At 39.0% G+C, this 72089-nt stretch overlaps 2 protein-coding genes across 31 annotated transcripts in view; one reads left to right on the top strand and one right to left on the bottom strand.

Annotated features, from left to right (window-relative positions):
- Positions 1-3566, bottom strand: part of CCDC73 (coiled-coil domain containing 73) — a 154014-nt gene extending 150448 nt beyond the window's left edge. For 27 of the 28 annotated variants that reach the window (XM_025266272.2, XM_044929284.1, XM_044929287.1 and 24 more), the window contains exon 1: positions 2957-3185. The gene's annotated coding sequence lies outside the window, so the exon portion shown is untranslated. The other variant, XM_044929282.1, reaches the window with a different exon arrangement.
- Positions 3567-45504: 41938 nt separating this feature from the next.
- On the top strand, positions 45505-61889 carry PRRG4 (proline rich and Gla domain 4). 3 transcript variants are annotated; one of them, XM_044929281.1, is made up of 6 exons: positions 45505-46134; positions 46834-46961; positions 53900-54063; positions 55741-55789; positions 56805-56937; positions 61227-61889. In XM_044929281.1, exons 2-6 carry the CDS (start codon positions 46856-46858, stop codon positions 61459-61461), a joined length of 687 nt encoding a protein of 228 aa, XP_044785216.1. In that variant the 5' UTR covers positions 45505-46134; positions 46834-46855; the 3' UTR covers positions 61462-61889. The 3 variants fall into 3 exon arrangements, with proteins under 3 accessions (XP_044785216.1, XP_006080443.1, XP_025122055.1); XM_006080381.3 differs by having other exon boundaries at positions 45512-46447; XM_025266270.2 differs by lacking the exon at positions 45505-46134 and adding an exon at positions 46622-46740.
- Positions 61890-72089: the final 10200 nt, after the last annotated feature.

Genomic DNA, 72089 nt, shown 5'->3' with positions numbered 1-72089 from the left:
AATGAGTTATAAAAATTAGGTGAATAATTTACAACAAAAATTTTCACCTGAAACGCATACATTACAACAAAAACATTTTGGCCCTAATTATCAACATGATCATTTCCCAAAGTGTATTCTAATGGTCACAAGGTAAACCTCTAAAAATAGGTTCCATGGTCAAATAAATCTGGGAAACACTGAATACTAACTCATCTTAGAAATGAATAGTACCACTAGTATAGATAGAATTGGTTTAACTTTAACCTAAATCCCCCAAGTTTATCTTGATCAGGAAACACTTTTTTGATTATTCATAATGTCAATTAATATTCTGGGGAATATGTGTTCCAAAGAATGTATTTTGGGGAATTCTATCAATAAAATTTTTCCTATGTTCTTACTTTGCCTGAATTATTATCAAGAATAATTTCCCTGCAAGAAACACTGTGTTCATTCAACTATTCAGTTCAATTCAGTCACTCAGTCATGTCTGATTCTTTGTGACCTCATGGACTGCAGCACACCAGGCTTCCCTGTCCATCACCAACTCTGGGAGCTTACTCACACTCAGGTCCATAGAGTTGGTGATGCCATCCAACCATCTCATCCTCTCATCATTCAACTATTACCAGGACTAACAGAAGAATAAACATCAACAGATATTTACCATTTTTTTAAAAAAGACTGGAAAAAATAGAAAATATAAAGTAAGTATTTCTTCATGTGTATTTTAGTATTTTATTTCAGGTGTAAGTATTGGGTTGGCCAAAAATGAGTCTGTGTTTTTCCATAACATCTTAGAGAAAAACTCAAACTTTTTGGCCAACCCAATATATGTTTATATTGGCCTGCACATAAAATGTATTTTTCAATGTGGAATATTCCAAAAAAGTTGGGTTAAATACGTTTCTTTACTGCAGGATTTTTGAGAACCTTTACTGAAATTTCCAAGAGCATTTCTGGTTACAGAAATCTTTTTTTTTCCTGAAGCATCTCCAAGGACTAGTGCTGCTTGGAACACAATTTAGGAAATACTGGCTTTTGGAAACCATGCACCTCCAACCGTCTTGAGGCACATTATACAAAATCAATGTTCAGGGACTTCCCTGGCAGTCAAGTAGCTAAGACTTCACCTTACAATGCAAGAAGTGTGGGTTTGATCCCTTTGGGGAGGTAAGATCCCACATGCCCTCATGGCCAAAAAGCCAAAACATAAAACAGAAGCAATATTGTAACAAATTCAATAAAGATGTTAAAAATGATCCACACAAAAAGCAAAACAAAAAACTAAAAAAACAGCGTTCAGGTCTCACCTCTCTCAGAATATCCACAGATTTCTCATTTTAATTGCTGGTTCTTCACCACTTGTTCAAACTTCCAGTAACTTTAATTTGACTAACAAGAAGTTGTAATTAAGCACCTGTATTCCAATTCTGGCTCTATGACTTATTGGTTGTGTAGTTTATCAGCCTTGTAGTTTATAGGCCTTGCATTATTATTTAATCGCTTTCCCACATCTTCCTCAGATGATAAAATAATGGGAATAGCTATGTCAGAAGGTTTGGGATTTGTTGTTTAGGATTAAATGAGATAATATGCCTATTTAGTCCAGTGCCTGGCAATCAGCATGACAGATACCTACTGCAATCAGAATAGCACTATGATAGCAGGAGGAGTTATGAAATTCATAGTCAAAACTTAAGAAACTATTAAAAAACACTATGCTGCCACCTAGTGGCACTCTGATATAAAAATTAATGTTAGTTCCTGATAATATGGTATGAAGCAGTATAAAAATTAAAATATTCTCTCAAGTTATATTTGCACACTTCATAAATCAAGTAGAGAAATATAATTTTGAAAAAATCACTAACTACTCCAAACCAACCCTGAAACCAGGTAGGGTTATCATAAACACTCGAATTGGCTAAAGAAATAACAGCAAAGAACTGTGAAGCCCTGCAGAATAAATTCCACCCACACAGTATTTGCTGATTTTCAGGTTGGAATATTTCAGCAATGGTTTTCCATTCAAGGTACAAACAAAAACAGCCACAGACATTTATAACCAACGAAAAATAACAAATAATCAAAAATAAAGAATTTCATTAATTTAAGGGGAATCTTAGTGGAATCGTCACAGTTTTTTAATATCATTACAAATCTTTCTGGAGTTAAGAGTATAACAAACATATAATAAGTATATGGGTTTGGTTCAATATGAATTTATTAAGTAACTTCTACATACAAGACCGAATGCTTTACAGAACAGATGGGGAATCTTCGTTCATTCTTTCTAAATGAATTGCACTGGGTTGGTTGGTTGGTTTGTTCTTCCTGGCCCCAGCTTGTGCCATGCAGGATCTTAGCTCCTCAAGCAGGGATGGAACCCTTGCCCGCTACAGTGGAAGCCTGGAGTCTTAACCACTGGACTGCCAAGGAAGTCCCCTAAATGAACTAATTATAAAAGTCCCCATAAACGCTTTGAGAGACATCACTATCCAAACGTAAAGCTAAGAGGAAGATTAACACAACAACATGAGTTACTTAAACCCACAACTCAGCATCATCAGGATTAGGTCAGCCATTTCCTCAGCGAGACTCCATTTCAGTCAGCTTGTGCAAAGCACTTCAGAATAAAATTACCCTAAGAATAAAGAAAACCGGAGAAATTTTCCTCAAGAATGTACGCACTTCAGTAACTGCTCACAGCCTGAGAAGAATTTTTGCACGATACTTCAAATATTCTGCAAAGTAACATCCACCAAAGAAAACTGAGACTCATTATAGTCTGAAATGATACTAACTTTGAGCACCAAACTCCTTCTAAATTTTTCACAAGAGTGACCAACATGATTACAGATTCTAAAATGCAAACGAGATGTTTACAAACAAAACCACCCTAAGGCACGCGTATAGAATGGATGTGGCTACCCTTCCCTATAACGCACACACACAAGACCCACGTACTAACCTGCAGCCTCCACAGCCTTTTCAGGAAAAGCCACGAGACGCCCAGAGAGAGGTCCAACAGTGCGGCGGGTGGAAGATTCTAGACGCCACAACGCAAAAATCAGGGGACCTGGGGTCAAGTCAAATACCCTGAGCAGCCAGAGATGCAGGTCCAACTCTTAAATGGACCTTAGACGAAAAAGAATCGGGACTGCCTCCAAACAGTCACCCGCAAGTTATTGACCACTCCGAGTTACCTCAGTCGAAGGCCTCTATCGCCCCGCCGCTCCCATGCTTCCGGTTCACCTAACAGTACTTCCGGTTCGCCGTACAGTACTTCCGGTTTTCATTCCTCTGGATCCCTAGTTGAGTGTGGATGGAGAACCTTGAGCACCTGGGGCAATACGATTGTTCTTTTGTTTGGTTGTTTTTAAGATAAAGCTCCTGGAACCTTATCTCTGGATGTTCCATGTTTTTCTTTGTTCCCTCTAAGTATTGGTTAACATATCCATGTTAAAAAAAAAAATTATTGGGATCCTGTTTGTGTTTCTGAGAGTGAACGGGTTCACAGCTGACAAGCATCCAACAGAATCAGCTTACTAGGAGATTGATGAGTGGCAGCCATGTGTGTGATGGTGCATGATCTCAAGTTTTCAGTCTGAAACCTCCTGAGAAGAGAAAAAAAAATCTTTGAAAGGATAAAGTGAAACCTAATAGGAGCAATAGGAACTGCAAATGGGGACAGGAGAAAGAGGGAGCCCTCACTGATCTTTATATACTTTTTATGTTTGAATCAGGTAAAACTATTATCCATGCAAAAAATTAAATGTTTAAGTGAAATAATAAAGAGATAATCACAACACCTATTCCAGCACCTAACTAATATAGAATACAACATATTTCAGGCCTCCTGTCTATAGTTTTTGCTCTGTTATCAAAATCTGAAAGAAATGGCTCCTCTCCTCAAATTTTTAACCATATTTGCAGGTAAAAGTCTATCTGGAACTCTCTTTTAACTCTCTCACTTCCTTCAGGTCTTTGCCCAAATGTCACCATTTTAGGGAGACCTTGCTTGACTACCCTAAATAAAACAGTAACACCCATACATGTAGCCTACTACCCCTTTCCCTTGCTTTTTTTTTTTAAATGTAAACAGTGCCCCTGAAATTAAACTTTGTAATAGACTGCACTATTGGCTTCCCTACACAAGGTCTTGAGTTTCTTTGTTTTCTTGGTGGAGCTGCAGGGCTAGCTTGTGGGATCTTAGTTCCCCCATCAGGGGCACAGCAATGAAAGCAGAGTCCTAAGCATTGGACTCCTGGGAATTCTGCCACCCGCCTCTTGCTTTATACTCTGCAACACAATCACCAGCTAACATGGTATATTTGTTTATTGTCTGTATCCTGAAACATAAGCTCCATGTAGGCAGAGACTACTTTTACTTTTTAAAAACTATTTTAAACTAAAATATAGTTGACCTATGATATTATGTTACAGGTGTATAACAGTGATTCACAATTTTTAAAGGTTATACTCCATTTATGAAAGTCAAAGTGTTAATCACTCAGCCGTGTCTGAATCCTTGTGACCCACGTGGACCATAGCCTGATAGGCTCCTCTGTCTATAGAATACTCCAGGCAAGAATACTGGCGTGGATAGCCATTCCCTTCTCCAGGGAATCTTCCCAACCCAGGGATCAAACCCAGGTATCCTGCACTGCAGGCAGATTCTTTACAGTTTGAGCCACTAGGGAAGCACATACTCCCTTCATAGTTATTATTATAAAATATTGACTACATTCCCTGTATTTTACTATATACCCTTGTATTTTATTTATTTTGTACGTAATAGTTCATACCTCTATTAATCCCTTGCCCCTTTCTTGCCCCTCCCCACCTTCCCTCACTGATAATCACTAGTTTATCCCCTTTATCTGTGGGTCTGTTTCTTTTTCTTGTATTCAGTAGTTTGCTGTATTTTTTAGATTCCACATACAAATACAGTATTTGTCTTTCTCTGTCTGATTTATTTCACTAAGCGTGTAACACCCTCCAAGTCCATCCATGTTGCTTCAAATGGCAAAATTTCATTTTTTTTTAATGCATGAATAGTAGGCCCTTGTGTATATATACCACCACTTCATAATACATTCATCTATTAATGGACATCTAGGTTGCTTCCATACATGACAATTTTAACTAACACTGCTATGAACATTGGGGTTCGTGTGTCTGTTCAAATTACTGTTTTATTCTTAAAGAGATGGGAATACCAGACCACCTGACCTGCCTCTTGAGAAATCTGTTTGCAGGTCAGGAAGCAACAGTTAGAACTGGACGTGGAACAACAGACTGGTTCCAAATAGGAAAAGGAGTACGTCAAGGCTGTATATTGTCACCCTGCTTATTTAACTTACATGCAGAGTACATCATGAGAAACACAAGCTGGAATCAAGATTGCCAGGAGAAATATCAATGACCTCAGATATGCAGATGACACCACCCTTACAGCAGAAAGTGAAGAAGAACTAAAGAGCCTCTTGATGAAAGTGAAAGAGGGGAGAAGCGCGGGAGCGGCCGGGGCGCTGGTTCCTGTGAGGAGGGCGGAGGGGCGGGGGCTAGGGCAAAAAAAAAAAAAAAAAAAAAAAAAAAAAAAAAAAAAAAAGAAAGTGAAAGAGGAGAGTGAAAAAGTTGGCTTAAAGCTCAACATTCAGAAAACTAAGATCATGGCACCTGGTCCCATCACTTCATGGCAAATAGATGAGGAAACAGTGGAAACAGTGACAGACTTTATTTTTCTGGGCTCCAAAATCACTGCAGATGGTGACTGCAGCCATGAAATTAAAAGATGCTTACTCCTTGAAAGAAATGTTTTATGACCAACCTAGACAGCATATTAAAAAGCAGAGACATCACTTTGCAAACAAAGGTCCATCTACTCAAGGCTGTGGTTTTTCCAGTAGTCATGTATGGAAGTGAGAGTTGGACTATAAAGAAAGCTAAAGAAAGCTGATCGACGAAGAAGATAAAAGAACTCTGATGGGTTCTCTGGAGGCTAAAGATGAGTAAGTCTGTTCTTTCCTTTGATAAGAACTTTACTCAGCCCACATTCTTAGATATAGCTCTTAGATTAAATTCTCCTCCAGAACAGAGACTGTGGTGTTTCTCTCTGTAACCTCAGGGCTAAATGAATGAATAAATAGAAGAATGAGTGTTCTAGTAGAGATGTTCCCTGTTTAAGATGTAGACTACAAGAAATCATTTCTAGCCTCTTCACAGAGTAATCGAAATTGCTTAAGAATAATAAAAGGATTGAGGAGATATCTATCATGAAGTGAAGTGAAGTCGCTCAGTCATGTCCGACTCTTTTCGACCCCATGGACTGTAGCCTACCAGACTGCTCCATCCATGGGATTTTCCAGGCAAGAGTACTGGAGTGGGTTGCCATTTCCTTCTCCAGAGGATCTGCACCACCCAGGGATTAAACCCAGGTCTCCTGTAGTGTAGGCAGACGCTTTAGTGTCTGAGCCACCAAGGAAGTCTATAATATCTATCATAGAAACAGTTTAAAGAAAAGGTGGACAAGTGGAAATTGAGGAAAGACTGGGAGAACGAAAAAGAAAAAGCACTGTCTAGAAGGAATCAGTGGAAACAGAGTCTGACTTTATTTGGGGGGGGGCCTCCAAAATCACTGCAGATGGTGACTGAAGCCATGAAATAAAAAGACACTTACTCCTTGGAAGAAAAGTTATGACCAACCTAGACAGCATATTAAAAAGCAGAGATATTACTTTGCCAACAAAGGTCTGTCTAGTCAAGGCTATGGTTTTTCTAGTAGTCATGTATGAATGTGAATTGGACTATAAAGAAAGCTGAGCACCAAAGAACTGATGGTTTTGAACTGTGGTGTTGGAGAAGACTCTTGAGAGTCCCTTGGACTGCAAAAAGATCCAACCAGTCCGTCCTAAAGGAGATCAGTCCTGAGTGTTCACTGGAAGGACTGATGTTGAAGCTGAAACTCCAATACTTTGACCACCTGATGCAAAGACCTGACTCATTTGAAAAGACCCTGATGCTGGGAGATTGAAGGCAGGAGGAGAAGGTGACAACAGAGAATGAGATGGTTGGATGGCATCACCGACTCAATGGAAATGAGTATGAGTAAACTACAGGAGTTGGTGATGGACAGGGAGGCCTGGCGTGTTGCAGCCCATGGGGTCCCAAAGAGTTGGACAGACTGAGCAACTGAACTGAACTGAATTGATAGTATTTCTATTTTTAGTTTTTTGAGAAACCTCCTGTTTCCAAAGTAGCTGCGCCAATTTACATGCCCACCTATAGTGAATGAAAGTTCCCTTTTCTCCACATCCTCATCAACATCTATTATTTGTGTTCATTGTGATGACAGTCATTCTGACAGGTGTGAGGTGATATCATATTGTGGTTTTGATTTGCATTTCCTTGATTATTAGCGACGTTGAGCATCTTTTCAAAGGCCAGTTGGTCATTTGCATGTCCTAATTGGGAAAATGTCTATTCAGGTCTTCTGTCCATTTTTCAATCAGGTAGTTTGTTTTTTTAATGTTGAGTTGTATGAGCTGTTTATATACTTGGGATGTTAACCCCTTATCAGTCACAGCATTTGTAAATTTCTTCTCCCATTCAGTTGGTTGCCTTTTCATTTTGTCAGTGGTTTCCTTTGCTATGTATTTCTGTTCATTTTTGCATACCAAATTCTCAAACAATGCCTGGCACATAAATGCCAAATAAATGAATGGATTGAATACAACCTTTCACTCTGGTATATGCCAACTATAACAGCTATATTCTAATAATGACTAGTATATCTGATAATTTACTGTGTCATACAATGAGCTGTTTCACATGTATTATCTTGTTTCAGTCTCCACAACAACAGTGTTGCTACATACTTTTTGCACATTAAGAAACTAAGGTGTTCAGAGAGGTTAAGGAATTGAACTTAATGAGAGGTTAAGGAATTGAACTTAATGACTTCTGATCTCCTTATAAAGTGAAAGTGAAAGTCTCTCAGTCCTGTCAGACTCTTTGTGACTCCATGGACTGCATGAAGCCCATGGAATTCTCCAGGCCAGAATACTTCAGTGGGTAGCTGTTCCCTTCTCCAGGGCATCGTTCCAACCCAGGGATCAAACCCAGGTCTCCCCCTTTGCAGGCAGATTCTTTACCAGCTGAGCCACAAGGGATCTCCTTATAATTCACTGCAAATTTCTCAATGGTTAGTAAATATAAAATATAACTTGTCCCTAGAAGAAATATTTAAAATAACTTTTGAAAAATTTTTTGCCACTTCTTTTCTCAAATATTCTCTATAGACATCTGATTCAATGGAAAACAGCTGGTTTCAACTGAAGTTTTAAAACGAGTAGTTAATTGATTAAAATAATGCATTCTTACATTAACAACAAGTAACAATTCAGTTCAGTTCAGTTCAGTTGCTCAGTCGTGTCTGACTCTTTGTGACCCCATGAATTGCAGCATGCCAGGCCTCCCTGTCCATCACCAACTTCCGGAGTTCACTCAAACTCACATCTGTCGAGTCGGTGATGCCATCCAACCATCTCATCCTCTGTCATCCCCTTCTCCTCCTGCCCTCAATCCCTCCCAGCATCAGAGTCTTTTCCAATGAGTCAACTCTTTCTCATGAGGTGGCCAAAGTACTGGAGTTTCAGCTTTAGCATCATTCCTTCCAAAGAACACCCAGGACTAATCTCCTTTAGAATGGACTGGTTGGATCTCCTTGCAGTCCAAAGGACTCTCAAGAGTCTTCTCCAACACCACAGTTCAAAAGCATCAATTTTTTGGTGCTCAGCTTTCTTTATAGTCCAACTCTCACATCCATACATGACTACTGGAAAAACCAAAGCCTTGACTAGACAGACCTTTGTTGGCAAAGTAATGTCTCTGCTTTTGAATATGCTATCTAGGTTGGTCATAACTTTCCTTCCAAGGAGTAAGCGTCTTTTAATTTCATGGCTGCAATCACCATCTGCAGTGATTTTGGAGCTAGAATTAGGCAAATCCTTTGACCTAGTAATCCCAGTTTTGAGACAACATTCCAAGGAGAATAATCACATGGAGACAGGAGAAGAAAGAATAACAATTGTACAGAGGTGTTCATAGCAGTGCTATTCATAGTAATGAAAACTTTGAAATAATCATTCTGAAATGTCAAATATTTAGAAAACTACATAGTATATTAATATATTCAAACTTTTAAAAAATAAGTATACTGTTTCAAAGCATAAAAATATAAGTAATCTCAAAGAACACAGCCACATGTATGCTGATTAAAACTATAACTTTGAATTCTGAGAAGGATCAGAGAAAACTTTAGCACAATATAACATCAATTAAATCTATGGAATTAAAAAAAGTTTTTTTAATATTTAACAAGACCTGGTAAATTCTAACACCTTATTCTTTTATAACTATGTAGACTTGCCTTAAGCAATAATTGAAATTTTATTTTATATATAGCAAGAGAACCCATGAGATGACCATTCCTGTAGTCCCTCAAAGAATTGCAAGTCAAAATAAACTTGAGACTTTTTTTTACTTTCTTTAATTCTTTAATTAAACTTTTATTTTGTATTGGAGTATGGCCATCTAACAATGTTGTGACAGTTTCAGATGGACAGCAAAGGGATTCATCCATATACATGTACCCATTCTCCCCTAGACACCCCTCCCATCCAGGCTGCCACATAACATTGAGCAGGGTTCCCTGTGTTATACAGTAGGTCCTTGTTGGTTATCCATTTTAAATATAGCAGCGTGGACTTGTCCATCCCAAACTCCCTAACTATCCCTTCTCCTCATCCTTCCCCCCAGGCAACCATAAATTCGTTCTCTAAATCTGTGAGTCTGTTTCTGTTTTATAAACAAGTTCATTTGTATCATGTCGTTTTAGATTCCAAATACAAGGATTCATACAATGTTTCTGCTTCTCTGTCTGACTTACTTCCCTCAGTGTGACAATCTCTAGGTCTAATCCATGTTGCCGCAAATGACATTATTTCATTCTTTTTGATGGTTGAGTAATATTCCATTATATACATCTATCACATCTTCTTGAGATTTTTTTTATTCCTATTATATTAGCAAATTTTTGGTAGTGTTTCACAGAGCCATGTAGCATGTGGGATCTTAGTTCCCTGGCCAGGGATCAAACCCAGGCCCCCGGCAGTGGAAGCACAGAGTCTTAACCACTGGACCTCCAGGGAAGTCCCTATATTAGCAATTTTTGTGGTTGAATTGTAAGACCTGATGTCAGTGAAGTATGTGACTAAATTGGTCATTCATATCTTTGATGCCTTTATAAACAGCATGCCCTTTTTGGAAAGCAATATGGTAATACACAGAAAAGCTATGAAAATAATATTTTTTCTGTCACTCGAGAATTTATAGTAAAGAAAAAACATGTGGGAAAAATATGCATGCAATGCTATTTATTGCAGCATTATCTGCAAAAGTATGAAATTGAAAATAATCTAAATATCAAAGTAAAGAATGAGTAAATTATAGTGCACTAAACTGATTTTTTGAAGATTACACAAAAAATAATAAGGAAATTGTGAGGGGAAAAAACCCTTTCTATTATAATCTGTAACATTTTTATCATATATAACTTTTTTTATCATGGTAGTGGTGGTTTAGTCACTAAGTCATGTCCAACTCTTGTGACCCCATGGACTGTAGCCTGCCCGGCTCCTCTGTCCATGGCATTCTCCAGGCAAGAATACTGGGGTGGGTTGCCATTTCCTTCTCCAGGGGATGCACTGCAGGCAGATTCTTTACCAACTGAGCTATGAGGGAAGCCCCAACTATATATCATAGGATTGCTATAATACATAATTACATAGTTATCACATGATTATTTAACGGTCTCATACTAGAAATGATGCTACCAACACTTGTGTACCTTTCGAGATCTAATTTACTGATTAGTCAATTGTGTGGGAAAGAGATGAAAGGAAGAGTCTAACGACAAGAAGTAAAAAATCCTAAAGGAGAACTTTCAGATTCTTTGACCCCAGTCGCAGATTTTTTATGAAAGGGCCTGAGGACCTAAGTGAGGATTCATTTTAAGTTAGACACCATTCCCCAAGCTGAGATTTTCTGTTTCGTACCACGTAGACGGAAGCCTTAAGACTTCATTCTGTAAATTATGTTGCCAACCTTGTTTTATCATCTCTGAACACCAGAATTTTGATGCTAGTAGCCAGATGGAAAGTACCTGGTCCAGATATGTATGTCAAAATATCTCAAAGTTAATTTAATATAGTGTAATAAGATGGAAATTTGTTTTTAAAAATCTCTGTGTGTACAAAGGCTTAAAACTGACATCCCAAAAGTGAAAGTGATACCCTTGAAGTGAAAATAATTGTTGAAAAAGTCATTTAATTTTTTAAATTTTATTTTATTTATAATGAATTCTATTTAGTAGATGGCTATCTTGTTGAATAACTTGCTAATAGAGACATGCCTTATCTAAAAGTTAATAAACACAGTAAAACTGTTTAGAATTCCCTACACTTCTTTCACTTGCCCGGCATACCCTTGGAGTCCTTTCCAGGCTCTCCCTCCCCAGTGAAAGAAAGTGAAAGTGAAGTCGCTTAGTCGTGTCCACCTCTTTGGGACCCCATGGACTGTAGCCTACGAGGCTCCTCTCTCCATGGGATTCTCCAGGCAAGAATACTGGAGTGGGTTGCCATGTCCTTCTCCAGGGGAGCTTCCCAACCCAGGGATTGAACCCTGGGTCTCCTGCATTGCAGGCAGACGCTTTAACCTCTGAGCCACCAGGGAAGCCCCCTTTCCCTCCCCAGTACCTTGCCACAACTCCAAGTTCCCTTAGCTCTTAAATATGCTGTTCTCTTTACTTTAACTATTATCCTACCTGCTGAAAATCACCTTCTCATTCTTTAAATTCCTGCTCACAAGTTACCCCTTTGAAATTTCATCAACTCTTTATTCTTACCCAAGCAGAATTAATCATTCCCTCCTTTGTATAATCACTGGATTCTACATATGTTTATTGTAGTGTTTCTCACACTGTAGTGCAATTATTTGCACTTTCTCCAGAAAGACTGTGAACTCTTTCAGGACAGGAACTCTGGTCATACTTACATTTAAATCTCCAAAGGCTAGCATAGTGGCTGGCACATATCTAGTGGTTAAGAGCAGATGGCTTGATACAAATTCTGACTCTGTCATTTACTAGCTGATGACCTCGGGCATGGTATTCAATCTCTTTGTGCCACAACATCCACATCAGTAAATGGGAATAATAGTAGTATCCAACTATAAGATATAAATACGATAGGTAAGGTACATAACGGAGAAGGCAATGGCACCCCACTCCAGTACTCTTGCCTGGAAAATCCCATGGATGGAAGAGCCTGGTAGGCTGCAGTCCATGGGGTCGCTCAGAGTCAGACACGACTGAGCGACTTCACTTTCACTTTTCACCTTCATGCATTGGAGAAGGAAATGGCAACCCACTCCAGTGTTCTTGCCTGGAGAATCCCAGGGACGGGGGAGCCTGGTGGGCTGACGTCTCAGGGGTCGCACAGAGTCGGACACGACTGAAGCGACTTAGCAACAGCAGCAGCAAGGTACATAAAGAGCCCAGTGCTGTGCCTGGCAGGTAGTGAGCACTCATACTTAATAACTGTTATTATTATTATGCCTATTATTTATAAGAACTCAATCAGTATTAAATGATTAAGTGAATTAATGAATGAGTGAGATAAATGTTAAGTGGCTATCAGGCATTTAAATCCAAGCCCTATTGATGGGAAATTGTTCTTTCTTCTGCACTCTCTCTTTTTTTTCCCCTTTTAGCTCTCTGTCCTCATTTCATCCTCTGATGAACGTGGTGCCGGAGAAGACTCTTGAGAGTTTCTTAGACTGCAAGGAGATCAAACCAGTCCATCCTAAAGGAAATTAACCCTGAATATTCATTGGAAGGACTGATGCTGAAACTGAAACTCCAATACTTTGGCCACCTGATGCAAAGAGCTGACTCACTGGAAAAGACCCTGATGCTGGGAAAGACCGAAAGCAGTAGGATAAGGGGGCTACTGAGGATGAGATGGCTGGATGGCATCATCAACTCAATGGACATGAGCTTGAGCAAACTCCGGGAGATGGTGAAGGACAGGAAAGCCTGGCATGCTGCAGTCCGTGGGGTTGCTAAGGGTCAGGTATAACTTAGCCACTGCAAAACAGCAACAAACTTTACATATATGCAAAGTAAGAAATTTCCTCACTACAGAATGTGTTCATTTATGAATAAACTATAGATCTTTATTATAATGTAGAATCACTTTTACACTTGACACAGATTAAGGCTTCAGAATGTCTTAATCCAACCTTAACTATAATTGTCAGAGTGAGAGTGTGTCATTTTTACTTGGTGTCTAAAGGGAGTAAGCGTATTTGCATGTCTCCCAAACTAGGTTCTCTATAATCACAGTTTTCATATCCTATATTAATAGGCCTGGAGCTACTTAGAGTTTGTCATGAATAAGCACAGTGACTCCCTAGGAGAATAACAGGAGATAATACGTACATTGAAGAAAAATGTTATATGCACAAAGTAAATGAACAGGTTCTATAGCTTATATAAATGCTATAGTGAAAACAAGTGCTTATAACTTGTTAGTCACAGCACTTACCACATTTCATCATAGTTATTTGTTTCCACATTTGTGGGCAGAGATTGTATCTTACTCATCTTTGTATCTGCAGCCTCAGCACAGTGTTCAGCACATGATAGACATTTAATATATATTTATGGATATATACCTAAATTTAAAGCAAAAGTTGCACATAACAAAGAATTTCATGTTGCCATAAATTGTAGTCAAAAATCTCTCTAAAATTCTTTTACCTATTGGGTCTTCACTCTGGCATTTCACTTTGACATATATAACAATGTAACATATCGATTAACTATTGAATTTTAGATGGCAATATCAGGACAACAGATTAATCAACTACAAAACATTTACTATATGTACTACATACACTATGGGAGAGGTTTTATTGTGAGGTTATAATTTGGTGGGAGGTTTTTTGAACTTATGATTAGTTGGCTTCATTTAACCTTATGTGGTGTATATATACTACATAGAAGAACAAATCAAAACTTCCTTGGGAATTCCCTGTTGGTCTAGTGGTTAGGACTCTGCACTTTCACTGCCAAGAGCCTGGGTTCAATCCCTGGTTGGGGAACTAGGGAAACTAAGATCTCACAAGATGCTTGCCCTGCCCCCCAAAATACCTCATATCATAAAACTTGCATTAAAGATATTCTTCCTAAGACTTTTTTCTCCCTAATATACTGAGTTTTTCTTTTAACTTCCAATCCAAATCTTAATGAAAAGGAATGAGACAAACCCAGCAAGTTTATGAAATTTATCTCACTTGCCCCCTCAACCAGATACTCTTTCTGACCCCTTTACTTATATTATGCCATTGCTGTAGCATTATTCTCCTAGTTAATCAAGATAAAGACTTCACAGTAACAGTATTCCTGTCTTTTCCTTTCTCTTATTTCTTTCCTCCAAGTTTTAGGACTTACTGATGGACTTTGCCTAGGGCTTCAAATGCTGGGTATTACCCTGTTCAACAGGCCAAATATTTTCCTGGAAATAGTGTGAATGCGCTGCTCTGAATCTTCAAAACTCTCTTTCTTCTTCTTTCTTTTTTTACTAGATTAAAAATTTAGTCTATCACCTCGAAACAAAGAGTTACTTAAGCCCTGTCTATATAGTATTCATCAATGAAGCTGGGATAGTCCTCACTGAATAATAAAATTGAGACAAAATAGAGACTCACTTATGCTGGAGTATATAATGGAATGTTCAACACCCACCCGCTTCTTCCTCCAAAATTAGTTGTAGATTAAAACACCCACCTGTCTGACTGAAACTGTGAGATAAAGGAAAGGATGCAAAGAGAAATTCACCTAGAAGACAGTGATTTTATCCTCGCAGCCCTTGATTTACTAACTCAAACATACTGAATTTTATATCTCAAAGAAAACGCTTCATCATTCAACCCGAGCAGCAAACCTTTCCTAATACTCTGTCTCAAACTTAAAGTGATAAAGAAGGCAATGACCCAGATAATTAATTCAATTTCCTCTCTGATTCTCTTCAATAGCTAATACAGACATATATTTAACATCTTATTTTGTTCTGTTCATGTTAATGCTATTTAAAATTTTATATGTTGTTCATAAATTTGTAATACAATTTATATATCTAAAGTCTGCTTACAAACTTTTAAGGACACAGACTTCTTTCATTTCAATCACAGCAAATCCCACTGACATTAATAAGAATTCCACATAAGTAGGGAAAAGAAGAAAGAGCTCTTAAAAGTTATACTGCTATAAAATATACTAAAATGCTTGTTGGGCTCCTTTATTCACAGAGTTCAGTAAGTACAAAACCGTATCTGAAATGTGGATCTAAGTTAAAGAAAGATATAAAACACAAGGCTAAATTGAGGTAATTTTCTGAAGATTATATTTATCTAATAAATTCATATTCTAACCAAATGTGACTTGAAACATCCCTATTAAGTCAGTTAAAAGCAATTTCACAAGATCAAGTAAGAGAGACCTGGACCAGTCCTGGGAAAAACTATGGTATTATTTTTTTTAATTATTTTCTATATCATTTGCCTTTCCCCTGTCTCCTAGCCAGCCCTCTTAGCCAGCAGAGCTCCTCTGTGGAGATTCGGAGCTTAGCACTAGTATAAAGTCCAGAGCTATATTCAAGTATTGTTATGGTAAAGAATTTTAAAGTCAGAAGGAAATAAAATTCTCAATTCCTACTCCAATTCTGGAACTTGAATAACCAGAAGGGCAAAAAATTCAAAGACTTAAATCACAAACAGGCTAACAATAATTCCAAATTAATGATTACTTTTTTGCCTATTCAGGGTGTAAGACTCATTTTGGAAAGTCCTCTTTTCTTGTTATGAAGTAGCAAAGTCATCTGACCTGAGATAATAGTAGTATTCACTCACATCACCCTATGTGAGTTAATATGTATAAATGTGTATAATCTGAACTCTGAGTAGGAAACCAGTTAAAGGAGGCTAAAAGTGCAAGTTTATTTTGGTTACTTATTACTGTTATTTATGACAAGCCCAAATGGCTTAAAACAATATTTTGATTCCTATTGGTTTGTATTAACATAGAGGAGAAACAAGGAAAAGCATGAAGAACAAGCTAATCTTCCCAAGTAGACTTTGTCCAGACAGTTAGCCTCCCTCCCCAGGTACAAATTACAGAGCTGGCCATAAAAATAGACGGTCAGGGTGTCTTCTTGACAGTGGAGCCAGGGTAATGAGAAATAGAAGGTTGGCACAATAGAGAATTCTGATTTGGTAGGTCTAATGTGGGGCCCCAGGCAGGAAAAATTTGAAAGGACCTCCTTTTGATTCTGGTACTAACCTCTTGCTCATAATCCTTGTTGATATGCAAATAAAAATCTCCGGAACTACGAAAACATTCTGAAATTCAAAAGTAAGATGCCACCTGGGAAAATCGTCAACAAACTTTGTTTATAAAGGGCCAAATAGTAAATATCTTAGCTTCTGCAGGCCAAACACTCTGTGACAACTGAACAGTTGTATTGTAGCAGGAAAGTTATCTTAGACTTTATAATACAACAGCAGCCATGGACACTATGTAAACAGAGGGGGATGGCTGTATTACAATAAAACTGTTTTCAAAAGCAGGCACCTGAGAGCTGTAGTTTAACCACTCCTGATCTAGGATAATCAGAGGCATGGTTCCCTCTAAAATAAATTCAATATGAAAACAAAAAAAGTTTAGAAAAATTTCTGATTCTGATTCCTTTTCTCAATAAGATTGAAGAATAGACTGCATTTATGAGACTAAATAATCATTCACAAAAACGAAACACTTTGAAAATAGGAAAGATTGGATTTAAAATTGCACTGAAGGCCGCAAACAACAAAGTTAGAAGCAGAATTAGTAAAGCAGGAGGCAGATGTAGAAACTTGACCAGAATAGAGACAAACGATAAAGGAAAGAAGAATATAATAGGTTTAGAGGAGTGAAAGATGCAGATGTTGGTTAAGAATTCCTAAAAGGGAGAGTAACATATACAAAAGAAGGAATAATCAATTAAATGAAAAAAAATTTTCTGAGTTGATAATTTAGCATGAGTGGGAGTAAAGGACATATCAGATGAAACGAGAAAGCCATTTGTTGCTAACTCTTGAAACCAAATGATGACTACTACTTTTCTTTCTATATTTGTAAGATGTGGACCAGTTTTTTCCTAATTTTATTATGTTAGAGTAAACAGATGAGGCCCAAGCTGGACTCATGGTAAGCCCCATGTCAGCAAACCAAAGCTTAACTATGTTTCTATGCTTGGCTCTCCTAGGAAAAGAAGTCCTAGGTCAACAAATCAGTGCTTGCCTGCTCAGCATAAGTTACTGACCTGCTCCAATATGCTCTTTCACTTCATATAGAAACCCTGCTCTAACCAACCAGCAAACACCCAGTACAACTTCCTTGTCCCTGCTCACTTTGGTCTATAAAAATCTCTAACCTTGATGCTGGGAAAGACTGAGGGCAGGAGAAGAAGGGGGCGACAGAGGCTGAGATGGTTGGATGGCATCACACAGACTCAATGAACACGAGTTTGAGCAAACTCGGGGAGATAGTGAAGGGCAGGGAAGCCTGGCATACTGCAGCCCATGGGGTCGTAAAGACTTGGACATGACTGAGCGACTGAAAAACCGTCTTGTGCAGTTCTTCAGAGCACCTGTCTATCTGCTAGTTTAAATGCTGCCCAATTCATGAATAGTTGAATAAAAGCCTACCAAATCAGTAATCACTGGGGCCTCCCTGGTGGCTCAGACAGTAAAGAATCTGCCCACAATGTGGGAGATTCGGGTTTAACCCGGGGTCGGGAAGATCCCCTGGAGAAAGAAATAGCAACCCACTGCAGTATTCTTGCCTGGGAAATCCCATGGACAGAGAAGCCTGGCTGGCTACAGTCCACGGGGTCATAAAGATTCAGGTCACAGAGAGTCGGACACAACTGAGCAACTAACACTTTCACAAATCAGTAAATTGTGTGTGGATATGTTTAACAGTAAATTTCCATTTGAAAAAACAGAATTTTAAGTTATTATGGGTTTTTCTTAAGTATAAAATAATAAATGTTAATTTTTTATGTCAAAATAAAGCACAAAGAAATGAAACCTATTTCCCACTATACATCAGTATTTTCATTATCTATTCTTCTAGTACTTTTTTCTACTCACAAATGTCTATAAAATTGAGAATGTTTTACACATTCTTCTTTGTATTTGCTAGACTTCAACTAATATGTAGAGAACATTTTAAATTTAGTGCAAAACTTAAACATCCTAAATATACAGGACAATTCTTTGATTAAAATACAAAGACTTCAACAGCAGTTAGATTAAGGAAATCTGTGTTCTTATGTGCAAGTAATTGAAATCAACTATGACTAACATAAGAAGAAGAGGAGTTAATATTAGAAGGGTATTGGGCAGCTCACAAAACTATTGAGAACCCTGGGGGAGAAGATTCAGAAAATGGGCTGAAGCCAAGGAAGCTTGATCATCAGGAGCCAGAACCCAGATAATACCAGAGGAATGGTCTGGCTTGGAGGCTAGCTGAGGTCACATCACAGGATATGATTGACATCAGACACTCAACACCATTGTAGATGCTGGCTGTCTTTGCTAGTCTGCACAAGCAATTCCTAAATTGTTTCTGCATCAGTATGTTACTCCCTCAAGAGTCAAGGGCCTGACCGAAAAGCACGTGAAAAGATGCTCAAGATTGCTAATTATTCAGTTCAGTTCAGTTCAGTTCAGTTGCTCATTCATGTCCGACTCTTTGCAGCCCCACAGACTGCAGCACACCAGGCTTCCCTGTCCATCACCAACTCCTGGAGCTTGCTCAGACTTGTGTCTGAATTGAGTCCATGATGCCATCCAACCATCGCATCCCCTGTCATTCCCTTCTCCTTCTGCCCTCAATCTTTCCCAGCATCAGGGTCTTTTCCAATAAGTCAGTTCTTCTCATCAGGTAGCCAAAGTATTGGACTTTAAGTTTCAGCATCAGTCCTTCCAATGAATATTCAGGATTGATCTCCTTTAGGATGGACTGGTTTGATCTCCTTGCAGCCCAAAGGACTCTCAAGAGTCTTCTCCAACACCACAGTTCAAAAGCATCAATTTTCTGGCACTCAGCTTTCTTTATGGTCCAACTCTCACATCCATACATGATTACTGGAAAAACCATAACTAATGCAAATTAAAACTACAATGAGGTATCATTTCATGCAGTCAGAATGGCCATCATCAAAAATGGTTAAGACTTTGCCTTCCAATGCAGGGGGTGGGGGTTTGATCCCTAACCCGGGAGCAAAGATCCCTCCTGCCTGGAGGTCAAAACACCAAAACAGAAACATTATTGTAACAAATTCAGTAAAGACTTCAAAAGCGGTCCATATCAAAAAAATTTTTTAAAAAATAGTCTACAAACAATATTTGCTGGAGAGGGTGGGGAGAAAAGGAAATGCTTCTACACTGTTTGTGGGACTGTAAATTGGTGTAGCCACTACAGAAACCAGTGTGGAGGTTCCTTAAAAAAGTAAAAATCAAAAATAATAAAATCTACCTTCCTAAAAAAAAAAAAAGTAAAAATAGAACTACCCTATGATCCTGCAATCCCACTCCTGGGCATATATCTGGAGAAAACCATAATTTTAAAAGATACAGGTACTCCAGTGTTCATTGCACCACTATTTACCATAGACAAGACACGGGAGCAACCTAAATGTCCTTCAACACATGAATGGATAATGAAGGTGTTGGTATGGGCTTCCCTGGAGGCTCAGTGGTAAAGAATCGGCCTGCCAATGCAGGAGACACAGGTTCATTCCCTGGTCTGGTAAGATCCCACTTGCCTCAGAGCAACTAAGCCCAAGTGCCGCAACTATTGAGCCTGTGCTCTGGAGCCCAGGAAGGGCAACTTGAAACCACATGCTGGAATGAAGAGACGTTTGAGCACTCTAGAGCCCATGCTCCACAACAAGAGAAGCCACCACAATGATAAGCCTGTGCACAGCAACAAAGAATACCCTCCGCTCTCTGCAACTAGAGAAAAGCCTGTGCAGCAACAAAAACCCAGCACCACCAAAAATAAATAAATAAAAAATAAAAGCAAAAAAAACAGCTGAATATTACTCAACCACAAAAAAGAAAGAAATTAGAAATTCCTTGGCAGTCCCGTGGTTAGGATTCTGCACTTCCATTGCAGGGGGCAGGGGTTCAATTCCTGGCTGGGGAACTAAGTTCCTGCATGCCAGTGGGGCAGTCACTACAAAGAAAGGAAGAAGCAGTGCCACTTGCAGCGACATGGATGGACCTAGAGATGCACACACTAAGTGAAGTAAGCCAGAAAGAGAAGGGCAAATATCAAACGGTGTCAAGTGGGCTAGAAAGCATCACTACGAACAAAGCTAGTGGAGGTGATAGAATTCCAGTTGAGCTATTCCAAATCCTGAAAGATGATGCTGTGAAAGGGTTGCAGTCAATATGCCAGCAAATTTGGAAAATTCAGCAGTGGCCACAGGACTGGAAAAGGTCAGTTTTCGTTCCAATCCCACAGAAAGGCAATGCCAAAGAATGCTCAAACTACCGCACAATTGCACTCATCTCACACGCTAGTAAAGTAATGTTCAAAATTCTCCAAGCCAGGCTTCAGCAGTGTGTGAACCGTGAACTTCCTGATGTTCAAGCTGGTTTTAGAAAAGGCAGAGGAACCAGAGATCAAATTGCCAACATCCGCTGGGTCATGGAAAAAGCAAGAGAGTTCCAGAAAAACATCTATTTCTGCTTTATTGACTATGCCAAAGCTTTTGACTGTGTGGATCACAATAAACTATGGAAAATTCTGAAAGAGATGGGAATACCAGACCACCTGATCTGCCTCTTGAGAAATTTGTATGCAGGTCAGGAAGCAACAGTTAGAACTGGACATGGAACAACAGATTGGTTCCAAATAGGAAAAGGTGTACGTCAAGGCTGTATATTGTCACCTTGCCTATTTAAATAGGCATATATGCATATCTTGCATATAAATGCAGAGTACATCATGAGAAATGCTGGACTGGAAGAAACACAAGCTGGAATCAAGATTGCTGGGAGAAATATCAATAACCTCAGGTATGCAGATGACACCACCCTTATGGCAGAAATTGAAGAGGAACTAAAAAGCCTCTTGATGAAGGTGAAAGTGGAGAGTGAAAAAGTTGGCTTAAAGCTCAACATTCAGAAAACAAAGATCATGGCATCCAGTCCCATCACTTCATGGGAAATAGATGGGGAAACAGTGGAAACAGTGTCAGACTTTATTTTTCTGGGCTCCAAAATCACTGCAGATGGTGACTGCAGCCATGAAATTAAAAGATGCTTACTCCTTGAAAGGAAAGTTATGACCAACCTGGATAGCATATTCAAAAGCAGAGACATTACTTTGCCAACAAAGGTCCGTCTAGTCAAGGCTATGGTTTTTCTTGTGGACATGTATGGATGTGATAGTTGGACTGTTAAGAAGTCTGAGCGCCGGAGATCCAACCAGTCCATTCTAAAGGAGATCAGCCCTGGGATTTCTTTGGGAGGAATGATGCTAAAGCTGAAACTCCAGTACTTTGGCCACCTCATGCAAAGAGTTGACTCTTTGGAAAAGACTCTGATGCTGGGAGGGATTGGGGGCGGGAGGAGAAGGGGACGACAGAGGATGAGATGGCTGGATGGCATCACTGACTCGATGGACATGAGTCTGGGTGAACTCCGGGAGTTGGTGATGGACAGGGAGGCCTGGCGTGCTGCGATTCATGGGTCGCAAGGAGTCAGACACGACTGAGCGACTGATCTGATCTGATCACTTACATGCAGAATCTAAAAATTTGATACAAATTAACTAATTTACAAAACAGAAACAGACTGATAAACATAGAAAAACAAACTTAGGGACACCAAAGGGGAAAGATTGTGGTGCGGAGGGATAAATTAGGAGGTTGGAATCAACATATACACACTGCTGCTGCTGCTGCTGCTGCTGCTAAGTCGCTTCAGTCATGTCCGACTCTGTGCGACCCCGTAGACGGAGCCACCAGACGGCAGTCTCCCCCATCCCTGGGATTCTCCAGGCAAGAACACTGGAGTGTGTTGCCATTGCCTTCTCCAGTGCATGAAAGTGAAAAGTGAAAGTGAAGTCGCTCAGTCGTGTCCAACTCTTCCAGACCCCATGGACTGCAGCCTACCAGGCTCCTCCGTCCATGGGATTTTCCAGGCAAGAGTACTGGAGTGGGGTGCCATTTCCTTCTCCAACATATACACACTACTATATATAAAATACATAATTAAACAAGGACCAACTGTATAGCACAGGGAACTCTACTCTCAATACTCTAATAACCTGTATGGGAAAAGAAACTGAAAAAGAATAGATATATGTTTATGTATAACTGAATCACTTTGCTGTACACCTGAAAAGAGCACATTGTTAAATCAACTATTTGTTGTTGTTGTCGTTCAGTCGCTAAGTCGTGTCTGACTCTTTGTGACCCCATGGCCTGCAGCATGCCAGGCTCCTCTGTCCTTCACTACCTCCCAGAGTTTGCTCAAATTCATATCCATTGAGTCGGTGATGCTATCTATCTAACTCATCCTCTGTTGTCCCCTTTTCCTATCACCAGTGGTAAATGCCTGCCAATGCAAAAGTCACAAGAGACACAAATTCAATCCCAATGTTGGGAAGATCCCCTAGAGTAGGAAATGGCAACCCACTCCAGTATACTTGCCTGGAAAATTCCATGGACACAGGAGTCTGGGGGGCTACAGTCTATGGGATCACACAGGAGTCGGACACAGCTGAGCATTGAGAAAGATCTGCACCCCAAAATCAACTGTACTCCAATATTTAAAAAAAAAAAAAAAAGATTCTAGGCCCTGAGCTGGAGTGCCCACATCCTGGATCCTAGAAAAGATGTTCTTACTTACTAGGGAGAGGGAATATCACTTCTCTTTGGTTTCTTTTGCTAGTGGAAGGCAGATCCCTGCATCCAACTAGGATGGACGTGGTAGGGAATTCCCCCTAAATACTAAGTGGATGGGGGAGGAAAATACATAGAGAGAGAGAAAGAAAGAGATCTAACTTAATATTAATGACAAAAATTACTATGTGATCATGACCTATGATTATTGGCTTGTAATATTCTCCTAAAAATTATGAGAACAGTACTTCTCCTACGAGCTTCACTGATATGTTAGAAAGATAAATGATTTAATATATGCTAACTACGTTGAACACCTTAGGAAAGCAAGGCATTATAGATACAAGTTACTTTAATTAGGAAAATTATAATTAGTAAAGATCATAATATCTGCTGTGCTTCAGACACAGAAAATGCTCAATAAATTTTCCAAGGTCAAAGATACTGGAAACTGTCTGCAGGTAACTACAATCCTATGAATAAACTTAAATTTTAAAATAGCATTCATTTTTAGTCAACTTTTTCAACTTTGTTTATATAAAATACAGTTTCTGGGCTTAGAACTGGAGAGGGGAAAAAAGATGCATGGGCTGTTCAGTTGGTTGGATCTGTTACATTAATTTACAGTCTGTGAAGGAGTGGATTGCCCCTTGAATAGTAATGGAAAATTAGTTTCTTTATTTCTTCATTAAGACTGTGGGAGGAAAATTAATACTCTCTTCTGCTTTTCCAAATTAATAGAATATATCTTTATTAAAATGATGAATATACATGCCTACTTTCTTTTTGGTTGAGAGGCTCTCTAACTTCCAGAACAACTGAACTTAAAGCTGAGCCTTAGAAATAATCTTGTTAAGGAAACAGATGCAGAGAGACTAAATTAGTTACCCAAGCTCACACAATTAACTAAGGACAGAGCAAAACTAGAAACTTGGGTTTCTGACTCTTAATCCAGTGCTCTTTCAACTTTATTATGCTATTTAAAGGAGGGGAAAAGGAAATTCCTTTATTGTATGTTTCACACTGTTAGTGTTTTTCTTGTTTGCAGTTCCTATTCCCTGAGGGGTAGTCATCTCTTATGCAAAATAATAAACAAAATACGTACCTTTCCCCAATTTTTTTGACATTAAGATGTAAAGAAATAGAACCCCTATCTTGCGTGTGGCCAAGATGACACTAACAATAATCAGCCTAAAATTTATTTTCATATATTGTATGTATGAAGACCAAACTCTTTCCCCATATAGATAACAAATGGTTTCAGTACCCTTGATTGCAGAGTCCTTTTATCCTTTTGATTTATAATGCCACACTTGTTCTGAGTCATGTGGAAATCTGGTAGAATAACTTTCCCATCACCATGTTCTTCTCAGGAGTGTCTTGGTTTTTCTTGGCCTTTTGCTTTTCTAAATCAACTTTAGAATTATAATGACACAGTTATAGACTTTGTGTCAAATTTTCACAAAGAAGCCTGTCAGAATTTTTATTGTATTGTATTTATTTCATTGTATTGCCCTGACTTAGATTATATTAGGGAGAACTCAATCTTTCTATCCTTAAACATGTTATTTCTCTTCATTTATTTAGGTCTTCTTTGATTTCTTTCAGTAAAGTTTTATAATCTTTCCTATAAAGTTTAGGTACCTTCTTAATTAGATTTGTTTCAAAATCCATTTCTATGTGAACAACATTATACTTTGCTCTGCGAGTCAATATTCACAATGAACTTATGCCAAATGGCTTTAACCAGGACTTGAAAACTCAATTATCTGTGGAGCCAAGTGAGAACAATGTGAAAAGCAGCCCAAGTATAAGAAAGGAGAAGATGATGAAGGTTGGAGGGGCTCTACTGATCTCCAGCCAATCGATGCCAAACGTTACTAGAACTTCCAAATATTCTAGACTTTCTGGAAATTTCCTGATTTTTTAAACACTGTGTAGGCTGCCAATTTTGATCATCCTCAGATGATTTAAAATGAAGAATAATAAGTGAAATGTCAGCTTTCAGCCCACAAGTGAAATAAGACTTCAAAGAGAGAAAGCATGCATCCACAAAAAGCCTTGTAAACAGAGGGTTAGTGGACTTGAAAAGGAGCAAAGACAGCAGAGTGAGGTGCGTTGAGCCTAGCTGGCCTTTCAGCCAGCGGTCCGCCTGGCCCAGGTGCTGGAGTGCTTCTGGACCATGTGAGGTTTTGAATCACAACTGTCTTGTTTTCAACCAGAAGAGGTTATTTAAGTTCAGTTTGGAATTGAGATTCAACACAGAGAAGCTCCTGGGTTGCAGTCATCCCTGGCAGTTTCTCTAGGAAGAAAGAAGCAACTTACATGCATCTTCTGCTGCTATTTGCTTAATCACAATGAAATTATTTTACAAGCTGAAGGCTGATATCTGATTTGAAACAGATGTTTAGATGGTGGTATTTGTGAATTCTTTACCTTTTGTTCCAAACAAGAACACTAAACATAAATAGCAACTACGGGGGCTTCCCTGGTGGCTCATGGTGAAGAATCCACCTGCCAATGCAGGAGAATCAGGTTTGATTTCTGGATCAGGAAAATCCCCTAGAGAAGGAAAATGGCAACCCATGCCAGTATTCTTGCCTGGGAAATCCTATGGACAGAGGAGCCTGGCAGGCTATAGTCCATGGGGTCACAAAGAGTCAGATACAACTTAGTGATTAAACAACAACAACAAATGGGTGACATCACAGTTTTGTTTTGTTTTTTTTTTAATGTCTTCAGTTTTAGCCAGTATCATGATGAGCACAGTTGAGACTTGAAGCAGTAAGTTCCAAATATATGTTCTAACTTGAAATGAGAGATGCTTAAAGAATTACATATATATCTAAATTTTGACTCATCCTTTACCATAGATTTACTGGATAAGAAAAAAGGTCCAATTTTGCAATAAAACTGTTGATGTGATAAAGAAGCCTAAAGACAAGATATCACAAAGTTACTTTCATATATGAGTAAATCATCACAACTCTATAAATATATATTTTCCCATATTTGAGTTCACAGTATGGGATGGTAAGAGGGATTTTTCTCCTGGAGAAGGAAGCTGTGGTTGACTTCTTTCTCAGAAGGCTTTGGATATTCGGGTTTTGGTTTTTTTTTTTTTAGTGTTTTTCATTCATCTAAGGAACGACTACACCATGCACATGCTTACCCTATGAATGCATTCTTGGGTTTAGTGAAAGGTTGGTAAAAGGAAACAAAACAGTTTTTGAGTCCAGTGATGAAACCTCTCTTCACCTCTCTAGGGTGGGAGACTGCATGAGTGTATGCTAAGTTGCTTCAGTCTGGTCTGTCTCTTTGTGACCCCATGGACTGTAGCCCTCCAGGCTTTTCTTTTTTTTTTTTTTTTTCAGGCTTTTCTGTCCATGGGATTCTCCAGGCAAGAATACTGGAGTAGGTTGCATGCCCTCCTCCAGGGGATCTTCCTGACCCAGGGATCAAACAGGAGTCTCTATGTCTCCTGCACTGGCAGACAGGTTCTTTACCACTAGCGCCACCTGGGAAGCCCAGGATGGGAGACTGCTGCTGCTGCTGCTGCTGCTGCTAAGTCACTTCAGTCGTGTCCAACTGTGTGTGACCCCGTAGACGGCGGCCCACCAGGCTCCCCTCTCCCTGGGATTCTCCAGGCAAGAACACTGGAGTGGGTTGCCATTTCCTTCTCCAATGCGTGAAAGTGAAAAGTGAAAGTGAAGTTGCTCAGTCGTGTCGGACTCTTAGCGACCCCATGGACGGCAGCCTACCAGGCTCCTCCGTCCGTGGGATTTTCCAGGCAAGAGTACTGGAGTGGGGTGCCATTGCCTTCTCCGAGGATGGGAGACTACTGTAATACAAAGTACACATTCTTTTTTTGTGGAGTCTTACATAGCTCTTGGGGCTTCCCTGGTAGCTCTCCTGGTAAAAAATCCAGCTGTAATGCAGGAGACCCCAGTTTGATTCCTGGGTCAGGAAGATCCCCTGGAGCAGAGCATGGCCATCCATTCCAGTATTCTTGGCTGGAGAATTCCCATGAATAGAGGAGCCTGATGGGGTCACAAAGAGTCGGACACAACTGAGCAGAAGCACGTGTAACATGTTGAGACTTGGTTTTACTTGCTGCTAGGGCTGGAAGAAAAGTGGCATAAGTGGTTTTTCATTCAGAAGATGTGACGGACACTACAGTGTCAACTGCCTTCCATTTTGGACATAGAGGAGTGAAGAAAGAAATGAAGAAAGTTTCCACATTTCTTCTTTCTCCTAAAAAAAGTGAAAACACTTTATGCAGCTCATTTGACTTTACGGCATTTCACATCATATGAAAAACACAAATTTATGATTCAGCAATCCCACTGCTGGGCATACACACTGAGGAAACCAGAAGGGAAAGAGACACATGTACCCCAATGTTCATTGCAGCACTGTTTATAATAGCCAGGACATGGAAGCAACCCAGATGTCCATCAGCAGATGAATGGATAAGAAAGCTGTGGTACATATACACAATGGAGTACTACTCAGCCATTAAAAAGAACACATTTGAATCAGTTCTAATGAGGTGGATGAAACTGGAGCCTATTATACAGAGTGAAGTAAGCCAGAAAGAAAAACACCAATACAGTATACTAATGCATATATATGGAATTTATAAAGATGGTAACAATAACCCTGTGTACGAGACAGCAAAAGAGACACTGATGTATAGAACAGTCTTATGGACTCTGTTGGAGAGGGAGAGGGTGGGAAGATTTGGGAGAATGGCATTGAAACATGTGTAATATCATGTATGAAACGAGTTGCCAGTCCAGGTTCGATGCATGATACTGGATGCTTGGGGCTGGTGCACTGGGACGACCCAGAGGGATGGAATGGGGAGGGAGGAGAGAGGAGGGTTCAGGATGGGGAGCACATGTATACCTGTGACGGATTCGTTTTGATGTTTGGCAAAACTAATACAGTGTTTGAGGTTTAAAAATAAAATTTTAAAAAAAAAAGAAAAACACAAATAACTTTTTTGTTATAAGCATAAGTAACTTTTTTCCTTTGACCCAAGATGAGTTCTTGGGTATTTGATTTATTTTTCTAGGCAATAGGTATAATATTCAGCTGAAAAGGCAGAGACTCAGGTAACTTTCCCCAGTTGGAACTGATCTTTTTCATCAGAGAATGGACCTCAGAAGAAATGTTCTCACACACGTGTTTTGATCAATGTAGATTTCAAAGAAATTCAGGGTCTGGGGGAAAAAACCCTCATTGTGAAAAACAGTTCCAATAAGAAAAAAAAAAACTTGTAAACAAATGTTCATTGCAACATTATTCATAATAGTCGAAAAGTGGAAATACCCCAAATGCCCATCAAGTGATGAATAGATAGATAAAATGTGGTATATCCACACAATGAAATATTATTTGGCCATATAAAGGGATGAAGTACTGATTCATGCTACAACATGGATGAACTTTGAAAGCATTATGCTAAGTGAAAAGAAGCTAGTCACAGAAGGACTATATATGGTATGATTTCATGTATATGAATTATCTTGAATAGAACTATCCATAGGGATAGAAAGAAGATTCTCAAGGAGTATAAAAAAAAGAGAATCAGAAGTCAGTGCTAATGGATGTGGAGTTTATTTTGGAGGTGATAAAAATGTTCAGGAATTAGATCATTGTGATCGTTTCACAACTTTGTGAAATACTAAAAACATTGAATTTTACATTTTAAAAAGGTGAATTTTATGGTATATTTCAAATTTTTAACATAGAGAAGAAAGCAAGTATATGTATTGGATATACATATAAAAACCTGCCAATGCAAAACTAGTTCTGACTTTGAGATTAAATCCATTCACTCATGACTCAGAAGAAATATTTATGCTTATATTATTTTTACTTTTCTAATAACTGCTTTTAATAGTAATTCCTTTGATATTGTACATTTAGAAATACCTACCCTTCCAGATGAAATGGAAACAGTTTTGTAACATCTGTTTGTTTATTAAAAATACTGTGGCTTATGTTGCCTTGTTCAGGTATCATTTTTTTTTTATTTACACAGTTCAGTTCAGTTCAGTCACGTCCAGCTCTTTGGGACCCCATGAATTGCAGCACCCCAGGCCTCCCTGTCCATCACCAACTCCCGGAGTTCACACAGACTCAAGTCCATCGAGTCAGTGATGCCATCCAGCCATCTCATCCTCTGTTGCCCCTTCTCCTCCCGCCCCCAATCCCTCCCAGCATCAGAGTCTTTTCCAATGAGTCAACTCTTTGCATGAGGTGGCCAAAGTACTGGAATTTCAGCTTTAGCATCATTCCTCCCAAATAAATCCCAGGGCTGATCTCCTTCAGAATGGACTGGTTGGATCTCCTTGCAGTCCAGGGGACTCTCAAGAGTCTTCTCCAACACCACAGTTCAAAAGCATCAATTCTTTGGCGCTCAGCTTTCTTCACAGTCCAACTCTCACATCCATACATGACCACAGGAAAAACCATAGCCTTGACTAGACAGACCTTTGTTGGCAAAGTAATGTCTCTGCTTTTGAATATGCTATCTAGGTTGGTCATAACTTTCCTTCCAAGGAGTAAGTGTCTTTTAATTTCTTGGCTGCAGTCACCAACTGCAGTGATTTTGGAGCCCAAGAAAATAAAGTCTGAAACTGTTTCCACTGTTTCCCCATCTATTTCCCATGAAGTGATGGGACCGGATGCCATGATCTTTGTTTTCTGAATGTTGAGCTTTAAGCCAACTTTTTCACTCTCCACTTTCACTTTCATCAAGAGGCTTTTTAGTTCCTCTTCACTTTCTGCCATAAGGGTGGTGTCATCTGTATATCTGAGGTTATTGATATTTCTCCCGGCAATCTTGATTCCAGTGGCCTGAGTATTTATTCCAGTTCCCTGCTGAGGTCCTCACGCAAACCTGCCTGCTGCCTTTGCTGTGAATCCCATCCTCTCCTGCTTCCCCAGGGACCTCCTTTCCAGCCTCATCTCCTTAAAACCACATGGACTTAGCAGCCTGATGCACTTGCGGTTTCCTCAGATAATCCAGTCCTCCTGGGTCTCTGTGCCTTTACACATCATGAGCTCTCTGCACGGAAACTTCTGGCGTGTGGGTAGCAATCATCAAAAAGCTGTTGATGCCAGGACTTCCCTTGCGGTCCAGTAGTTGAGTCCGCATTCCCAGTGCAGGAAGCCTGGGTTTGATTCCCGGTCAACAAACTAGATCCTGTATACTGCAACCGAGACCTGGGGCAAATATAAAGAGAGAGAGATTGATAGCTTTCTTTTGGAGGCAGTACTCAAAGAACTTGCAAACAAATTAGATACAGGGTAGGAAAGAATGAGGAATTAAGATTGCCTGACTTAAGTCAGAATTTAAGCTTCAGACTTAAATAACTTTTCAGGTGGTACTACCACTTTCCATGTTTAGGAAGACCAGGATCAGGGAGCACCAGGTTTAACACGGTAACTCTAAGCTGTCCATGAGACATCAAGTAGAGATACCAAAGATAGATATATTAGTTTGGAGTGAGATAATATGTGTTTGGAATACAAAGGAAATATTTGTGCTAGAGGTTAAATCTGGGAGTTGTCAGCACAAAAGTAATGTTTAAAACCATAAAAATAAATACAGTCACCTAGGGAGAAAATGTTTCCAAAGAGTGCTCAATAAGTGGTGTTTTTTTTTTGCTCAGTCATGTCGGACTCTTTGCGACACTATGGACTGTAGCCCGCCAGGTTCCTCTGTCCACGGGATTTTCCAGGCAAGAATACTGGAGTGGGTTGCCATTTCCTTCTCCTGAATTTAGAGAGTATATACTTGTAAAAACTGTGAAACAACCACCCAAAACAGAAAACTATGTAACAACTCTGCCTTCAAAGGAATGAAAAGGAATCAACCCAAACCCCTGTAAATACTAACACAATGAAAATCTATAATCCATACTTTCCAAATATACTCTTAGCTATAAACTTCTATAAAAGGATAGAGGAGAGAAAATTTTGTGTTTTGTTAAGTAGTAACAAATTGTGCCATAATTTATTCAACAAGTCCCTTTTATTTTTTAAACATGTATTTCCCCAAAGTTTTGTGTAATTCATAAATAATTTTTATATCCTCCACAAATATTCAACACTTTTTTCTTCACTTTTTTTAAAGTTTTAATTTTACATTGGAGCATAGCCGATTAACATTGTGATAATTTCAGGTGGACAGCAAAGGGACTCAGCCATACATGTACATGTATCCATTCTCCTCCACACTGCCCTCCCATCCAGGCTGCCACATAACATTGAGCAGAGTTCCCTGTGCTACAAAGTAGGACCTTGTTGGCTATCCATTTTAAATATAGCCGTGTATTTCAGGGAAGAATGAGGGGGAAGAAATAGTTAGGTACACTTTTTTTTTTTCTAATAGAAACCAGCTTTCCAGAGAAGAGGCCTGCTCAGAATAGACTTTGATTCCCAAAGTCAAACAGAAAAAGTAACTCAGAACAGTAAAAGTGAGAAGAAGAGAAGCAGCACGTCTAAGTGCTAGGTGGGGGGGGAGGGGCAGAGACATGAGGATCCCTACTCAGACTGTGGAGAAAGCAGAGATATCTAAGGAGCATTTATCAAGTTTACTGGATGCTTGTCAATCTATTTTTAAAGTCTTTTTTCTATCTGCCCTACATAATCTTTAGCAAACTCACCATTACTAACTAAATGATTTTCATGCAGGGAGCTCTCCACAGTGAATTAAATTCCAAGTCGTGACTCAGGTGGGCTGGTGACATGAAGAGGAACTACACAGCCAGTTTCTGGGCTACATTTTTTTTTTTTTAATGGCAATGCAATGAACACTTTTGGAGTTATATCTCTGCATATGTTCAGAATTACTTCCTTGGCACAAATTTCTGGATACTGCATTAAAAAGAATAAACCAAAAAAAAAAAAAGAATAAACCATTTTTAAGGCTTTTTATACACACTGCCAAAATGTCCTCCAGAAAAACCAAACTAATGTATCACTAGCAGAATACTAGAGTGTTCGTTTCCTCACACCTACATTCTAATCTTCAAGGAATTAATGAGAAAGGATGATAATTCCCTGTTTTAACATGACTTTATCACCATCTACTAAATTTTTTTAACATCACCCTAACTGGTCTCCTTGTTTCTGATCTTTCTCCATGTCAGTTCATTCTGTATGTCACCGTATGATTAATCTTTTTATAGTAGGATTCCTATGCCAGTATTCCCCTGTTCAAAAATCTTCAATGACTCCTCACTATCTACTTAATTAAGTATAAACTCATCAGTCTGTCATCTAAAATGCTGCTCAATCTGGCCTCATCACAAATTTCCAATCTTGTTTCAGTCTCAACTTTCCCACACATACCTTATGATCTGGTCAAAATCATATAGTCATTGTTTTCAGAACATGACCCATAATTTCTCATCTCCAAAGTGTAATAGTCCAGCGATGAAAATTCGTATCACAAGGTCTTCAAATCTCCCCTCCCTTGCCCGTGGCAGAGTTTGCTAATTACTCATCATTCTCTTTCCCACTGAGCTGGCATATAGTATCTTCACACAGTGCTACAGATAGTCACTACCAATGAACTGGAATTGGCACTTGATATAAAACTAACTTGCCATCCCTGTAATAGTCCTTTCACCTAGTTGGCTTTCACCCCAGCTCCTCTCTTGAACTTGTTCCCATAAATTAAGGCTCATTTCTAATGAGCCTTTCCCAAATCTACTCTCCACCTCCAATCCTCTTAACCCATTGCATGGCACTTAGACTTCTTCATTTCATCTTGTTTTATTACTTGTGAGCTATCTTCTGCCCTTTTTGAATCATATGTGTCAAGGCAATAGTAGTAAAGAGTTCAGAGTCTATAACCAGACTGTTGCTGCTGCTGCTGCTAAGTCGCTTCAGTTGTGTCTGACTCTGTGCAACTCCATGACGGCAGCCCATCAGGCTCCACCGTCCCTGGGATTTTCTAGGCAAGAACACTGGAGTGGGTTGCCATTTCCTTCTCCAATGCATGAAAGTGAAAAGTGAAAGTGAAGTCGCTCAGTCGTGTCCGACTCTTAGCAACCCCACAGATGGCAGCCCACCAGGCTCCTCCGTCCATGGGATTTTCCAGGCAAGAGTACTGGAGTGGGGTGTCATTGCCTTCTCCGACTTCCATGGTTCAAATCCTGGATCTGTCTCAACTAGCTCTGGATATTTGAGCAAGCTTTTTAACATCTTTGGGTTGTAGTGCCCTCATCTGTAAAATGGACATAATAACTGGACCAACCACAGAAAGTTGTGAGGATTCAATGAGAAAATGCAAGTCAACTGCTTAGCTAAGTGCCACACACATATTAAGTCTTCAGAAATGTTATATATTGTTTCAAAAATTTAAATGTAGGGTTACCATATGACTTAGCAATTCCATTTCTAGGTGTAAATTCAAGAGAATTTTGTTCACATATGTTCATGCAAAAACTTATACAGTAAATGAATGTTTCTAGTAGCATTATTTTTTGAGTCAGAATTGGAAGTAGCCCAAATTCCGCCCATTGATGAATAAATAATATGTGGTATATTCACACAATGGAATATTCAGCCATAAAAGTGAATGCAGTATTGATGCAAACTACAACATAGATGAACCTTGAAAACATGCTAAATGAAAGAAGTCAGTCACAAATGACCATATAATATTGTATGGTTCCATTTATATGAAATATCCAGAATAAGCAAACCCATAGAGACAGAAGTAGATTAGTGGTTGCCAGCAGAGGATAAGGGGGAAGAAAGAGGGATTGATTAAGTTGAGGTATGAGGCTTCTCTTTTGAGTGATGAAAATGTTCTAGAATTAGATGCTGGTGATGGCTGCAGACTATTGTGATTATACTAAAACCCAAGGAGTTGTCTGCATTTTAACATGGTTAAAATGATAAATGGTATGTTATGTGAATATCTCATTATTGAAAAATGTTGTTTATATTACTATTCATCTTTGTATCCCCTCGAGTGTCTCAGTTAAGTTCAGTCACTCAGTCGTGTCCAACTCTTTGCGACCCCACAAACTGCAGCACGCCAGGCCTCCCTGTCCATCACCAACTCCCGGAGTCCACCCAAACCCACGTCCATCGAGTTGATGACGCCATCCAACCATCTCATCCTCTGTCGCCCCTTCTCCTCCTGCCCTCAATCTTTCCCAGTGTCAGGGTCTTTTCCAATGAGTCAGCTCTTTGCATCAGTTGGCCAAAGTATTGGAGTTTCAGCTTCAATATCAGTCCTTCCAATGAACACCCAGGACTGATCTCCTTTAGGATGGACTGGTTGGATCTCCTTGCAGCCCAAGGGACTCTCAAGAGTCTTCTCCAACACCGCAGTTCAAAAGCATCAATTCTTCAGTCCTCATCTTTCTTTATAGTCCAACTCTCACATCCATACTCGAGTGTCTAAAGAGATATTATTAAGGAAGTATGTTTTTTTAAAGTAAAGATATTTAATATGACCTTAAATGCTAAGGTGAAATGATTTGAGCAACTTCTATAAATTATATTATTATAATTTGCATGCAGAAAAAATCATAGATAAATGATCATTTATTGCTCTGTAGAAATTCCAAGAATAGACTAGGCCCAACTAAAACAAAACAGTTCAACAATCCTGGGATTACACTCAGCTAAAATACAAGCCAGCAAAAAATATTAATGGGGAACTAAAGAAGATCTATAAATATTCAATGATTATTTTTTTAAAACTTAATTAAAACAAAAAGGCTATTTTTTAAACCACTTAAAATCATTTTTTACACATTAATATACACATTGACAAGGGGAAATGATCTCGTTTGTCATTTCCCACTATATGTAGGTGGGCATACACATTTATAAGCTTTCCAAAGGTTAACTTGACAATATGTTATACCATATACATGGGCCTCCCTGGTGGCTCAGTGTAAAAGAATCCTGCAAGGCAAGAGAAGCAGGTTCAAAGAAGATCCCCTGGGTTGTGAAGATACCCCAGAGAAGGAAATGGCAACCCACTCCAATATTCTTGCCTTGGAAATCTCATAGACAGTGGAGTCTGGCGGGCTGCAGTCCATGGGATCAAAAGAGTTGGAGATGACTTGGCAACTAAACCACCACCATCATACTACGTACATATATTTATGGCTAGAAAAAGGTCTAGAATGATGTCCTCCAAGTGGTATACTTGGATGTAGAATGAGGCAACTTTGTCCCCTGTCCTCATCAGCTAAAATTTTCTACCATAAACATAAAAGTTGCTTTTGTAATAGAAAATAGTAAAAGTTTTTTGAACTTTTACTTAAGTTTTTTGAAAAGTGGAGGCAGGAGGAACCAGTTCACTTTGTTGCAGTCAACGTGTCAATTTTTTTACTTTTATGAGTAAACCAGGACACTATTAGGCTTATTAGTGGTATATCTAGAAAATGATAAATAGGTAAAATATAGAAGTAATTGAGGAGATATTAGATCTACAATTAGATGGATGATCCATGAGATATTACCTTTACAAACCAGTAATGCAAAAGTGCAATGATTAGGTTCATGAAAATAGCCAAGGCAATAATCTCTCATGATGTTTAAGAATAGAATCTCCATGATGATTAAGAGTAGAAAAAAGATTGAATTAAAAATTCAATCTTAATGAAGCAAATAACTAAATTGCTGTCTAAAATGATTATTCCAATAGTGAACAGAGACTGCCTTTTTATACCCTTCTCAGTACTGAATGTAACTAACAAAAATTTACTTTTCATCTCTTACATTATTAGTAAAACTGAACATTTTCTAAGATTTATTTATTGCTATTCAGATTTCTTCTAATTTTAATGGTGTCTTATGGGGTCTAAAAATGTTAAATTTTATGAGGTCAAATGTATCAATCTTGTTCTTTATCATTTTTCCTTTGCTTTTATTATTAGAGAGTTCTTCACTCTAGGAGAAGATATTCTCCACCTGTCTTGTCTTCTAACTCTTTTGTGGAGTCATTTTTTTTTTAATTCTTAAAGCCATCTGGAGTTTATTTTGGAAATAGATGTGAGAGAGACAACTCTTAAACACATTTTTAAGACATTACACATTATAACAGAGTCTGCAAAGAAAATAATGGCAATATTAAATGTGTCCAAGGAGTCATCACTTAACAAAATTTCCTATAACATAAGCTTTTAAACAGTTTCTTCAGAGTTCACTCAAAAAGGATTGGGCTATGTGGAAACTAACTTTTAACAGTTTTCTTTCAGAAGAGTTGTCTTTTTACTAATTATCTTTTATATTGTTTGGATGTTTTACAAAGAGGGCTTCCCAGGTGGTGCTAGTGGTAAAGAACCTGCTTGCCAATGCAGGAGACATAAGAGACGCAGGTTTGATTCCTGGGTCAGGAAGATCCCCTGGAGGAGAGCATGGCAACCAACTCCAGTATTCTTGTCTGGAGAATCCTATGGACAGAAGAGCCTAGAGGGCTAAAGTTCATGGGGTCACAAAGAGTCAGATACAACAAGCAACTCAGCAGCAGCACATATTGCTTTGCTATTAACTGGAAATTTATTTTAAAAGAAAAAAAGAAAGAAAAAGTATGTTCTTCATTGAATGAGACGCTGATATCACATGTCAGAGACATCTTGAATTTCACCTTTTCATGACTAAAAGAAAATAAAAGAAACTTCATGATTCATAGGGTGTGAATCATAAACAAATTACTGAATGATGAAGTGAATTCTAATGACAATGGAGTGAAGTGGAAATCCTATTGGGTAGAAACCAGAAATCCTAGTTTCAGTGCTCCCCCTGATTCACTTGGTAAATTTCCTTAGATAAATTTCTTAAAATATCTGCACCTGTTTGCCAGTGCATGAAACAAGGATCTTAGAAAAGATGGGCTTATGATTAACATGTTAAATATTAAAAGCATCTTGAACTAAAAATCTTCATGAACAAGGTCAGCCATTCTAGTCATCACAGCTTAGGAAACCTAAAATATTTCCTTATTTAATGTCTACTCTTCAAGGTTCAGCAGTTTTTTCAGTGTGCATAAATTGAGGGTAATAGAACATCAGAGGTGAATGTTTTGGGAATAACAGATATTTCATGTTACTGCTAATGAGACTGAAACAGTATTTTAAGAAATCTAAGACTTCCCTGATAGCTCACTGGTAAAGAATCCACCGGCCAATGTAGGAGACACGGGTTCAGTCTCTGGTCTGGGAAGATTCCACATGCTGTAGAGCAACGAAACCCGTGGGCCACAACAATTGAGCCTGTGCTTTAGAACCTGTGAGCCATAACAACTGAGCCCACGTGCCGCAACTACTGAAGCCCACTCTCCTGGAGCCTGTGCTCACAACAAAAGAAGCTACTGTAATAAGAAGCCCTAGAGAGTAGCTCCCATTTACCTCAACTAGAGAAAAACCCTCAGCAATGAAGACCCAGCACAACCAAAATAAATAAATAAATAAAATTAGATATATGTATAAAAGAAATCTAACCTTCCTCTCAATTTCTGCTACTTCTCTTTTAAGATATTTCAGCTTTTTGAGTTGCTAATCACATTGTCGTTGTTCAGTCGCCAAGTCATGTCCAACTCTTCGTGACCCCACGGACTGCAGCACCCCAGGCTTCCCTGTCCTTCACTCTCTCCCAGAGTGTTACCTAAGTCCATATTCATTGCATCAGTGATGCATCCAACCATTTCATCCTCTGTTGCCCTCTTCTCCTTCTGCCTTCAATCTTTCCCATTATCAGGGTCTATTCCAAGACCCTAAACACATAGATGTCCAAAAAAGCTCACAAAAAGACATATGCTCCAGAAATTTATGTTTACTAACACTCACGCAAATATGTGTATAATAACATTATGTATGTAACCACATGCTTGCTCACAAGCATATCCTCAGATTTATCTTTCACACATTAATGAAAAGAACTAATAAAACCAGGTAGTGAGCAAATCAGTAAGATTATTGATAACTAAAAACTTCTGAATCCACAACTGGTAAAACATTCTCTGCTTAATGTTATCCAGGCCCTCAGAAAAACCAGTGAAAAGGAAAATTTATTTCTTAATTAATTCAGCAGATATGAATTGAGCATCTGCCAACCACTGTGCTAGACAACCACATGAAATGGCTGATAGTCAAACTTTTTTTTTTTTTTTTACTTACAACAGTGGCAATTTCACGTAGTTCAACCCAAGAAAATTACAGAGGTTCCTTAGGTAGGGAAAGAAGATAAGAGAGTTGAAAATCATAAGAAAAATAAAAGTTTCCAAAATAACAGAAGAAATAAGAGGGAATGAAAGGAAAGGGAAAGAACATTGAATCAGGAAATGGGAAAAAAGGAATATATAAACAAAACAGAACAATAAAACCATATGGCAATAAAAACTTAAAAATTATTTAAAAATTTTTTAAACTGAAGTATAATTGACATACTACATTATATTAGTTTACTAGCACCACCTAGGAAGCACATAATTGACATGCAACATTACATTAGTTTCAAGTATGAGACCCGGGTTCGGTCCCCGGGTTGGGAAGATCCCCTGGAGAAGGAAATGGCAATCCACTCCAGTACTATTGCCTGGAAAATCCCACGGACAGAGAAGCCTGGTAGGCTACAGTCCATGGGGTTGCAAAGAGTTGGACACAACTGAGCGATTTCACTTCACTTCACTTCATACACATAATGATTCAATATTTGTATATACTATAGCGAAATGATTACCATTACAAATTTCATTAGCATCCATCACCATACATATTTTAAAAAATTTTTCTTATAAGGACTTTTAAGATCTACTCAGCAACTTTCAAATATGCAATACAGTATTATTAACTATAGTCGCCATGCTGTACATTACATCCCCATTACTTATTTATTTTAGAACCAGAAGTTTGCACCTTTTGACCCTCTTCACCCATTTCACCCACTCCCCATCCCCCACCTCTAGCAACCTAATCTGTTCCCTGCATCTATGAGCTTGAGTTTCTGTTTGTCTGTTGAAAAACTAATAAATTCTTAAGAATTTAATTCACTCGATAAATATTGAGTGTCTAACACTATATAGATAATTTCAGAGTAGGTACAAAAGAAAGAGAAAACATTATTCTCCTTAGAGAAGAAAGATCAATGTGCCCCCCTGCTTTTAAATTCTAAATTCAGAGGATAAAAGAGAAAAGGAAAAAAAAAATATTGAGGCACTGGGAGAGCTAAAACAGGGAAAATGGTAGTAGAATTAAAAAAAAAAAAAGGTATAAATTCAATCAATACAAATCCAAGAAAGAGACATCAAAGTTGAAAGAAATAAAATAGGAGTCCTGACAATAGGGAAAAGATTCTGTGTCAGTGTCACCTGTTAGCTCAAGAATGAAAAGTATAAATCAAATGATCAGAGAAGCCAAAGAAAGTAAATTTCAAAACGCTTTAAAATCTCTTTTGCCACATAGAAAGTTATATTTACTTCCAATTTTGTATAATTAAAGGCAAACAAATAATAAAATAGATAATTTGTGTATATGGGTAAATTCCAAATATATGTAAATATAATTATTTTTGGCTCCACTACAAGGCATGGGGGAATCTTATTTCCCCAACCAAGGATGGAACCTGTACCTCCTGCATTGGAAATGCAGAGTCACTGGACCGCCAGTGAGTTCCCCTCAAATTTTATATTTTGATGTAACGATTTCCTTTTAATAAATTACACAAAAACAAATAATCCAAGACTATCTAGATAGAAAATAAAATTAGAAAATTACTTAAATAGAGCCCTCTATAGGTGGCTCAGATGGTAAAGAATCTGCCTGCAATGCAGGAGACACAAGAAATGTGGGTTCGATCCCTGGTGCAGGAAGATCCCCTTGAGTAGGAAATGACAACTCACTCCCATATTCTTGCCTGGAGAATCCCCATGGACAGAGGAGCCTGGCAGGCTACAGTCCGTGGGGTCGCAGAGTCAGATACAACTGAGTGACCAAAACTTTCACTTTCACTTTACACTTTGATCATTAAGAATAACCAAAGACACATAAAATTTTAGCACAGAAAGGAGTCAGAATTCATTCAGACCAAACCCTCAATGTCTCAGGGCTTCCTTGGTGGCTCAGTTGGTAAAGAATACACCTGCAATGCAGGAGACATGGGTTTGATCCCAGGACTGAGACGATCCCCTGGAGAACGAAATGACAATCCATTCCAGTATGTTTGCCTGGTAAATCCCATGGACAAAGGAGCCTGGCAGGTTATAGTCCATGGAGTTGCAAGAGTCAGACATGACTTAGCGACTAAACCACCACCACCTCAGTGTCTCAAGAGGTAGAGAGAGTGATGAGAAATGATCTGTTCAAAGCTAGAGAGAAACAGACCTAGGAATAGAACTTACCCTTTTATTCACTTCACAGTCAGGAGATCCTGCCATGTGCCTTACAAAGTACAAAAACTGGTAAACTTTGCTTCGGGCTCTCAAGTTGATATCAGAATGGCAGTGCCAAGGGTGGGTAAAGGAGACCTATTTTTGTTATTGTTATTGTTTAGTAACCAAGTCGTGTCTGACTCTTTATGATTCCATGGGCTGTAGCCTGTCAGGCCCTTCTGTCCCTGGGATTTCCCAGGCAAGAATACTGGAGTAGGTTGCCATCTCCTCTACCAGGGGATCTTCCCAACTCAGGGATCGAACCTGCATCTCCTGTGTTAGCAGGTGGATTCTTTACTGCTAAGCCACCAAGGAAGCAAAGGAGACCCATAAACTCTACTAAAGCTATTAGTGTACATCAATAAAATAAACAGTGCTTTAAAACCCTCAATGTATATGTCAAAACTTAGTCATTGAGAACTCTCATTTTGAGAGCTTGAAGCCAGGGTGGTACATAAAATAACAAAGGAGAATTCTACACCAATGAAGGATAAACAGGATCCTAAGTTGTGGATTTCCTAACAGGTCTTCTATACAATGTTGTGCCTTTAATCAGGACCAGCAACATCAATGGAGAAGGCAATGGCACCCCACTCCAGGACTCTTGCCTGGAAAATCCCATGGACGGAGGGGCCTGGTGGGCTGCAGTCCATGGGGTCGCTAGGAGTCGGACACGACTGAGCGACTTCACTTTCACTTTTCACTTTCCTGCATTGGAGAAGGCAATGGCAACCCACTCCAGTGTTCTTGCCTGGAGAATCCCATGGACGGGGGAGCCTGGTGGGCTGATGTCTATGGGGTCGCACAGAGTCGGACATGACTGAAGCGACTTAGCAGCAGCAGCAGCAGCAGCAACATCAATACTTCATTATTATCCTTCTTTGATGCAGAATAAAGAATGATTCTTACACACGGTCAGTTGCATAGCTAAAGGTATGTGATTTGTCTAAACTCTCTCTTCAGACACTGTGCATGAAAGTATGGTTTTGAAACTGATGCCAAATAAACTTGTGTATGAAAAAAAATCATAGTGGTTAGAACACTATGATTACCTGAACATAGATTTACAAAAAAAAAAAAAAAGGTCAAAAACATTGTGCAGCAATCAGAGAATAAGATTATGATGATAAAATGAGTCCAATGAGTGAAAGAAATAGCTGTAAAAACGCCAAGGTCTAAGCAAAGAGTGAGAGTTTTCTGATTGTGTCACAGGCCCCAGAGAGCATCTCAGAACTATACTGATTCAAGTTTCCTATGTGCTCCATACGGACTCTAAGGATTGCTGGTTTTTTACCATGATGTGGTTCCTGTTACCACCCACAGCATGATACAAAATCAAGTGATCAGGAAGCCAGATAACCTCTCATACTGTTTTTTATTTTATCTTGTTATTAACAGTCATTATTCTTAAATGATAGAATTAAATGGGAGCTCTAGTCAAAAGCTTTAGAGAGCTTTAAGTAAATGTTTAAAACAAAATCTTTAACCCTTCTGACTATCTGTTGAATCTGAAAATACTTGCATACAGATATATAATCAGCCTTGAAGCGTAGGAGTCTTTTATCTTCCACCTACTGATTTTACTGGGATAAATTAAAACAGGAAAAATCCGATGATGAAATACCAAGGCTAAAATGTCACCAACACCTAAGTTCCATAAAATCACTTCTGCTCCAAGTAGTCTAGTGACGCAGCTATCATTGTGCCTTTAACGAAGTGGATGTGACCTTAACATTGCAGAGCTTCGAGGCTGCAGCCTTAACACTTCCTGTCACAGTCTTTGAGTCAGTCCTCATGCCCACACAATACAGCGAGTTTCCATTTCATTCTTGAGTTGACACAAGTAAGCGGATGGGTATGTGCTCAAACTCAGAGATGTATTATCACATTAATCCAAGTCCATTAATCTCAATGCTCTACTTTTTTTCTTTCTTTTGAAATTAAACAATTCTTACCTCTTGCCCTTCACTGCTTGATAAGAAAAGGCACTGGGAAGAGTCAAGAGCTGGGCTACCACTTGGCCAATGACTCTCTAATACCCTTCAAACTTCGTGCTTCAGTATTCTCTGTAAAGAGAGAATCATAATATTTAGCCCAGTTCTGCAAATGACCAGAATAAAAGCACTTAAAATGTTATGGGAGAAAAAGCATAAGAATACTGACTTTAAAAAAGCAAGTGGGGGGTACTCTTTCTGCCCCCTTCTGATGCCTATGTCAGAAGCTTTCTCTATCTCCTTTATACTTTAATAAAGCTTTATTACACACACACACACACACACACACACAAAGCAAGTGGCACAAAATAAGAAATAAATAGAGCAAAGAAATATCAGAAGAAATCAGCAATCTTAAACAATGTTACTATTTTCTCTCTTTGCTACCTAATTTCAAAATACCTTGCAGCTCCACAGTGGTTAAAGTCTGTGTTCATACTGCCAAGCACTGTAATATTCTCCGGAAGCCAATATGATCACAGGGAAATGTGCAGGGCTGTCATTCACCACTGAGAAACAGAATTTTATTTCTGTATCTGACTCCCCTCTTAGACTATAAACTCTGATATTTGATGTGAACACAAAGCCACATTTGTTTTGGTCCAGATACCCAGATATGTGGGTGGACAAATTCGACCAAGGAATGTCATCAAAGTTCGTGTCTGTTTATTCCACAGCATGAAGCATCTGACTATTTGCATCTCCAAATACAGTGTGATGCATTTTTTCTACCTGAAAACAAATTACTTTCATCCCTCCAAAAAAAGTGTATTGAAGGAATTCCATGGCAGTCCAGTGTTTAGGGCTCCATGCTTTCACAGCTGAGGGCCTGGGTTCGACTCTTGGTCGGAGAACTAAGACCCCACAAGCCACAGGGCACAGCCAAAACATAAAATAAAATAGAAAATGAAATAGTATTTTTTAAATTCAAAATAAAAATGTACTGAGCATGAACAACATAAAAGAACTCTGTCGGGTTCTCTGGAGGCTAAAGATGAGTAAGTCTGTTCTTTCCTTTGATAAGAACTTTACTCAGCCCACATTCTTAGATATAGCTTAGATTAAATTCTCCCCCAGAACAGAGACTGTGGTGTTTCTCTCTGTATCCTCAGGGCTAAATGAATGAATAAATAGAAGAATGAGTGTTCCAGTAGAGATGTTCCCTGTTTAAGACGTAAACTACAAGAAATCATTTCTAGCCTCTTCACAGTGTAATCGAAATTGCTTAAGAATAAAAGGATTGAGGAGATATCTATCATAGAAACAGTTTAAAGAACAAGGTGGACAAATGGAAATCGAGGAAAGACTGGGAGAACGAAAAAGAAAAAGCACTGTCTAGAAGGAATCAGTGGAAACAGAGGCTGACTTTATTTTGGCGGGGCCGGGGGGGGGGGGGGGGGGCTCCAAAATCACTGCAGATGTTGACTGTAGCCATGAAATAAAAAGACACTTACTCCTTGGAAGGAAAGTTATGACCAACTTAGACAGCATATTAAAAAGCAGAGACACTAGTTTGCCAACAAAGGTCCATCTAGTCAAAGCTATGGTTTTTCCAGTAGTCATGCATGGATGTGAGAGTTGGACTATAAAGAAAGCTGAGCGCCAAAGAATTGATGCTTTTGAACTGTGGTATTGGAGAAGACTCTTGAGAGTCCCTTGGACTGCAAGAAGATCCAACCAGTCCATCCTAAAGGAGATCAGTCCTGAGTGTTCATTTGAAGGACTGATGTTGAAGCTCAGATTCCAATATTTTGCCATCTGATACGAAGAGCTGACTCATTTGAAAAGACTCTGATGCTGAGAAAGATTGAGGGCAGGAGAAGGGGACACCAGAGGATAAGATGACTGGATGGCATCACCAACTCAATGGACATGAGTTTGAGTAAACTCCGGGAGTTGGTGATGGACAGGGAGGCCTGGCATGCTGCAGTCCATGAGGTCACAAAGAGTCGAACATGACTGAGTGACTGATCTGAACTGCACTGAGAAGGAATCAGTGAAGACAAAATTTCTGCAGAAAACAGAAAGAATTCAGTTGATTCTAAATATTCAGAATAAAGTAGGCAATTACCTTTGCAGGAAAAAATAAAATTTGGTGGAAATTGAATTAATCAACGATTAGAAAGGGGGAAAAACATTTCTTTTGGCTTCTACCAAATGTTGAGCCACTTTGGCCAAAGCATGGAACCTTAAGTAATGTTCCAAAGAGTTGTTACCAGTGTTGTTTGGACAAGGCAGTGTGTGAACTCCCACTATGTGCTCTGTCCACCTGCTGCCTTCATCACTTGAGCTGGTAATTCTCAAACTCTTTGGTCTCAGGACCTCTTCACATTTTTTAACATTATTAAGGATCTCCAAAGAGCTCTTACTTACATGAATTATATCTAATGATATCTACTATGCTGTGCTGTGCTTAGTCAGTTGGTGGTATCCCACTCTTTGAGATCCCATGGTCTGTAGCTTGCCAGGCTCCTCTGTCCATGGGATTCTCCAGGCAAGAATTCTGGAGTGGGTTGCCATGCCCTCCTCCAGGGGATCTTCCCAACCCAGGGATCGAATCCAGGTCTCCCCCATTGCAGGTGGATTCTTTACTTTTTGAGCCACCAGGGAAGCCCAGAATACTGGAGAGGGTGGCCCATCCCTTCTCCAGGGAATCTTCCTGACCCAGGAATCGAACTGGGATCTCCTGAATTGCAGGTGGATTCTTTATCAGCTGAGCTACCAGGGAAGCCCTGATATTTATCATATTATCTGTTAAACTGAGAAATTTTCATATTATTTCAAATCAAGACAACAAAGTGTACTTACTTTTGGCTATATTTCTGCACAGGCTCAAAGAAAAGCTCAAGATTTCAGATGACTATTTATATATATATATAAAAAAAAGAGGTTATAGCTATCCTGCCAAGTATGACTAAAGCTAGCTAATAAAAGTACAGGAAAAAACAAAAAACTAAGAACAGGCAAATTTTATTAATCTCTATAAAAAACGTACGTGCTGATACTTAAATCTACTACCATAGAAAATAATGGAAAACACAAAACACATGCAAGCACTCTATTAGCTGGGTGATGACATCGTTATCCGTCGAATGGCCTCTGGAAATTTCCGCTGTACATTCAGGAGGCAACGACAGCGAAAAAGGCAAATTATGTCTTTGTACCATAAAGGAAATAGTTTTGACCACGGAGACCCCTTGAAAGGATCTTGCAGACGGCCCAGACCTGGCGAACCGCGATTTGAAATCCAATGTAATCAACTGATTTTTAAGGTCACTTCCCATTTCATATGCTCTGATAAAGATTTTGTTCTCCTTCGCGGACCACCCTTTGAGACCTAAGGTCTTAAGATACAGCTCGTCGCCTAGTGAAACCCAAATCGAAAATCCCTGGACGCGCCAGAGGGAGGGTTCAGCAGGTGGTTTCTGTTTAGCGCTGGGAGGTGAACTCACGCTGCCCTGAGTCGGCGGAGGACGCGGGGTCTAGAAACCAGTCCCAAACCCGCCACCTGCGCGCCAAGGCGGGGCCAGAACTGGCTGCAGGCGGCCGGACTCGCCCAGGGCTTAGCGCAGAAAGAGGTGGCGGCAGCTGCGAGGCGCGGCTCCTGGAGACGCCAGTCAACGGCCCGCCCGCCCGCCTGCCGCAGGTGCGCCGGCCCCCATGGGGAGGAGCGCGGCCGGGTGCTCCTAGGTAGCTGCTTCCTCCGGTTCTCACCGCTCTACTCCGCGGCCTCCCGGGATCCAGGCAGGACTCGCACTGCGATTCCCGGAGCCGGCCAGGGCGCCCCCTCTGCCGACCCCAAGCTCTTCCTAGGCCCGAGAGAGGGGGCCCTTCCCGCCCTGCGGAGAGCAAGGCGCGGATTTGGGGGGCGCCAAGACCGAGGGTCTGGCGGCCGCAGGGACAACCGAAGCACGGGGCTCCGGCCCGGCTGCTGCTGGAACATGCGCCCGGAGCTGCAGGTGCGAGGGCCCAGCGGCTCGGCCCCGGCAGGGAATGGGTGGCTGGGAGGGGCCCTCCTCGGCGGACCGGGTCCGATTGCAACGCAGAGGGTCGAAAGGCGCCCGCTCAGCCAGCCGCAGAGTCCAGAGGGTGGGGGCTAGGGAGGTGGGGACAGGGGTGGTGGGCGGGTGGATGGAGGGGAGGCGGCATTTGTCCCCCGGAGCTCTCCGGGCCGCTTTCCGGGCGCGGGTCGGACCCTGGCGACCGAAACCGCGCGCGGGGCGCAGTCACGCGATGACTTTGAGCACAACAGGTCGGTGACTCGTTCCCGTAGGAATTTAAACTGCTGAGCTGGGGGCACTTTTGACCTGTGTTTTTGGTTGGTTGGTTATTTTGTTTGTTTCAGTTTGTTTGACAGTTGCCGGACTATGTTTCCACTCCTGGTGCTACTCAGCCAACTGCCCGTAGTTACCTTCGCGTTTCCTCATTGCACAAGAAGTCCCTCGGAGGAGTCTAGGCATGCGAGAGAAGAAGGTAAGCCTGGCTGCAGATCCCAAGAAACCCGTGCTGAAAACTCGAGCCTGTATTCCAGGGCTCAAACGAGAAAGTGTAGTCTTTGAGGTAAATGCCCTCATCAATCATAGAAGCGCTAAAATGCGCTTTAATTTGTGGTTTATTTGGTAATGTTGTGGTTTGCTATGTTAACTGCAATTTTTAATTCTGAGAGTTACTTTTGTAAATATGTATTTAAGACCAGGCGGGTAGTTAACTGAATGGAAAACCTGTTTCAACTTCTGAAAATCAGTGAGTGCCGTTTTTCTAGATGAGGCTGTGTGGTAATTCTGATGAGCATAATTAATTGTTCTTCCTGGAAAAATGGACAAGGAGTCCAGGACCTAGTGTGGATTTGTTAGCAGACTCTGGGCAAGTTACTTAACCCCCTTTCAGCTTTTAAAATGATGAGGGAATGAGGAGTGGAGTGATCTCTGAGGTCCTTTTTTACTTTTAAATGTCTGGTTATGTGGGTAAAGTTAGATGGTGTGAGAAGATTAGGTTTGGGGCTTGTTAACCTAGAATTGCACACCTTGTGGTCTCCAGGTCATAAACAGATTCCTGCCCACATTCTGAAAGCCTAACCTAGAAAACACAGGAAAGAAAAAAAACTTGGCTTTCTCCCTGCCAAGTCACTGTGCTTCCCTGCTACTGCTACTGCTGCTAAGTCGCTTCAGTCGTGTCGGACTCTGTGCGACCCCACCAGGCTCCCCCATTTCTGGGATTCTCCAGGCGAGAACACTGGAGTGGGTTGCCATTGCCTTCTCCAATGCATGAAAGGAAAAGTGAAAGTGAAGTCGCTCAGTCATGTCTGACTCTTAGCGACCCCGTGGACGGCAGCCTACCAGGCTCCTCCGTCCATGGGATTTTCCAGGCTGGAGTGGGTTGCCATTGCCTTCTCCATGTGCTTCCCTACCTGGTGCCAATGCTTCGGATCTACTTCCCCTCACATATCTGTCCCACATTCATTCTCATCAGGTCCTACTCTCATTCTCTTTTGAGAAGGATCTGTTACTCTAAAACTCCAAATCATAACGCTAATAATGGTTAATACAGTTTAGTGTCTCAAGCCTTCTAGGAGACTGTGTGTGTGTTAAAATAGGGCAATATCTTAACCTTAAGGAATCAAACCGGAGAAGGCAATGGCACCCCACTCCAGTACTTTTGCCTAGAAAATCCCATGGACGGAGGAGCCTGGTAGGCTGCAGTCCATGGGGTCACCAGAGTCGGACACGACTGAGCGACTTCACTTTCACTTTTCACTTTCATGCATTGGAGAAGGAAATGGCAACCCACTCCAGTGTTCTTGCCTGGAGAATTCCAGGGACGGGAAGCCTGGTTGGCTGCCGTCTATGGGGTCGGCACAGAGTCGGACACGACTGAAGCGACACAGCAGCAGCAAGGAATCAAACACTGACCACAGAATCCTAAGCAACTGGATAAAGTAGTTAGTGGAACAGAGATTTGCAAGGAGATCCTTTCTGGTGCCTTCCATGTTGCACCGTATATGTAAGTCCATTCATATATAAGGTTGATGATCCATACTCAGCTGGACCAGATGCTGGGTCCAGAATGTTTATGAGTACATTCGTTCATTCACAAGATATAGGCATAAAAGATACTCTCCAGGACATCATAAATTGTGGAAGGAATTTAGAGATCACATTTGAGTGCAGAAGGCTGGAGATATCTGTGGGAAATGTAAATGAGGAAGTGTGTGTATTTAAAAGGCTTCTCTGGTGGTTCAGTTGATAAAGAATTTGCCTGCAGGAACTCAAACAGGGGCTCTGTATCAACCTAGAAGGGTGGGATTGGGAGGAAGCTGGGAGGGAAGTTCAAGACGGAGGGGGCATATGTACAGCTATGGCTGATTCATGTTGACATTTGACAAAAACAAAATTCTGTAAAGCAATTATCCTTCAATTAAAAAATAAATAATTTTTTTTTAATGGAAAAAAAAAAAAAAAAAGAGTCTGCCTGCAGTGCAGGAGACCTGGGTTTAATCTCCAGGTCAGGAAGATCTCCTGGGGAAGGAAATGGCAACCTACTCCAGTATTCTTGCCTGGAAATCCACATAGACTGCTTCATCTAGTGGGCGAGGCAGGGTGTAAACTGATAATCTCCATAAACTCTATGACAGAAGTAGAAACAGAGAGTTCAAGAGCAGAGGTATTGGTTAGCAGTGTTAGTTAGCATTAGTATTAGTTAGGTATTAGTTAGCATAGTAGCTATGTCTCTGGAGAGTTGTATAGCGCAGAAGCCAATGCTCTCTGCAAATGAGATATAACAAATGGAGATACGAAAAGTAACTAGGAAAATAAAGGACCTTCAGTTGTGTTCTGATAAAGCCAAGAGGTGGGATTTAAATGACTCAAGGGAAACTTATTTAGAAAGCATGGAGAGACAGGAGAGAGGAGGAGAATAGAATATCTCAGTTGGTAGATTTAAAACGGAAATAGACAGCCTCTTAGGATGGTCTCAGTCAGTTCAGTTCAGTTCAGTCGCTCAGTCGTGTCGATGGTCTAAGTCTGGAGAAATAAAGATGAGAAGATAATCTGAGGCAGCAGATACAAAAGTGCAAAGGCCATGTATCCTCTGGCAATGGCCAGAGGGGAAACAGGAACCATTGCTGCAAGTTCAGGATGCTCCAGGACATGGAAGTTTGCCTCTTTTAATTAAAAGCAAGTCCAGGCTACTTAGAACCCAAATAACAAAGGACAGTATTTCTCCTGAGATCATAAGGGAGGCAAGAAGAAGTTTGATAAGGCATTGAAGGTCTAAAATGAACCATGGACTGAATTAGAACTTTCAACCTCAGGGAAGTGGTGGACACCAGTCCCGCCCAGAAGGCATGTTTTATACAGCAGTCAAGACTTTCATTGGCATAAATATCATTTCAGGAACAATAAAAGTGTTTGTGACTCACTTTTTTATTTTCCTTTTAAGTTGAAGGTCCCATTTGGAGGTTAGGGGTGTTTTGTAACTCAGATTACAAAGGAGGCTGACAATGACAAAATTTGGCACTGCTTTTCTAGCCAGTAAAATGTAAAGATCTGGGCATATCTGAGAAGTAGCAATACAAAGGCAGATTTCTAATTCTCTGTTCTGAAATCAGATTTTACATACTGTAAGTAAGTACAGTACAACTAAGTTAAGCAGACTCAAAGTTACTTCATCACTGGTTTAGTATTATAAACCTGTGCCAAGATGAATAACAGACCATACCTCTGAATTGCCTCAACTCCGAGAATTCAGGTCCAAGAGGAAAGTCAAGTTCATTCATTTATTATTGTAAGTAATTTGGGGGGCACCTCTATGTGTCAACATCCCTGCTTTAATAGAATTTTCCTTCTAGCTAGGGGAACAGAGTGGCCACAGATAAGTAAATAAAGCATATAGAACACTAGATGGAAAATGCCATTAAAAAACACAGTGTGGGATGGGGATTGCCAGAGGTGAGTAGGGATGGGGTTCAAGGTAACACTGAACAAAATGTGGAAGGAAGTGAGAATGCAGACTGAAAGAGGAAAGTTCTATTCAGTGGAAAGCAAGTTCAAAGGCAGGAGAGATCCAGGCGCATTGGCAATGTGTTGTCACTGTCGTGGACAGGGAGATGACTTCAAGGGCCATTATAAGAATCCCAATGGGAAATGACGGCGACTTGGAAAATTCTTCATTCTGTTTCATGGTTGTGTAAAATCCACAAGAACAAAGAAGAGGAAAGAACAAACATTTTGTCACAGGACAGAATGGTCTACCTTTTTAGAATATTTCTCAAAACAACTAGCACTAATGAACCCACTCTGGCTCCCCTCCTTGGTTTAAATAACTCATAAATCTTATTTATAACTTAGAAATGAAGATGCTAGAATAGCACTGGCCAGTAGAAATAGAATATGCACCACATAAATAATTTAAAATTTTCTAGCAGCCACATTTTAAAAAGTAAAAAGAAATAGGTACAACTAATTTTGATAAAGTAATTTAACCCAATATATCCCATATATGTAACCTAACATTATAAATATAAGCAATAGAAAACATTGAGATACTTTACATTTTTCTTAACCATGTCTTTGAAGTCCCTTTCTACACTTAGTGTTCAGTTCAGTTCAATTGCTCAGTCATGTCTGACTCTTTGTGACCCCGTGGACCACAGCACGCCTCCCTGTCGATCACCAACTCCCAGAGTCTATTCAAACTCATCTCCATTGAGTCTGAGATGCCAACCAACCATCTCATCCTCTGTCGTCCCCTTCTCCTCCTGCCTTCAATCTTTCCCAGCATCAGGGTCTTTTCAAGTGAGTCAGCTCTCCGCATCAGGTGGCCAAAGTATTGGAGTTTGAGCTTTAACATCAGTCCTTCCAATGAACACCCAGGACTGATCTCCTTTAGGATGGACTGGTTGGATCTCCTTGCAGTCCAAGGGACTCTCAAGAGTCTTCTCTAACACCACAGTTCAAAAGCATCAATTCTTCGGCACTCAGCTTTCTTTATAGTCCAATTCTCACATCCATACGTGACTACTGGAAAAACCATAGCCTTGACTAGATGGACCTTTGTTGGCAAAGTAATGTCTCTGCTTTCTAATATCCTATTTAGGTTGGTCATAACTTTCCTTCCAGGGAGCAAGCGTCTTTTAATTTCATGGCTGCAATCACCATCTGGAGTGATTATGGAGCCCCCCAAAATAAAGTCAGCCACTGTTTCCCCATCTATTTGCCATGAAGTGATGGGACCAGATGCCATGATCTTCGTTTTCTGAATGTAGAGCTTTAAGCCAACTTTTTCACTCTCCTCTTTCACTTTCATCAAGAGCCTCTTTAGTTCTTCACTTTCTTCCATAAAAGTGGTGTCATCTGCTTATCTGAGGTTATTGATATTTCTCCTGACAATCTTGATTCCAGCTTGTGCTTCATCCAGCCCAGCGTTTCTCATGATGTACTCTGCATATAAGTTAAATAAGCAGGGCGACAATGTACAGCCTTGACGTACTCCTTTTCCTATTTGGAACCAGTCTGTTGTTCCATGTCCAGTTCTAACTGTTGCTTCCTGACCTGCATATAGGTCTCTCAAAAGGCAGGTCAGGTGGTCTGGTATTCCCATCTCTTTCAGAATTTTCCACAGTTGATTGTGATCCACACACTCAAAGGCTTTGGCATAGTCAATAAAGCAGAAATAAATGTTTTTCTGGAACTCTCTTGCTTTTTTGATGATCCAGCGGATGTTGGCAGTTTGATCTCTGGTTCCTCTGCCTTTTCTAAAACCAGCTTGAACATCTGGAAGTTCACGGTTCACGTATTGCTGAAGCCTGGCTTGGAGAATTTTAACCATTACTTTACTAGCGTGTGAGATGAGTGCAATTGTGTGGTAGTTTGAGCATTCTTTGGCATTGCCTTTCTTTGGGATTGGAATGAAAACTGACCTTTTCCAGTCCTGTGGCCACTGCTGAGTTTTCCAAATTTGCTGGCATATTGAGTGCAGCCCTTTCACAGCATCATCTTTCAGGATTTGAAATAGCTCAATTGGAATTCCATCACTTCCACTAGTTTTGATCGTAGTGATGCTTCCTAAGGCCCACTTGACTTCTCATTCCAGGATGTCTGGCTCTAGGTCAGTGATCACACCATCGTGATTATCTGGGTCGTGAAGATCTTTTTTGTACAGTTCTTCTGTGCATTCTTGCCACCTCTTCTTAATATCTTCTGCTTCTGTTAGGTCCATACCATTTCTGTCCTTTATCGAGCCCATCTTTGCATGAAATGTTCCTTTGGTATCTCTAATTTTCTTGAAGGGATCTCTAGTCTTTCCCATTCTATTGTTTTCCTCTATTTCTTTGCACTGATCACTGAGGAAGGCTTTCTTATCTCTCCTTGCTATTCTTTGGAACTCTGCATTCAGATACTTATATCTTTCCTTTTTTCCTTTGGTTTTCGCTTCTCTTCTTTTCACAGCTATTTGTAAGGCCTCCTCAGACAGCCATTTTGCTTTTTTGCATTTCTTTTTCTTGGGGATGGTGTTGATCCCTGTCTCCAATACAATGTTAATGAACCTCTGTCCATCGTTCATCAGGCACTCTGTCTATCAGATCTAGTCCCTTAAATCTATTTCTCACTTCCACTGTATAATCATAAGGGATTTGATTTAGGTCATAGTCTAGTGGTTTTCCCCACTGTCTTCAATTTAAGTCTGAATTCTACACTTACAGCACATTCAGTTCACACTAGCCACATTTCAGGTTCTCTATGCCACATGTGACTAGTGGCTGCTATATTGGACAAAACAGCTGTGTGAAGACTCACACCTGGGACTTCCTTGGTGGTCCAGCAGCCTTGGTCAGGACTCTGCTACTAATGCAGGGGGCATGGGTTTGGTCCTGGTTGGGAACTAAGATCCTGCATGCCACACAGCGCTGCCAAAAAAAAAAAGTGATTTAGGAAATGGCAACCCAGAGATGTAAATGACTTATCCCGGTATATACAGCTGAGAGCTAAGCCAAATCAGTAAAGAAAAATCTGTGTCTTCTGTGTCTAACACTCTGCCACTACACCAGACCAATTTTTCTCAATCAAAATAATAGGAAACCAGTGCTTTAGAAATAGCGTAGTCTGGCCTGTCATTTATTGGAAAAATAACTGTCTAGAGGAAAAAAATGAAACTCAATTTTTTTTCACTTATGCTGAGAACTTTGGACATAATCTACTCAAGTATGTCCTGGAATTTGATTAATATCTGTATTTCATCTTTAGCAGGAATTATTTTTACTGATGATATTTCTTTTTGTCAGATTTTAAAACCACAGAAGAAAGTTGGGCATGATTTAACCACATCAAAGGAACTATGTGCTCTTCTCATAATTAAAACAGGAATTTTCTGCCTTATTTTGATCAATGTTTGAAATCTTTCTGTTTCTTTGTTAGTTTTTACATCAAAAGAAGAAGCAAACCTGTTCATACATAGACACCTCCTATATAATAGATTTGATTTGGAGCTCTTCACTCCCGGTGACCTAGAAAGAGAATGCATAGAAGAACTTTGTAATTATGAGGAAGCCAGAGAGATTTTTGTGGATGAAGATAAAACGGTAATTTTGTTGATGATGTTAATTGGCTAGACATTTATTAAATTGCACTTTAAAAAGTGGTACTTTTCAGGCATTAGAAATTATATGCCTTAAATAAAATTAGGATTGTATACCTGTTATCTCTTTCTACTTTCTTAAAATGCTAATTAACCCATTTAGATTTTACTTTATACTTTCCTGGGTTTACAGTAATTAGCAAATTATTAATTATGTTATAATTTTGTGTTTAACATTTATGATATTCAAAGACAGTCTTAAAGCACAGTGAATTAAACTTCAGGATATTGAGTTAGTTCTCTGACTCAGGCTTCAATCAGTCAAAACTCAGAGAAATTTTTCCTATCAAGACTTAGCTTTTTGATGACTATATTTATATTTCAAGTACTTATTGACAATCTACTATGTGTCATATGCGCCCCTAGAAACTGAGGATAAAATACATATTCCCTGCATTCAGGAGTTTAAACTTTTAGGATTTCTCCCTTAAAATATAATTAACTTCTATCTGTTAATCCTGAAAAATACAAAACAAATAGCCAGCACTGTCCCTATAATAATCTGGCACATTCTTTAAGAATATCAAGTGACCCAGATTCTTTACTTTTGTAAATAACCCCAAGGTTAAATAACTTGCTCTTTTTCCCCTTCCTCAAGAATCCCATTTTACTCTTTAGTCAATAAGAACCTCTCTAGGTGTCCTTCAAATGAAGGCATTACTGAAACTCAGCTCTTTTTCTTCCCAAATTCTCCCCGGCCTCCCATTCCCTGCTATTATCTGCTGCATCAATTAGAGAAAGGAAGCAAAGACTGCTCCGCCTTGGAGTTGTGTCTGTTGAAATTCTATTCTGTTTCTCACAAATCCATTTTCTACTTTTATCACAGTTCCTTAAAAACAGCCTCCACTCTCTCAAGTAACACTGAACTTAAAAAGTCTCAGGGATGTCTTTCCAAATCAATAAATACCTTTTAATAAAATCTCTGAGCAAGGGCTTCCCTGGTGGTCCAGTGGTTGAAAGCCTGCCTCCAATGCAGAGGACACGGGTTAGATCCCTGGCCCCGGAAGATCCCATGTGCCTCGGGGCAAGTGAACCAAGGCCACAACTTCTGAGTCCATGCTCCACAGCAAGAAAAGACACCACAATGCAAAGCCCTTGCACTGCAACCAGAGAGTAGCTGCCGATTGCCACACCTAGAGAAAACCTGCCTGCAAACAACATAGACCCAGCACAACCAAAAATAAATTAATTTTTTAAAAAACCTATAAAAATGTCCCAGCAAACTGAAGGCTCACCTAGTGTAGAAAAAAGTCAGACTCCGATCATGAGTCCTCTGCTTCAACTTCCACCTCTGCAGTTTTCATCAACTCTCTAATTCGATAGTGTCCCTGGATACCTGAGTGAGGGCCCTGGGCCAATGAAGGAAGAATATCAGGGTCCAGTGCTAAAGAGCTGGCACTAGCAATAAATCCCTGGCCAAGTTCAGAGTTGGAAGAAACGGTGGTGGGTGGCAATGCTTTAATTATTTAATAGAGTGAGTCACTTGCTCCAGCATGAATGAACTGGTGTCCTATCTGTGGCCCATGCCAAGCGTTTATCACCCCTAGTCTAGGTCCTTGAGACCAAATGAAATGATGTTAAAGAAATTAAATAAACTTGGACATTTTTACCTTTCTCTTAGATGAAATTTTGGCAAGAATATTCAGTTAGAGGACCAACCACAAAATCAGGTAAGGCAAGAATGGATCAATTTTAATGTTTTTTTTCCCATCCTCTATCATAGTACATTTTTAGTTTCATTATTTGAGTTTGGTTGTTGCACAACATACATATCTTGTAAATCTGGGAAAGATTTCTCAATTATACACAGGGCTATCTAAGACAGAGAAGGCCGCATTCATCTATTTACACACTGAAAATCAAGTTTGGTGAGATACTAGGGAAATGAGATAATAGGCTTAATTCGCTCTTTTAAACAGCTCAGCTAAGTCAGGACTTGCACAGAATAAAAGTAAGACTGTTACTTTCAAGTAGTAAGCTATTTTAATTTTTTTTCTTTTTTACCATTACAAGTGAATGGAATACTTGTGCTACTAAGTAAATTAAGATTGTTAGAATTAAGTAACTTCTAGAGAGGGGAGATCCTTTGTCTTATCTGCATTGATCATCTCTAGCTGCTCTTTAGTCAGGTTTGTTTTGTTTTTGCCAGCGATTTTTTTATTCCTCCTAGGCAGGGCTCCAGCTGTAAGGAGACTGTATTACATAGCTACTCCGGAGTTGCTTAGTAAATTTCTCTCAGTAGTTAATATCAAAATGTGTATAGTTGAACAAAGAATATGTTTATCCTGCTTAGTCTTGACTTTTATTCATTTAAGAAGACATTTAAAATAAATCAGGGACTTCCCCTGGTGGTCCAGTGGCTAAGTCTCTGAACTCCCAGTGCAGGGAACCTGGGTTCCACCCCTGGCCAGGGATCTAGAACCCACATGCCACGACTAAGACCCAGCACAGCCAAAATGAATAAATAATTTTAATTAAAATAATAAAAATAAATGAAGCCATACCTAGGGCTTTTAGGAAGTGTATCTTTTTTTTTGGTCATGTCTCTGGCACAGACTTTTAAAATAACCAATATTAATTATTAGATGCTTAATAATGTGCCTACACTCAATGTTAAATTTATTGAAATCATAGGTGGTGCTTTTCAGTTGTTATATTTATGTTAGTTTAATGATTTCTCTTAAGATGCTAACAGAGAGAAAATCGACGTTATGGGCCTTCTGACTGGATTAATTGCTGCTGGAGTATTTTTGGTTATTTTGGGATTAGTTGGTTACTATCTTTGTATCACCAAGTGTCACAGGCAACAATATCCAGGGTAAGTATCAAGTGAAAATATTTAATTCACAATTATACTTTCTATACTATTATTTTTAAATGGCTAAAAAAATGACTGCCTATATTTTGAAGTATATTTTTTATTTTGGAATAATTTCAGATATACAGGAAAGTTACAAAGATAGCACAGAGAGTTCCTATATGTCCTTCGCCAGTTCCCTCATTGTTAACCTCTTATGTTACCATATTACATTTGTAAAACTAACAAGCCAACTTTGGGCTTCCCTGGTGGCTCAGATGGTAAAGAATGTCTGCAATGCAGGAAACCTGGGTTCAATCCCTAGTTTAGGAAGATTCCCCTGGAGAAGGGAATGGGTAGCCACTTCAGTATTCTTGCCTGGAGGATTCAATGTACAGAAAAGACTGGTGGGCTCCCATCCATGGGATCACAAAGAGTCGGACATGACTGAGTGACTAACACAAGCCAATGTTAATACATTGCTATTAACTGAATTCCAGCATATTAGTAAAGCTTCCTAAAGGCCATAATTGTTTGCATAATAAATCTCAACATCATTAGAATAAAGAGTTATTATCATTCATATTCTTATCTGTGCTGCTGCTACTGCTGCTAAGTCACTTCAGTCGTGTCCGACTCTGTGCGACCCCAGAGACGGCAGCCCACCAGGCTCCCCCATCCTTGGGATTCTCCAGGCAAGAACACTGGAGTGGGTTGCCATTTCCTTCTCCAATGCAGGAAAGTGAAAAGTGAAAGTGAAGTCGCTCAGTCGAGTCCGACTTTTAGCAACCCCATGGACTGCAGCCTACCAGGCTCCTCCATCCATGGGATTTTCCAGGCAAGAGTACTGGAGTGGGGTGCCATCTTATCTGTAAGTATAGATAAAAGTGTAGAACTACCTTATTTTTAAAAAAAGCAACACATGCAAAACAGGCAATCAGAATTATTTCTTGTATATCCTTATTTACCCTATTTACGGTTCCAAATTCTATAAAGATGCTCATTATTGACCAGGTGATAAAACAATTATGGAAATAGTGGTGATGTCTGTACAACATTGTGAATATAATTAATACTATTAATTGTACACCTAAAAATGGTTATAATGACAAATTTTATGTTATGCATATTTTACCATAATAAAAATTTTTTCTTTATTGTTAAGGTAAGAGTTTAGGGCAATAGAGGTGGAATTAGGATAAATCCATTGGAAGATAAAAGCTGAAGCCAAGTTTTCTGAGTGTGATGAAAGGACAGAAGCAAGGGCAGAGGCAAGTCTGAAAGGATGCCTGTAGTAAGAGTGCAGAGGAAGTTGGTTGTTGCTGTGGTTTTAGTCTCTTAGTTGTATCCAGCTCTTTTGTGATCCCATGGACTGTAGCCCACCAGGCTCTGCTGTCCATGGAATTTCTCTAGCAGGCATAGTGGAGTGAGTTGCCATTTCCTTCTCCAGGGAATCCTTCCAACCCAGGGATTGAACTTGTGTCCTCTGCATTGCAGGCAAATTGTTTACCACTGCTTCCTGGGAAGCCCCTGCAGAGGAGGACATGCCAGCAAAGGAGGCAGAGGACAGGGGCAAAGTAAAGTGTAATTCTATCCGCCAGCTGGAATTCCTAAACAGTCCCCTGAGGCATTATGTGATCATGGGCAGGAACTAAGGAGATTGTCTGAGAGTTCTATAAATCCTCTAAAAGTTTGAAAAGTGAAAGAAAGTAAGGAAAATTTTGTGTAATTGTTCTTAAACCACTATCTTTAAGGTGAGGTTTCTATTAATTTCACCTACTTAACAGACAGAGAATCAGCAAGTTCTCCCCATTTTCAAGGGCTTACTAAGATCTTATTTAATATGGCTTTCTCCACAAGCTGCAGGATACCTGGAAATTCATGGGTTAATGAAGAAATTGGAATATTTATCTTTTAAGACTCTCCTTGTCTTTTATCTTTCCTTCTTTTCTATCCCATTTACAATATTTTCCCCTAAAGTCCATGTGTATGCTCTCAGTATTTAATAATTTCCCTGCAGATCTGTGAAGAGAGTCATTATTCAGTGTCATGCTCAACATCGTTCTCTTCTCTTTCCTGTTTTTTTCCATTTCTCTGCTTTTCTACACCACTGCACCTTCTTACCTTATGCCTTTTTTTCTCTGAAGCCTTCTAGCTTCTTTCCTGCATGAGTTTAGAAGCAGAATTCAAAGACACAAGGAGTAAAGAGGTGCCATTATTATGCATGTTTTCTGTGTATGTTATTATTAAATTTTGAAAACCCAGATATCTCCTATTTTAAAAGTAAGATTAGTTATCCTTAGAACAGTAGAATGCTGTCCCATTTACAGGTCATTTTAACATCTACTGTCTCATTTTGATTCTCAGAGCAACCCTTTATAGGGCACATTTCAAACTAGGTTAACCAGACATTCCTTTGTGTTAAGATTAACTTTTAAATACTTACTGACTAAAGTACTTTTTATCAATTGTCCCAAGAAATTCTTCCAACAGAGTTACATGTTCTCTTTCTACATTTTGCAAGTCTGAAAGTGGGGGAAGGGTGAGGAATATTTTGAAAAAGAAAAGAGTAAAAAATGACATCATTGTTAGAATAGTTTGTCTCATTCTTTTGTAAAAACATGCCAAGAAATGGGAAACAAGATCTTTTCATTTCTTAGTCCCTATATTTTATGGAGGAAAATAGGCATAATATAATGTTGTCAGCTTATCTGAGATGAACATGGTGTGTACTTTCTGATTTCAGTCATGTAAGGTGTATGTAAGAAATCACTGTGAAAACACTTAATGATTTTAGTATCATTATACTGTTCCTGTAACAGATTTTGAAGGTCAACATGGAAAAATTTCTTTGTTCAAGTAAAACATCTGTCTCTCCTGTTTCCTATAAGCAAGCAAGTAGTACTTTTCATCACAAGCTAATAAATGTGGCAAGTGACAAGCCTACCATGCATATATTCCAGATTTCCGACAGAGGAGGAATTGTATTGAGCCCTCTAAGTAAACTTCTGAGGCTCTCAGGCACCTCTCAACTATTGAAGAGCAGATTATCCAATTCCTCGATTTACATAGACCTTTTTCTTTTCTTCTCTCTCTGCTATTTTCCTCTCTCTTTCCTTTCAATTTCAGATCTCATTGTAACTTCCAACAGAAAAGGTATTCTAAGAGTCAAGTTGATATTAATTTAGTTTGCAAAGGTGTACAGTATTTTGGGTCTGCTAAACTCTCTTATTAGGAAGAATACTATTATAAATATTGACTATAGGTTCAGGATCATCTATATATTTTAATTATCTTATTAACCATACTATAGGAGGTTAATTTCTGCATAGATGCTTCATAGACAGCCAACTTCACAGTCTAAGTGGATCAATTTCTTATGTTTAAATTATAATTTGTAATTCACAAGTGAGAAGGGGAAATGTAGTTTTGGAACACCAGACCAGTATTGCATTTCAGTTTTCTTTGGCTGGTGTAGGTGACAAAACTTTGTGAAAAATGGTGGAACTTGAACTAAGCCTTTTTTTTTTTTTTTTAATTAAAAAAATTTTTTTTCTAATTGTTAGGCTTGCATCCATGGAGATCAATGGGGAGTAAAGATGCTACCTTGGCAAGGGCAGAGAACTATAAAATAAAGCAAGGCTAGATTAAGGGAGGCCTTGAAAAGTAGGCACAGGAGTTGGAAGTTGATTCAGTAGAAAATAGACTTCAAGTTAGACTTTTGTGGAGAAGAATGATGGGATGGAAGTCCTGCTGAGGAGGGATGGACCAGGCAGCAGGCTGCTGGGGTAACAGAGGAGAGAGATGGGCATCCACTGATGTTATTACCTCTGTGGCATCAATTTCTTTAGCTTTGAGTTGTAGCGCCTTTCAACAAAGCCTGGATTTGGTTTAACACTATACTTTTGAGAAAATTTTAATTCAGGAATAGGGGAAAAAAATAATTCATGTGTTTTGGGTCCTTGTTACAGTATTCCAGACTCTGCTTAGATGCCTTACATAATCTTTCTCAATCCATAAAAAAAATCTCTGTTGATGTGGCTATTATTATTCCCATTTTACAGAGGAAGAAACCTGAGTTAGGGTACCTTGCCTTTGGTCACATTGCTATGAAATGATAGGATCCTGTTTCATACTCATGACTGACTTCAAAGCTCTTGGTCTTCCCACTAAACCAAGACTCATTCAGAGTTTATGGGTAAAATAAAACTTGTTATATTAATAAAGAAGGTTCAGCTTTGATCTAAATGGTTAATATTGCTGTCTTAACCTAAAATATTGCCTTTCCTAAACCTCAATGCTCTATTTAGTTCTTCAGACATCTATGTAAGAAGGGGCAGACATACTCCTTCCATCATCTTCAGAAGACCAGAGGAGGCTGTCTTGTCTCCATCGCCACCTTCATTGGAAGATACAGGATTACCTTCTTATGAACAGGCAGTGGCATTGACCAGAAAACAGAGTGTTTCACCACCACCACCTTATCCTGGGCCAGCAAATGATTTTAGGGTATTTAAAAAGTCTATGTCACTCCCATCTCACTAAGCCCTCATTGTCTTGGTGATATAGGACATTCACATTATTTAAGTGGTTCTTTTCCCTGAACCAAAAAAGACAGGTCAATTCAGCCGTTTATGGCAAACTGTAGAGAATAAAGGAGAAATAAGCATGTGTTCTCTGCCACGGGAGTTCTGTCAGCATCTTTAACCTGAATTTTATCTTTATCAGCTGGATAAGGAATTTTGTATCCTTGCAGTTAAGAAGAGAGCACTGTTCTGTTCAAAAGAATCTGTTACGGATGTCACAGCTAGAGCTGGTGAACTGTCTGTATCCTTTGTACAGAAAATGTTGTGGATTTGTTGTTGTTGTTGTGTTAGTCGCTGAGTTATGTCCGATTCTTTGTGACCCTGTGCACTGTAGTCCACCAGGCTTCTCTGTCCATGGAATTCTCCAGGCAAGAATACTGGAGTGGGTAACCATTACTTTCTCTAGGGGATCTTCCGGATCCAGGGATCGACCCAGGGTCTCCTGCATGGCAGTCAGATTCTTTACTGTCTGAGCCACCAGGGAAGCCCCATAGACTTTTTGTATTGAACACTAAAAAAAAAGAAAAAGAATTTCTAATTGTTAGATTATTCCAAGTTATAATATTGGACCTACTCTTTTTTAGGATTTCTTTTTGGTTGGAAATACTTCACAGAATCTGACATGTAAATATAAATCATAACCTTAATAAAATCAGTTTTTTATCTTTATTGCATAGCATTCACTATATTTTGCACATTTTAGTCATGAACTGTTACTATCAGTCATACTTTAATATGGGGGGGGCAGTCAATAGTTTTCTTTAAAAAATAAACATTAGGGAGTTACTTCTTCAGAGAGAACATGGTTGCAATGGAAAGGATTTGCAAGGGTTGTTATACCATGAAGTAGATTATAGGCCTCAAATCTAGGAATGGAGCTTGATAAATTTGTGCATATTACCGACGAGTAGACATACCCATTTTCATTGCTAAGCTATCTGTATCTGACTATGCATAACTATTAATCTGGAAAATATTTCAAAGTTTATAAATAATAGTTTGAGAACCTAGAAGTAACTTACTTTTCTGCTATCAAAATAATATTGATTAAAGTTACCAGCAATCCCTTGCATCTTTTAATGTCTGGATACAGAAGATCATAGGTAATAATTTTGACCTATAGTTTGTATCTTCTTCTAATTCTGTATGTGACCAATCTCCCCTTACAAACATAATAAGAGTATAAGCTATAAACTTCTGGAATGAATGTGTGTGCACAAATTTATTTAAGTGTATGTGTATGTGAATTTGTTTCCTCTTTGCAGGAACTCAAAAAATAACATACTCCTGAGAAATAGAAAATTCTGTTCTTTATGCTTTTGCCAGGCATTGCTTTTTTCTATGTAATACCATTTATAAAATTGTATTTTGTTTTATAATTTTTAGAGAGATGAGATTAAAACTCACATGCATTTTGTAGTTCCTTCCAAATTAAATGTTTAAAAAGTATAAATCATTACACTGTGTTTGAGTGTATATCTCTCTTTTAAGACAGTGTGATCTTAATGCAGATGAAAGAAAGATCTTAATCATTACAGACTGCTAAAGACTTTATGTTTGTTATTTTCAGAGTCTCTTTGGTTACTTGTTGCAAAGAAATCATCTGGCAAAATTTGTTGTTGTTGTTTGATATTTCATTTTGTTTTAAATTAATTTTTATTGGAGTATAGTTGCTTTACATTGTTGTTTCAGCTTCCACTGTGCAGCAAAATGAATCAGCCATACATACATACATACATATATATATATATATCCCTTCCCTTTTGAACTTCTTTCCCATTCAGGTCACCACAGTACCTTAAGTAGAGTTCTCTTACAGTGTTCTCATTAGTTATCTATTTTATACATAGTAACATTTAGATATAATTAGGAAAAGTGGTCTTTTTAATGCCACCTACGTAACCTATAAAAATTTTACTATTAGTCATATATTGGCTTTACATAAGCACTTTTCCTCATATAACTTTGCCCTTATTTTAATCCTCTTTAAAAGATCAGAGGATCAGAGGCAGGACTTCCCTGGTGATCTAGTGGTTACGACTCTGCACTTGCAATGCAAGGGGCATGGGTTTGATTCCTGGGCAGGGAACTAAGATTCCACGTGTCACACGGCCAATAAATAAATAAAGCAAGCAAGCACCTAATGCTGGTTCTGAGGCTAATTAGGAAACAAACAAAAAAAAAAGACTGGAAGCAAACTCTATCATTTTAGCAATCACTCTAAGGCATGCAAGGAGAACTTGCCCCAAATCTAACATGTTGGTAAGAGCTAGGTTTAGAATGAGCAAGCACACTTTTCTCAACCCTATCTTACACCTATAGAATTACACTGTCTCAAATTATAAAGTATAGACAGTTCTAAGTCTGTATGAGAAATGTATAGACATTTGTCATTTATATATAAATGTATATGAGCACATATTGCATATCTATGTTTTCTCACACATTTTTTTCTTAGGATGGATAAAAATATAAGATATAATTTATCTTTTATTGAATCACAATCTAAAATATTCCATGAACTTGTTTACTCCAATTGACTCACAGAAATCTTACTGTAAATCCAGCTTCAGGGCCTGTGACAACCCATCACGCAGCAGCAGCAGAGATTTGTCATATGCCATCACTTACTGTAAAACTATTGCTCTAACCTGAACAAATCTGGAATTCATCAAGATTATGAAATAACTGGTGTTTGTTGAGAATCCAATGTTGAGAATCCAATCCATACTTTAAATATAAAACAGAAAATGTGATAGAATCATAACCAACAAATACTTATGATAATTAAAAGGAAAATATTAATATAAAATTATTGACATGTATTTCTGTCCCATTCTCCCTTTTCTATTCCTTTTGTATTTTTGGTAGTGGGTTTTTTGGTTTGGTTAATTTGTTTTTGTTTGTGCTTCTTCCCTGAGTAACTGATTAGTGTTAACCATTAAATCTATCTTGACACAAACTTTATAGTTAATTAGACAGTTTTCCCCTCTATTACAATCAGGAAATGAATGTAATATGGGTATGAAAATGGAAAGTCACACAATCGTGTCCAACTCTTTGCGACCCTGATTGTAGCCTGCCAGGCTCCTCTGTTCATGGGGTTTTCCAAACAAGAATGCTGGAGTGGATTGCCATTTCCTTCTCCAAGGGATCTTCCCAACCCAGGGATCAAACCAGGTCTTCCGCATTGCAGGCAGATTCTTTATCATCTGAGCCACCAGGAATAAGACTAGAAAAAGACAAATACACATTTATAGGGTTCTGCCTTCAATAGGATAGATAATTCTACACAGAATATTCTCTTTATAAGATGAAAAAAATCAAAAAGAGCACAAACTATGTGTCAGAGTTTTGCATTTATTAATATTATGCCCTTTGAGTAAATACACAGAGTTCAGTGAAAATTCTCAGAACAATTAAAAACTAGAGCAATAGTGTTCTCTGTATCTGGTTTCCTGTTTGCCTATAAAATTCTAACAGTTTTTTTCTATTTCTCAGATAAGTTATGTGTATGTGTACTTTTCCTATACATACAAGTGAAGTTTTTAATGAGAAGAAGTTTGTCAGTGCTGTTTGAAAGCTTAATTTCATATTATTCGTACTGTTTTTATTCTAACTGAATGTATTAGTTACTGGTTGATTTGAAATATTGTATGTGGCATTTATACTACTAGAAGAATGTCTAGAATTTCTGTAATTTTTTAAAAACTAGATTATTTTGTAAATCCTACCTGTGTAGCATTTTGGAACATGTATGACATATATTGATACCTTTAACCTTCCGTATTGTGTTTCCTTCAGCATTTTTTTGTTGTTTAAAAATGTTTCCTTAACAGTTAGAAGTTTAAGGCAATTCAGTACTTATCAACATTTTCATTTATCTGAAAAAAGCAACTCACTTTTGAATGCATTTTTTCCTACATGCTTGATTATATTTTGGCTTTAATGGACTTCCTATTACAGATATTTTTTATAAATGTGAATAAACTTTATGCTAAGTAAATATTTGTTGCTTGTTTCACTGTTTATTTGAAGAATGTTTAATTCTTATTCTTCATATAATGGCATATAATTATGTGAACAATGCATTGCATGTTTTCAAAACAGTGTTTACAGCATGGTATTTGCTATATCTGTCTTTCACCTGGGGGTGGTAACTTTCTATTTAAACAGTTTAATTGCAATTGTGAAAGTGCTATTTTCCTTAACGCAATTTTAATATTTAATATATTGTTTGAGGCAAATTTATAATATATTACTGCTTAAAACTGAATTTACTTCTGTGACCTTTATCTATACATAAATTAAAAAAAAATTTTAATATAGTAAGGTTATACTAAATTATAGGAGTAACAGTACCTCCAACATAAGAGAAACACATTAAGTAATACTATGTATCATACAGATAAATGAACTCTGTTTTTTATTAAATATTACATTATGTTCAACATTTAGTCCTCCTTAAATTTTTTATCCAGTTGATTAATACATAAATGTTAATACTTTTGCTCCTTAAAATTACTTTAGTCAAAGGAATGAGAAGCCAAACTAGTGACTAGGAGAAAACATTTGCAAAAGATACATCTGATAAAAGACTTATCCAAATTATACAAAGAACCCTTAGAATTCAACAACAGGAAAAGGAACAACCTGATTTAAAATATGGGCAAAAGACTTGAACAGATACCTCACCAAAAAAGATGATTAGGTAACAAGCATATGAAAACATGTCCAACAGCATATCATTAAAGAATTGCAAGTCAAAACAACAAAGAGATACACACCTATTAAAACGGCCAAAATCCAGAACTCTGACAACATTAAATATTGGTTAGGATGTGGAGCAAAATGAACTCTCATTTACTGCTCATTGGAATGCAAAATGGTGCAGCCACTTTGGAAGACAGTTTGGCAGTTCCTCATAAAACTAAACATATTTTTACCATTTGATCCAGCAGTCATGCTCCCTGGTACTTACCCAAATGGGCTGGAAACTTAGGTCCACACAAAAACCTGCATATGGATGTTTATAACAGCCTTACTTATAATAGCCAGAACTTGAAAGCAACCAAGTTGTCCTTCAGAAAGGAAATAGATAAATAGTGGTAAATTTAGATAATGGAATATTATTCACCACTAAAAAAAAATGAGCTATCAAACCATAAAAAGACATAATGAAAACTTAAATGAACATTACTAAGCCAAAAGAGCTAATCTCAAAAGGCTACAAGCTGTATGATTACAACTATGACTTTCTGGAAATGGCAAAATTAGGAAGATGTAAGAAGATCAGTGGTGTCAGGGATTGGGTGAGTGAATGGGTGTGGAGGAGGAATAGGTGGAGAATAGAAGATTTTTAGAGCAGTGAAAGTACTCTATATGACATGGTCGTGGTGGATACAAATCATTATACATTTGTTAAAATGCACAGACAACTCCAAGAGTGAACCATAATATAATAGACTATGGACTTTAGGTAATAAAGATGTATTAATGTCAGTTTATCAGTTATAATGACCGTGTACCTCTATGACATGGGACATTGTTAGTGGGTGAGGTTGTTCATTTGTGAGGATGGGTTATATATGAGCTTTCTATATTTCCCATTCAATTTTGCTCCAAACTGCTCTAAAAAGAAAGATTATTAATTTAAAAAATACTTTTAAGACTAAAAGTTTCCTTAGGACCACTTGAAAGTTTTTTTTAAAACACTTCCTTATATTCTGTTGAAGAGTAGCAGGAAAAAGTGAATTCTTTTACTTAACGCTTTTATGTTATAATTAACAGTGAAATCTATAAGTAAAATTTCAAGGAATTAAAAAATATACCCTAGATTTTGACTGCTGTGACAAGATAGTGAAACAGACACAAACTCTAAAAAACAAGGTGAGATAGCCACATTTCATCTAAAGATAGAAACTTTCCTAACAGCTTAAGAAAGAGGACTTTGAGGGCTAAGATCATCGAGATTTGGAAGGTAAGGGTGATTAGAAATGCCCTTACAAAGTTAATGCAGGATTGTCAAGTCCATTACTGACTCGGCATATTTTTCTTACTCTTGGGCGAACTCCAGGAGATGGTGAGGGACAGGGAAGCCTGGAGTGCTGCAGTCGATAGGGTTGCAAAGGGTCGGACATGACTTGGCAAGTGAACACCACCACCACCAACAAAATGAGCTGGAGGTTAGAGGCCAACCTCAGCAGCAGGAGTCACTTGCAGCTCCTAGAAGCAGCCCGCAGTTCCTAGAAGCCACCTGCAGTTCTGGCCACATGGGATTGTTGCTTACTTCATCAAGCCAACAGAGAGATCTATAGAGGGTGTCTGCTAGCAAATAAAGCCTTATATAATGTAACATAAATACAAGAGAGACATCCCATTATCTTTGCTACATTCTGTTGGTTAGAACAAAGTCACAGTTTCCACCTGCACTCAAAGGAAAGAGATTCTACAAAGATGTGAATACCAGGAGAGGTCATTGCGGATCACTTTAGGGTCTTTCCGCCATAAGCACCTATCACACGCCAATTCCTAGGCCAAACGCTTTCTCTACAATCTTTGATTTTGTACAACCACGTTAAAAGTCTCTCAGTTATAAAGTGTTAGGTTAACATGAGTTAACATCTAATCGGCTTCCCTGATAGCTCAGTTGGTAAAGAATACTCCTGCAGTGCAGGAGACCCTGGTTTGATTCCTGCAGAAGGGAAGGCTACCCACTCCAGTATTCTTGGGCTTCCCTTGTGGCTCAGCTGGTAAAGAATCTACCTGCAATGAGGGAGACCTGGGTTCGATCCCCTGAGACCCTCTGGAGATGGGAACAGCTACCTACTCCAGTATTGTGGCCTGGAGAATTCCATGGACTGTATAGTCCATGGGGTCGCAAAGAGTTGGACACGACTGAGTGACTTCCACTTTCACTTCTACTGATTTTATTCTTGCTTTTGAAAACTTTGTAACATCTCATTATTTACCATTTTCATTGATCTTTTTCATTTTCCAACAATTCCTAGCATTATATAGTTTTAAACAAATTATCAAAGGTAAAAAGAATGAGAACAATTTGAGAAATTGGTCCTATTCCTCTTAGCAGGTTAAGATACAGCCAAAGGAAAAGTAGCTGAAAAGAGTAGACCAAAAAAAAAAAAAGAGTGGATCAAAACCTTCATCCTTACATGCCCTTGAATGTTTACTCTCACATATGATTTATAATTTAGCTAATTGTGGGTCAAAAAAAATCATTTTTCTTGGCATATTGTGGATATTGCTCCAACATCTGGCATCTAATTGCTGTTAAGATTATAATAATGCTCTGATTCCATTCCTTGACATATGATCACTTATTTCTTTTTTTCTCCCCTTAAACATTGAAAATATATTTTCTTACAATTCTGGAGGCTAGAAGTCTGAGATTAAAGTGTCAGCAGAATTGATTTCTTTGGCAGCCTCTCCAGCTGGCTTGTGGGTTAGACATCTCTGCTTTTACAGATACATAGTCCTCCCTATTCTGTGTCCTAATCTCCTCTTCCGGTAAGGATACCAGTTATATTGGAGTAGGGCCCATCCTAAAGACATTGTTTTAACTTAATTACCTCTTTGAAGTCCCTATTTCCAAATTCTATCACCTTCTGAGATATAATACAAAGGGTTAGCATTAAAAGTATAAAATTTTAACATCTGAAATTTTAGGAGGACACAGTTCAGCTCCTAACACTGCTCTCCCTGCTTTTGTCCTTGTTTCCTAAAGTCTAGTTTCCATCCTCTGGAAACTTTGAAATTTTCTTTTTATCCCTGGTGATCTCAAATTCACAGTTCTGGGTCTTTTCATTTATTGTTCATGGCATCCAATGCCTTCTTTTAATTTGAAGATCTATGCCCCCGAATTCTAGAGAATTTTCATGTGCAATTTTTTGCTTTCTTCTCATTTGTTTTCTCTACTTTTTGTGTGATTCCTAATGGTTGAATATTGGACTCTCTGGACCGATTCACTATTTTCAATTTCTTTCTCCAAGCTATTCTTTCTGCATAAGTTCTTTAACTTTTAATTCTATTAAATTTAATTTTTAATTTTAGATTGTCATGTTTTTAATCTCCAAGAGCATTGTTGGGGTTTTTTTTACAATTTTTTTTTACAATTATAACAACTTCAATGGTGTATAATTTACATGCCATAAAATGGTGCCCTCTTCAACTGAGCAGTTCCCCGAGTTTTAACAAATGAAGACATCCATGTAACCATCATCCCAACTGCAGAAAGTTTCCGTGCGTCCCTTTACTGTCAATTTCTTGACTTTTCAGCCTCAGGCTACCACCAATCTACTTTATAGATTAATTTTGCCTATAATTTTATGTACTAAATCAAATAATATGATATATATTCCTTAGTGTCTGGTTTCTTCTACTCAGCAGAATATTGTTGCATAAGCCAGTAGGTTATTCCTACTTATTGCTGAATAATATTTCATTGTACTAGTATATCACAATTTCTTTCTTCACCTGTTGATAAGTATTTGTGAATAAAGCTACTGTGAACATTCATCTGCAAGTCTTTGTGTGGACATATAATTTCAGTTCTTTTGGGTAAATACCTTGGAGTAATACTGCTGGTAATAGGTGGGTGTATGTTTAACTTTATAAGAAACAACCAAATTGCTTTTCAAAGTGATTGAACCATTTCACATTCCCAACAGGAATATATGAAAGTTCTGATGGCTCCACATCCTTGCCAACACTGGCTCTTCACAGTCTTAATTTTACCCATTCTGGTGGGTACACCATGTTATCTCATAGTGGTTTTTTTTTAATGTTCCTTTTTTTTAAAAAATGGAGGATAGTTGCTTTACAATGTTGTGTGTTCATTGTGTTTTTAATTTGCAGTTCCCTGATGACTGATGATATTGGGTATCTTTTGAAATTTGTATGTGTGTGATTATCTTTTTATATGCTTATTAGCCATTCATATGGGCTTCCCAGGTGGCTCAGTAAAGAATCCACCTGCCAATGCAGAGGCGAGTTCAGTCCCTGGGTGGGGAAGATATCGTGGAAAAGGAAATGGCAACCAACTCCAGTATTTTTTTTTTTAATTTTGAATTGGAGGATAATTGCTTTACAATATTGTGCTGGTTTTTGCCATACATCAACACAATCAGCCATAGGTATACATATGTCCCCTCCCTCCTACACCGTTTGACTCCTCTAGGTTGTCACAGAGCACCTGATCTGAGCTGCCTGCATACAGCAAATTTCCACTGGTTATCCATTTTACATATGGCAATTCATATGCTTCCATGCTACTCTCTCCGTTCATCCCACACTCTCCTTCTGCCACCTGGGTCCACAAATCTGTTCTCTGTGTCTGGGGTCTCCATTGCTGCCCTGCAAAGAGGCTCATCAGTACCATCTTTCTAGATTCCATATATAGCATTCTCTAGGATCATCAATTCTCTAGAATCAAGAACTTTAGCATATAAAGTATGAAATGCTATTCACCACACATACAGTACTTGTCCTGGAAAGCAGCCGCCCACGTGCCTGCGCTCAGTTGTGTCCGACTCTTTTGCAACCCCATGGACTGTAATGCACCAGGCTCCACTGTCCACAGAAGTTTCTGGGCAAGAATACTGGGGTGGCTTGTCATTTCCTACTCAGGGGGATCTTCCTGACCCAGGGATCGAACCCACGTCTCTTGCGTCTCCTGCACTGGCAGACAGATTCTTTACCATTGGAGCCACCTGGGAAACCCTAGTGTTAATAAGCAATATTTGTTTCTCTCTTTCTGACTTTACTCTGTATAACAGGCTCTAGGTTCATCCACCTCATTAGGACTGACTTAAATGTATCCTTTTTAAGGCTGAGTAATACTCCATTGTGGGCTTCTTGGTGGCTCAGTGGTAAAGAATCTGCCTGCAATGCAGGAGACAATGCAAGAGATGTAGATTCAATCCCTAGGTTGGGAATATCCCCTGGAGGAGGGCATGACAACCCACTCCAGTATTCTTGCCTGGAGAATCCCATGGACAGAAGAGCCTGCCAGGCTACATCCATAGGGTCACAAAGAGTCAGACACAACTGGAGTGACTTAGCACGCATGCAATATTCCACTGTATATATGTACCACAACTTCTTTATCGATTCATCTGCTGATGGACATCTAGGTAGCTTCCATGTCCTAACTATTGTAAATAGTGCTGACATTAGGGTACATGTGTCTTTTTCAATTATGGTTTTCTCAGGGTATATGCCCAGTAGTGGGATTGTGGGGTCATATGGTAGTTTTATTCCTAGTTTTTTTAAGGAATTTCCATACTATTTTCCATAGTTGCTCTATCAATTTACATTCCCACCAACAGTGCAAGAGGGTTCCCTTTACTCCACACCCTCTCTGGAATTTATTGTTTATAAGATTTTTTTACGATGGCCATTTTGATCAGTATAAGGTAATTTTGATTTGCATTTCTCTAATAATGAATGATGTCAAGCATCTTTTCATGTGTTTATTAGCCATCTGTGTATCCCACTCCAGTATTCTTACCTGGGAAAACCCATGGACAGAGAAGCCTGGTGGGCTATAGTCCGTGGGGTCGCAAAGAG

This window comes from Bubalus bubalis, chromosome 16 (genome assembly GCF_019923935.1).
Source record: "Bubalus bubalis isolate 160015118507 breed Murrah chromosome 16, NDDB_SH_1, whole genome shotgun sequence".
NCBI lineage: Eukaryota > Metazoa > Chordata > Mammalia > Artiodactyla > Bovidae > Bubalus > Bubalus bubalis.
This window is presented reverse-complemented; position numbering and strand designations above follow the sequence as displayed.

Excerpts from the sequence above, each read along its gene's own strand:
- PRRG4 (XM_044929281.1), top strand. The coding sequence starts at position 46,856 with ATGTTTCCACTCCTGGTGCTACTCAGCCAACTGCCCGTAGTTACCTTC. Across the intron at positions 54,064-55,740 it reads TTGTGGATGAAGATAAAACG|ATGAAATTTTGGCAAGAATA; the intron begins GTAATTTTGTTG and ends CCTTTCTCTTAG. Across the intron at positions 56,938-61,226 it reads CACAGGCAACAATATCCAGG|TTCTTCAGACATCTATGTAA; the intron begins GTAAGTATCAAG and ends TGCTCTATTTAG.